We start from the raw sequence: 71,542 nt of genomic DNA, 5'->3' as shown, positions 1-71,542 counted from the left end.
TTTTGGCCTTTTCTTTATTGTATTCTTCAAGTTGAAGGTTCAGTACTCTATATGAGCAACGTCCAAACTACATTTGTGAATAACTTAGGACTTCTAGCCAGTCATGACTGACGAAATGATAGCGTGATATCCTCGTGGATTAAATAAAGGTTTCCATTCAAAAGTCTGTGCAGATTCCTGAGTTCGCCAGAAATATTCCTGAGTTCGACAAGATAAATCTGAAGAAGCTGAGAGGTCACATTGAGAGAAACGTGAAAATAACACTCAAGATGAGAACAATAGTCCGAAGAATTCAAATAATATAAATAATCAATCCTCATCTCAAGAATGCAAAACGTCATATCAACGAAGTGGCTTGTTCTGTACACATCTCCCTATTCTATGTCGATTTAATCTTCCTCTAATCTTGAAGACTCATATTACACATCCATCTCACACAGATGCAATATCATATCTGAAGCCTGGCTAATTTTAATGCAGCTATAACCATGCTGCCTCTTTTCATCAGGATCGTTCTGACGCCCAAGATCGATGGACAAATGGTTGGATCATTCTACCGCTCCAGTAGGTATCTCATTGCAATACTCTCTTTATACATATAAAAACCAAGTACGTCCTACAATGGAGTACTGTTACTAGATGAGTAGACACACCACATCTGGGCCGGAGTTGCTTTGCGCACCCTAACCTTCCTTGATAGAGTTCAAAATCGGCTTCGAAACCTACTACATCATGATCTTTTCTATTCCCTACAGCCTCTTTCCCACAGAAGAGATGTTGCGAGTCTGGTTCTGCTCTATCATTATTATTTTGATGGAAAGTCTTCATCTGAGCTCCAACTTATGGTCCTCCTTTGCCAAACTTTCACAAAAAACACTCGACTAGCTACAATCGCTATCCAAGGTTTCGCCCACTCTCTATCTGTGCCAAAATCTAAACACAGATTCCACGAACACAGCTTCTTTTCTAAAACTGCCTGCATGTGGAACACTGTTCCATTGGCCTGCTTACTGGCTAAGTATAATATGGGAGCCTTCAATTCTAATGTAAACAAGTTCTTGTTGAACTGTCCCCTTAAATAATCAAGTTGAGCCCAACTTACACCATTAACGATTACTACACTACCTTACATTCATAAACCCTTATCCTTGAGTAGCGCTTGGACCTTGATAAGTGGTGACTCTTTTGTAAAAAAAAAAAAAAAAACCACCAACAAATTATTTGAAAATAAAAGAGAGTTTGTTTTATGACAGCTATATTTTGTTTTCTGCTAATTTTCCTCGTCTGAAACTGATAGACTAAACGTAATTATTTTAATACAGGATGAAGAGCCGCCCATGAAACACAAAATTCAAGATATATTTCTTTTAATATCAAGTTTCCTGTTTATAGTTTATCAGATATCCTTTTTTTGTTTTTTCTACAGAGAATGTGAAAAAATGTTTGGTACAGAATGCAACTTTAACACAGAAAGAGAGAAACCTTACATACCCCCCCCCCCAAAAAAAAATGGGAGATAAAAATGTTTGCCTCTTATTAACGTTAGATAAAACGGAAATGATAACTCCATTAATATCATATAAATCTTCGTCCTGTCACGCCGGGGAAGAGTTGATCTCAGTGAAGCTTTTGTGAAGATACGTTTGTAAATGTAGATATTAAATGGATTAATTCGCACATTGTTAGGTTGAGCTGTTCTTTTTTTTTTTTTTTTTTTTTTGTGCTGGTCTGTTTATTTTCCAGCTTTTTTTTTTAGTCAACCTTGCAAAGCAAATATAAAAACAAAACTTTTTTTCTCTTATCTCAGAGCTGAGAAAAAGAATGCGACCATTATAATTGTTGATTTATGGCCGCTTTATAGGTAACATGGAAAACATTCGTCCACCCTTTTTTGCCTGCCTCCAATCATCTACAAAGGAACAAAGCTCGCGAAAAATCTGTTTGATGTGACTTCGCTTTGCACAATGAAGATTCTCCATTTTGATTTCTGATATTTCTAACGATTGACCAATCATTCTTGTCTACCCCTCTTTTTGACAGACTCAGGGTGGGAAAACAACCTCCTATCTCTTTCTTTTTCTATCTACATATACATATTTTTTCTATACCGTCTACTCTCTGTTTATGTAAGAGGTAAAAAAAATTATATTTCCCCCTTTACTGCTATTATTAAGCAAGTTGATATGTGTTGAGCTTGACAAAAGCAAACATATCTCATAACATTTATACTCGTGTATAATTACGAATGACGATGCAATTTTCTTCATTTGTTTTTTTTGTTTTTTTTGTATTATTTTGTTATTTTTTGTGTCCATCCATTCGCTGTTTTTGCTTCTGTTGTACTGTTTTCCTCCATTTTTCTCCTCAACAAGTTTCTGCATTTTCTTCTTTTTTTCTGTCTCCTTTTCATACGCGTTATTCAGTGTTTCACTGTTTCACCTTATTTTTCCTTCTCCGATGTTATTCTTCTAAATAGCATACAGCATTTGCTTTTTCAAGTATTTTTTATCTTTATATATGCGGCATAATCACGTTGACACTCTGGTACTCGTTAGATCACCAAAGTTAAGCAAACTTGAGTCTGGCCAGTGCCAGATGCGTGACGACTGATGGTTTCCATTTTGAATTTTGAAAACAATTTTCGAACAGTTGATTCTCCTAAAGCATTACTGCCACTTTACAAATCTCTTTGAAAGTTTTGGTAGAAGTTTTCCCTTTTTTGAAGAAAAAAAGCAAAACTACCTGAATATGAAATTTGTTGCAATCCATTTTCCTGTAATGATGGGTATCTGAAAGTCAACAAATTCGAAAAATTTTGTCAGCAATGAACAAAAATATGCGTAACACATGCACGAAAATGTGCAGCCAAAATATTTGTATAAATAAAATTTATACTAAATACAGATCTACTTTTATATTCATATAAAATTATGTATGCATATATGTTTATTTATTATATGGAAAAAATGGAAACGGCACTAACCCTATGTGGGTTTAACTGACTTCCTGCAAAGGAGGAAGTTTCATGGGAGTATGAAATTCGCAAGCGGTCCCCAGTCGCATATATGTATGGAATTCAACTTCAATCGTCACCAATACTCGCAATAGTAACACAATAACCTTGTGACTGTAAACGACACTGTCACTTCCTCTCACTCAAGCTTGCTTTTTATGCAGTTTTTCACCCTGTCTCATTTGCATGTGTGCCTTTTGTTTTCTCGTGATCCCGCGATTCTGCGAGACCACAGTTTATAAAACACCAGGCGCCATCTTTTTTTCTTTTTTCCCACCCAACACTTCTCTGCGGAAAGTCCACCCCTCCTCCATCACGCCACCACTCGCACACACATCCACGCAATGCACAAATACGTGGACACTTGCTATTCTTGTGAGTATTACACTCCCCCCTGATCTGATGATCACACAGAGTGCACTGCAGGGTTGGTTTCCTAGTCCGCTTACTTCTGCGAAGGGGCACATTCATAGGTTCTGATTCTGGTTCTGGCTCTGGTTCAGGTTCAGATTCAGGTTCTGGTTTCGGGTCTGATTCTGTTTCCACCGCATCAGGTGAACTTTAATCATCACTCTATGGTCTGAGGATTTCGTTCATCAGTAGCTCATCACTTGAGGATTTATTGCTCTCCTCTCTATAGTTGTATGATGCACCTCAGAAGCCGAGCAAAGATCATGCACATGGTGCAGGGTTCTGTCAACTAGGACCGACTGCTGGCTGATCACCCCAGAGATTCGTCCTCGCTTGAATTTGGTCGTGCCTCGGTTTCCAGGTGGTCTCACCCAAAATGGATCTCCTACCTCATATTTGGCATGTCTTTTTTGGTTAACTGGTTGTGCAGCATCAATTCCCTTTAGTCTAACACGATATGTGTATATGGCAGTAGCCGACGCTGTTGTAGGTAATTTCCCATCCTTTGGCGTGACGTTATACCAATACGTGGCCTCCGTAATGGTACATTGCTTTCTGGCAGCAATTCTCTTAATGCTACGATGGCTCCTCTCAGCAATGCCATTCCCTGATGACACATGAGCACATCGCGGCCATTGTCGGACGCCCCATTAATCTAATAGCTGCCGAACTTGTTGGCTGCAAAAAGCAGCATCGTTATCCATTAAAATCTCTTCCGGCGCACCCCGCTCAAAAAAGATGGATGACAAGATGCGAACAACACTTGCCGAGTCCTGTCTAATCATGTGTCGCCATACCGCAAAAATTGTGGGTCCACAATCGATAAGAGTTAGAAAGGGTTTACCACTGTAATGGGTAATGTCCATCGCCACCCCTGCCACACCTTCTTGACACCTAATCGTCCTTTTCGCAATTGCTCTAATCCGACTCCCAATGCCAATGAACTAGCATCGACCCACACATTTACATGGTCTGCATCAACACACCATCTTCCACGCACAGGGTCCTCCTTGTTGACTCTCTCCAGAGTCTCAGTTACAATTAGAGTTAGAAGAGCATCGTCAAGCACCATCGTCCCAACCTGTGGTTACCAAATTTGCTCTGCGTTTGATGACACCCACAGCTACACGGAGCCAGCCACAGGCTGGTAAGTGTCTGTTTCCCACACCAGGAAAAAACAGTCCGCCTTGTAACAACGTCAGGGATGCCTGGAATCCCACTGCCATGCCTCCATCGTAGAGTGCCGTCTTCCTCACAGACATCTAATCCCAATATGCGTGCTCCATTCCTCAGACGTTCAGGATTCTTGCACTGCAGACCAAACTGAGCCAATTTTTCCCTGACACATGATGCAGATTTCATGTCCTCAATGTTCTTTTCTTGAGACAACACCGCATTCACAATGGCCTTCATAGTTTGTGGTGCCACATTCACACCAAAGCCAAATCGTGTTAGGCAGTACCTCTGGCCCCGAAACCACACTGTCTGGAATCACCACAGCATCTCATCTACTCGCACCTGCAAATAGGCCTTCCGCAGGTCTAATATTGACCCATTGGAGCCCTTCTGGCGCCATTCCCTCAGTTTGCTGGCACACACGTCAGCATCGGCAGTGTAAGCCTCAATGTACTGGTTGAGCTCACGATAATCCCAGCACTGGTCTTACTTTTGATTTGTTATGCTGGATTACCGCCATTAACGGTATCAGACCCTTGGGCGGACCAAGCTTCTCAGGGTAGGGGATCAGCCATCCATCTCGGATCCACACCTCAAGCTCTTGCTCGTACTCATCACGAGCCTCGTCAGATATAGGGTATACTGCGATGCGATTCTTTAATTCGGTTGGTGCCCTTCCTCGGTCCACTTCCATGATGCAGTCCAGGCCTGCTGCCTATAGTCACAGCCCACCATAAAGTCAGGGCGATCGATGTGGATTGCAGCACACACAAATTTTTTTCAAAGCAATAGCCAAGATAGTTTGTATGGAATTCAACTTCAATCGTCACCAACGTTCGCAATAGTAACACAATAACCTCGTGACTGTAAACGACAATGTTTCCTCCTCTCACTCAAGCTTTTTATGCAGTTTTTCACCCTTTCTCATTTGCATGTGTGCCCTTTGTTTTCTCGTGATCTCGCGAGACCACAATTTATAAAACACCAGGCGTCATCTTTTTTTTTTCTCTTTTCCCACTCAACACTTCCTTGTGGCAAGTCCATCCCTCCTCCGTCACGCCACCGCTCACACACGCATCCACGCAATGCACAAATACGCGAACGCTTGCTACTCTGGTGAGTATCACTATATATATCTCTGTTAAGGGAGATGACGACGCTAGGTTTTTGCAACTTTTTAGAGAGGTGTCAACGTCCTCCTGCATAAAGCACCTGGAATTTCCAAATTGGGTGCCCATCTGGTACTGACCAGGCTCAACGTTGCTTAACTTCGGTGATCCAATGAGAATCCGTATGTCAACGTGATTATGCCGTACAATATATATATCTATATATCTATAAAAGTGAAAGTGTCTGTGTGTTTGTGTGTCTGTCTGTCTGTCTGTTTGTCTGTGTATATTTTCCTTCGCAATAATTCTGTCAATTTTCAGTCTACAGACTCGAAATTTGATATCCAGTGTACTGAGATTTGGGAAAATGTACATGGTCGGTTTTCGGCCAGAAATTTGGTTGTTAAGTGAGAACTCTACCAAACTGCTCCGACAATTTTGGGTCTAACACATGAAATTTTAGATAAAGGTTCATTGGACATGGATCTAACTTAATAGCTTGATTTGAGCCCAAAACAATAAATTTTAAGGGGTCATAATAGGGGTCAAAGTTAAAAAATTAACCTTTTTTTTTTCTCAGCATACACTTCCAAATACCCGGGCAACGCCGGGCACCCATGCTAGTATATATATATATATATATATATATATATATATATATATATATATTTGTTTGTAAATAAGCGGTTTGAGCACTATAAAAGTGGTGGACGAATGTTTGTTTAAAATAAACATTTGTCGAGGTTATTTGCGGGCACCGCTCCTGTGGGTCGATGGATGGAACTGTCGACTGTCAACGCGATGGTTCTAGGTTCAATTCTCAGCTTGGGAGAGGTGCTAGTCTAGCGGCACATACAACGAAACAGTATTGTATGTCGGTGACTACGTATATATATATATATATATAGGATTCACTCTGAAAGTAATAAACCGATCTGTTTATGTTTATGAATTTTTTTAGATGAGCATTGGTTATTAATATTATTTGGATTCATCGGATTACTGTTCTCATTTTGAGTGTGATTTTCATAACGTTTCGGTTGATGTAACCTCTTGTCAAACTCGGGAATGTTTCTCTCGAACTCGGGAACTTGGACGGAATTTCGAATGGAACGTTTTATTTACGGTAGCATGCTCTTGTTCCATCAGCCATGACTGGATAAAGGTCCTAAGTAATTTGCAATTGTATTTTTCGGCTGTCCATACTGAGAATTGAACCTTCAACCTTCAAGAGAATATCACTTTTACAATTGATTTTTCCAAGTGCTCTAACCACTGTGCCTCGGGTCCTTGCGGACACATGCGATGTTTCATCCGTGATTTAAGTAAACAGTTTATAGGCTTTTTAAGAGTCTTCAGAAACCAGTATTTTCAAACGCTAAGAACTTTTCCTTCGATTTCATCTTCTATCCCATCTTTTTGTTTTATTACTATTTTTTTTTCTTTTTGCTTTCATCTTCCTTTGATTTCTATCCTAATTTTCTCTCGCATTTGACTTACTCCTTATTATTGCCATTAATTTATTGCATTTCCTCACAGATTTCTTCCACATTTGTTTCTCTCGTTTGCAGTTAACTTCTGTTTATTTCTTCTTATTTCTTTCTTTTTCTTTATTCTTTCTGTTTCTCGCCATTTTATTCAGGCTGTCTGAAGACATCGTCTTTTTTACTTAAATGTACGAAACATTAATGTTATTGTTGTTTTCCTTCCCCTTTGCAAAACTCAATCATGTTCTGCAAAACAAAATCAAAAACAATAATTTTCCTCATAATATTTGGATTTTTCAGACAACTCTTCTCATCTTGAAGAAAACGTCTGACGAATCTAAAACATATGGATAATTAATGTTCATCTCCAAAATTCAGAAAGGTAATAATTTGCCTCTATAAAACAACCAAACCAAACACCAAGAATAAATATTTAAAGATGTAAAGAACTTGAAGCAAAATTTTTTTTTACCAAAATGACCAAATTTGGCATTAACTAACTCGAAAATACTGTACAATTAAACGACCATTAAACTAAACATCATGAATAAATATTTGAAGATATCATAAAAACTTTTACTGAAATAACCAGATTTAGCAGTAAATAACCCCAAAAAGGGCTGACATGTCGGAAAACAAAACACCCAAACCTTCCATTCCTTCATCCGCTTCATATTTTCATTTCTCTTCACAATTTTCTCTCTTTTTGGATCTCCGTTTCTCCATTGACAATATTCTTTACCACTGTGTCACGTTTTCATCCGGCGACTTTAGAAAAGATCACCAATGTAATTGTCATCAATAACAAACAAAAAAAAAAAACAATAAAAAAGCACATCATGTCTTTCATCATCGTGAAAGTCTGCTGCCCTCAGTGAAAAACAAGAGCAAGTCTACGTTTAGTCGATGCAAATGAAAATACATCAAACAGAAATTGGAAACGAAGATAAAAATCTATAATCTTGTAAGAGACGAAGGAATTTCCCCATGATTCCGATACGTGCGTCGATATGACAGCAATCAAGATCGGTACAAGATGAATAAGGACAAAGTATTAGTGAATGAGAAATAGGGTCTGTCTGTCTTCATCATGCAGTAGACATCATGAAGGACCATAACATAGCAAGAGATTCCATCTGTAGACGGTAAAAAAACAACATGAATATGAATAGGAGTTGATTCATATCTAGTAAAATAACACCAATTGTGTTAAAGGTGTTACCGTTTAAATAGCATTCAATATTGTACAGGAAGGGGAAACAGGCAGAACATCTTCTAGTTATAAAATGGATGCATCTATGAATCATTTGCCTTAGAATAGATTGGATACAGAATTGCAACTCTATGACTAAATATAAAAAGTTTTTTTTTTCTTCCTCTGTATGTGTATACACATGAAACAAAACGTAATAGAAAATTGCAATATGGTTCAGGGCTGGGAGAAAAAAGTAGATATATCTTCATATTCATTTCCAGGTTACACCGGGAGAAATCAGGCTGTTGGATAAATATAAAAAATATATTTGAGGATCATTCGAGGATAATGCATCCCATTTTTTTTTTTTTATTAAAAAGCAAAGTTTAAGAGCTATGAAGACAGGAATGATACCATTAAAACAAGCGACCTTTTATGCTCCAGAATTTATTTTTCCACATAGTCACCATCATTTACAATGTACTTTTGCCAGTGATGAGATGGCTGCTCTGCATGGGGCCAGGAGCGCACTTTTCATTCACATCTCTATTTCAACTCTGAAATCAACGAACCCTGCTATCTCCTGAAATATCCTAACTCTGATGACATCAACTGCATCAGTTTTGTAAACGTTCAACAGGTGTCAGTGAATGTTGATTGGTTCATTTTTTTCTGCATGAAGGAAACCAATGACGCATTTCTGTTTCTGACGCATGTCCATGACAGGAGTTGTTTTCTTAGAGTCTCACACCGTCAATATCTGCAACACGTCATGGATGCTTAAGTTCAGTCACCATAACAATGTAATCACTTCTGATCCATTCAGACAGAATAAAAAAAAGGAAGCTTTACTTTTGGAACGCCCTTGTATATTACTTTTATGCACCCCAAATAAAGCATATTGCTGCTGAAACATGAGGAGTTACTGTGATAGGGTCAAGAGTTATGAGGCCAACTTGTGTAGAAAGCTGAGCAGCAAAGTGTTTGTTTACATTAAATTTCTGCATGCTGCTACTGTTTTGAAAATATAGATCAGAAAGAGAATTCTGAAAGCAAATTATCTGAGGAAAGACGCTATTAGAGTAGAAAATATTCTGGCATCTACAGACCTACAGTGAAGTCAGGTGCTCGTCTGGTAGGCCATTTTTTTTTTTCGTACAAATGCTGTAAGCTTGTTTTATCGAATATCAACCGTTTTTGATCAATTTAATGATGAATTCAATATTTTTAAAAAAAAGTTACGAACACTTTCAAGTATTCATCAATGGCATTTGATTCACACAGTAAAATGTTTGAATGCAAAACGCGATAAACGCCATTTTGAAAAGTATTTACTACAAAAAGTATTGCATTTCAACAGTTCACCTAAAATCATATTATACATAATATGAATAATGTCTTATTGTTTTCAATTAAAACACCTATTTATTGAAGTCTAGATTTAATGTATTCTTCCTTTAACGTTATATCATCTTAATCAAAGCAAATTGGATTTTTGCATTGAAACTTTTCAGTTATTCACAGTATAAATGCATGCAGTTAAATCTCATATGCAGAATATATAACCAACTCATAACAAGGATTCATAGATGTTATAAGCTTAAAAGACAACCAGTTCTAAGGCTCCATTTGGAGCGAGGGAGTTGTTCATAAGTTACCATTAACCTCAGGTCTACTTTAACCTAGAGGCATTTGCTGAGGCATCTGGCGATACAAGACTGTCTGCAGATACTGGCTTACTGACCAAAGAATTAAAAAAACATTGATATCATTGTTTTTTGCTTTTTTTCCCCCTTTGCAAAACTCAACTATGTTCTCCAAACAAAAACAACAATTTTCTTACGTTAGTAATTTTTAAAATGAGAATGGATTATTCGTATTAGTTGGATTCTTCGAACCACTGTTTTCATCTTGCGTGTTATTTTCACAATATTTTGGTCAATGTAATCCTTGATCTTTTTCAGGTGTATTTTGTCGAACTAAGGAATTTTTCTGTTTAACCGAAAGATTTCAGAGTTCAACCAAAAGATTCCTGAATTCAGCAAGATGTACCTGAAAAAGGTTGAAGGTTAAATTGACTGAACAGGTGTGAAAATAATACTCCAGATGAGATCAGTAGTCCAAAAATCCCAAATAATAGGAACAATTTTCTTCCACAAAACAATCAAAACAAACACTATGAATAAATATTTGGAGATGTAAAGAACTTGACTCATAAAAACTTTTTTCCAAATAAGCAGATTCGATATCAATAACCCCGAAAAGGATTGATATACTGTTAAACAAAACAACCAAATCAAACCAAACCAAACCAAGCCAAAACAAGCAACCACTTCAGGCCAGAATAAGCCTAAGACTAACACTATTCCCATTCGCTAACTTTCACTTACGGAAGCGTCACCGCCAAACGTAGTTTAATATTAAAGCAGCGAAAAATCTTTAGACATTAATACTTTATTAAGTTTGTTCTTTTCTTCCTTTTGTATATTTTCCTCGGAAATGGACAGGGTTCAAACATAATAGAAAAGAAAAGATAGAACAAGGATCAAGATATTTTATACTAACAATTCACCATTTATCAAGGCCAAAAAGACATTCGAGGATAAGTGTTAATGAATTTGTCAGATGGATGGTGAATCAACACTGAGAATTCGTAATGGTGAGAGAAACTGTAAAATTTGATTATTCAAGAGGACGGCTCAACAATAATTTGTTTATATAAGACTTGAAAACGACCATGTTGTAGTCAACTGGGAAGCAGCCTCTTGATATTGTGTTCCAGAGACGGGCAGTTTTCGGAAAGAAAGTGTGTTCATAGAAAGCTCTGTATTCGTCAGAGAGAGAAAGAAAGGAAAATGATTTACACTGGTTTTAACTAGTTTTTGCTGTGTCATGAATTACAGTGGAGGGGGCCATAGATTCGAGCTCAGTCGAACAGCTAAAATGAAATAATGATAGAGAATGAAATAAGAAGATAGAAGGAAGACAAGTAAAGAAAAGCCGGTCTATTAAAATGTTAATATTACCAGTTACGAATAATTGAAAAATAAATATGTTTTGTAGAAATCTTTAAAACATGGAACGTCATCTTATCAACAGTTTTCTAAATCATATTTTGATTGTTACTTTTAGTTGAGTAAAATGTTTTTCTCCTTTGTTATTAACCATTATTATTATTATTATTATTATTATTATTATTATTATTATTATTATCTATATATTAATATGCTTGTCCGTACGGTGTCACGTCATCATCGCAAACATTAATTAATGAAACGCATCATCATCATCGCAAACATTAATTATTGTGAATTATCTCCCTTTATTGTTCAATCTTTATTAATTAAAAATCATTAAACCCTTTTATTTCCCAAAACTTCCCGAACAAAACACACACACACACACACATATATATATATATATATATATATATATATATATATATATATGAACTGTCTATTTATAGTTCCGGATTATTTTAAAGACAATTATGCATAGAAGGTATCGTTCCACAGTTTAAATAGTATAGTATTTTACTTACATTTTTAACGATGTCTTCTGTTTATTATTGTAGTGAATACGGAACGCTTATTCTATTTTATTCAGTAATAAATATATTTTTTACATTTAACGTTACGAGTTCGTTTTTTTTGTTTTTTTTTACTGTGCCACTTTATCTTTTTTTATTTACTTACACAACAAAAATATGTTTAGAAATAAATGTTACAAAAGTCAAGAATGACTTTATTAAATAAATCACCAAAGTCACCATTCACAAATACACTGAGTAACACAGAGTCAAAACATATTTTACGTCTTGCTCTGTTTTGTTTTTGTTTTACGGCATATCAATCCTTTTTCGTGTTATTTAATGCCGAATCGGGTAATTTTGTAACATTTATACAGCTTCACGTTGTTTACATAGTTATGATCTTTTGTTCGTTTTATTTTGGTTCTTTTACAGGCAGTCATCATCTTCTAATGCCACCGACAGAGCATACATATTTAAATACTATAAAAAATAGACAGAACAATTTTTTTTAATATGAAATAAAACACTTTGTTTCATTACTTACGATTTAATTTATTTAAAGAAATATTTATTTCCTATTTAAAGATTTTCAGTATATTTTATTTAACTAAAGAATTTTTCCATTATTTTTATTACATTGTTAGGTGAAGTTTCAGAATAGTTACCCCCCCTCCCCATATTAAGAATGGCTTTCAGCATGATTCTTACAATAGCGGTATCAAAGTTTTTTTTTCTTATTTTAAAACAAATTATTAAAAAAAGATACAAGACCATTAAATTTTTTTTCATTAAATCGCTATTTAGGTGAAGGTCCAAAATAGTTAACCCTTCTCCCCATAACCGTTTTTTTATGCAGTAAAATACTTTGTTTCAATAATTATGGTTTAAATAAATATTTATTCCTTATTAAAAGATTTACAGAATATTTTATTTAACTGAAGAAATATTTATTGTTCATACATATATTTTCCCTTATTTTTTTACATTGTTAAGTGTAGTTTCAGAATAGTTACCCCCCTCCCCATATTAAGAATGGCTTTCAGCATGATTCTTACAATAGTGATATCAAAGTTTATTGATTTTTCTTATTTAACAAAAATTATAAAACAGATACAAGAACATTTTAAACATTTTTTTCATTAAATCGTTATTTAGGTGAAGGTTCAAAATAGTTAACCCTTCTCGCCATAACCGTTTTTTTATGCAGTAAAATACTTTGTTTCAATAATTATGGTTTAAATAAATATTTATTCCTTATTAAAAGATTTACAGTATATTTTATTTAATTGAAATCTATATCAATAATTCGACTTAAAAAATATTTGTGAATTTCCAAATCTTCATTAAATAAAATTCCAAATAAATAGAAAAGTCTATTGCATATGTAAAAGTTGACGGTTGCTTCTTTAACTTCATTAAAAGCTATCAAAGTCCACCAAGAGCTGCTCAATATTCTGGCTTAATGGATCATTTAGCAAGGAATGAAGATGGTTATTCTGGTGTACCAGTTATTCTACAGGAAGTCCTAGGAATCTGCAACAGCTTTATCAAGATGCAATGGCAGTTTTCTGTGACCTATTCATTACTCACACGTGTAATCCAAAATGCCCTGGAATATTAAACAACTTGGGTCATCAGAATTTTCACAAAATCGATGTCAACAATGTCACACAGTTTTTTTTTTAAATTCACAGTCTGACTCCCAAGAACCTGCTGACTGACCACTATTCTCACTCCAAGCAGCTGATCGACATCCCTGTCACCGCCTCAATCATCCTCAGCACTTCCTGACAATATCAACAGCATCAGTTACGATCGCATTGACCTTCAATAAAAGTTTAAACTAAAGTTCTTTGTTCTACTTGCTTCCATACGTTCATTTTTGTAATATAACAATAAGGAATTTCTTACTGATGTGCTTTAAAAGATTTTAACTACCGTGGAATTTCCACGGGTCCTGCTAGTTATTATTATTATTATTATTATTTACTCACTAGGAGTAGTCACACAGCCAATCATACAAGATTTCTCTTTGATAACAACTTGTGGTGTTCTCTGAAGTCTGAGTGACAACAAGTCTCCCAAGATTTCCAGTACTCTCCACCTCTTTTGAAAACCTCTGCAAAAGAATATGCGTAATCGTCACAGCCGCTTACCATTGATTTCTCGTTGGCAGCGGCTATTAGTTTTCTCTGGAATTTGGATGGCAATAAGCCTCTCTAAAGTCCCAGACTTTTTTGGACTCATCTAGCGGAGGTCTGGCTAGTGCTTTTTCTTCTCGCTTTTTCCATCGTCCTTGGACCTCCTCACTTACTTAGTGTGGCGCCAGTTTATGGTGACACACACATACACACACACACACACACACACACACACACACACACACATACAAGGAGTGGAGCAGAAAACAAAGCGCATTATTATTATTATTATTATTATTATTATTATTTATTATTATTATTTATTTATTTATTTATTTGTTTATTTATTTTCATCTTTGTGTCTCATACTGATTTTAGACGTTTCGTAAATAATTCTCAACTTCCCCTTCCTCTTGAGCCACCTGTTAGAATCAGGTTGTCGTCAACTTGCCTTAATGTCTTAAGCGGCCTACTGTGCGACTTTGGAACATTAACATCGGTGCGAGACAGACTTTAGAACTTTTCTGAACTGTCCGTACCAGTTGAAACATTAGCATGCAATGTAATTTCACATGAAAGCCTTTACAATTAGGCAATTTTCCTCATCTGATGTGCAGCAAACAGGATCGTGTTATTTTGAGTTTCTTCGTAAACCACGTATTGTAGCCATACAACAGTACAGGGCGGACATGTGTGTGATGTGATCCATAATTTTGTATGGCTGCAAGACGTGGTTGAGGATGAAACGTTAAAACAGCACGACTTGGCCTGCAGGGCATTGGATAGAGAGAGAGAGAGAGAGAGAGAGAGAGAGAGAGAGAGAGAGAGAGAGAATTATCGTTCTCACTGTAAAGGCTTCCATGAGGAATTTTATGACACTAATTTTAAATGTAGATTTACCGGTCCAACTACTCAAAATTACATAACATAATTATTAATCTTTGCTAGTTAAGTAGTAGGATAGTATGATGTTGATGAAATTTTACTTTACATGAACATATTCACAGTTTATTATTAATGAAAAAGCAACACAAAAGTGTATATGATCGGAGAACGTCTATTTTGTATATAATAAATCAATGAAAATGTATTCGCCATTAAAAACTGATTATATGATGCAATGAATAAATGAAAAATTGGGATGTCGATTCAAAAAAACATTTTTATATTACTGAGTAATTTAAATTAATTGGGATGTCGATTGATAAAAATGTTTTTTATATTACTGAATAAATTAATTGGGATGTCGATTAATAAAAAACAATTTTATATTACTAAGTAAATTAATTGGGATGGTTATTGGTGAAAAAAAACAATTTTATATTACTGAGTAATTTAAATTAGCTACTTAATGCTTTTTACATTTCAGGGCAGAACAGAGAAAATGAAGATAAAAAATATTAATCTATTTTTTTGTAATTTAGAATGATGAAGAAGGGGTCTTTTATTTATTATCATGGTGAATTTAATGGTTATTATCATTACTAACAAAAAAATTAATTTCCAAAATAAACTATTATTATTATTATTATTATTATTATTAAAATATAATTATGTTAGTGATTGCGTTCATCGCAATTACTAACATAGTAAATTTATTATTTATTTATTTAAATAATTTGTTTATTTAAAAAAAAATTATTCCAAAATTATGTAAATGTGTAATATGTACTCGTGGTGCGTAAGTTTAATCGGAAGTTGTGATGTGAATTTCAAAATAATCAAACGGAAGTTATCATTTGGAGTATTAAACTTTTTTCATTATGTCACTCACTCGTATTGCTGACTGACTAAAAAAACATCTAGATGACCAACATGCAAATATAGAAAAGGAAAGAAATAAAAATATAAAATAGTCGAGACATTTTGACAGTTGGCCATGTAATTTAAATATCTTATCATAATGAATAGTGTGTCCTATCACATGTTACTTCTTGAAGGAATTGGTTTTTCATTTCATTCTCTGCATCTCTACCAAATAAATTGAATTATGTCTGCAAACGTGTAGCCAAAGAAATGTTTGCATAATTAAAAAGTTTTTTTACTATATATATATATATATATATATATATATATATATATATATATATATATATAGAGAGAGAGAGAGAGAGAGAGAGAGAGAGAGAGAGCGTGCATTCTCAGTGTTCTACTGTATGGGAGTGAATCCTGGACTACATACTCAACACAAGAGAGGAAACTCCAGGTCTTCCATATGAGGTGCATACGTAGGATACTTGGTATCACATGCCAGGACAGAGTGAGTAATACTGATGTTCTGCAGAGAGCGGGCATCCCATCCATTTACTCCCTACTGCGTGAGCGACGTCTTCGCTGGCTGGGCCATGTGCGCAGGATGGATGATGGGCGCATCCCTAAAGACCTTCTCTATGGCGAGCTTGCCTCAGGCTCAAGAAAGAGGGGGCGACACCATCTTCGCTACAGGGATGTCTGCAAGCGTGACATGAAGGCTCTCTTGGTGGACAGGAATACATGGGAAGCTTCTGCAGCTGACAGAACTGCCTGGAGGAAAATGATACGCCAGGGGATTATCATCAGCGAGAGAACCCTCCATGTTGAAAACGCTGCAAAGAGAGCTAGGAGAAGAGCGAGTGTACAGGCGGAACAGCCGGACGAAGCGGCAAATTGCATAACAACCTTCGTATGTCAAGGCTGTGGCAGACTATGCAAATCAAGAATTGGTCTCTACAGTCACACAAAAGGATGCATACAGGCAACATCTTAATACGGCGCTGATCCATAGTCGTTTCGACTGACGGATGCCACACACACAATATATATATATATATATATATATATATACAGGGTGACACCCAAAAAACAGAGGACATTCAATTGTTTTCTGAGCATCTTACAGTCAACGGAGAAAAAAGACCAAAGACCCTAGTGTTTTGATATAATGTTTTGAATATAATAATCTAGTTATGACCAAAGTTTCATTTCATTCGGACAAAACACTAAGAAACGGAGCCATATTAGAGTTGGGGCCCGTTTTTTGGGGGTCACCCTCTCTCTATATATATATTGTGTATATTTAGGCAGCATCTTCTTATTTTGACAAATATTATTGAATAGCACGGAATTATTCTATTTTACAATTTTCCTTTTTATCTTCTCCAATCTCGGAATAGTCCTTCTGTGTTCTTCCCGAAATTGTATAAGTTGGATCAATAATCGCGAGCACTTTCGACAGAAGTGCTTCTATCATCCTCAGGCATATTGTAGAAATAAATGTAGAAATTGTTTTTTTTTTTAAATTACATATATATACATTTTTTCAAAGTCATGTGCTAGCTTGTTACAAGTTAGATGGGCGGACTTTTTTTTATATATTTATTAAATATATTTACACACACACACACACACACACACACATACACACATATATTCAAAATTTATTCCAAACATTTCAAAAAGTTTCGGCTGCACTCATAATTAATATTATTTATCTGAGGCTTCTTTGTTTTAATGTACAACGCCTCGAGTATTCTTAGCCTATTTACATTTCTCTCACTCTGCAATACTCTTGTATTTTCTACCATAATTCTTCGAAATTCCGAATGGTGGCAGCCATGTCCCTTCAAATGTTGTGATATGGAGCTAGAGTCAGAGAGGTGGAAAGTCAATCTTCGCGACAATGTGTTAGTTGTTGAACCAACATAGCTACTAGTATTGGAGATACACTCTCCTATTGGGCAGCTGAATTTTAAAACTACATTGGTCCTTGCCCGCGAAATGTTGTTTTACATTACAAGGTTTGTTGTCTGTATTTTTTTATAATATATAATAAATTTTATTTTATTATTGGGAGCCACGTATCTACGGATTATATTTTTAAGAATACTTTCATCGATTTTTGAGTTCTTGTGTAACTGGTTACGGTAATATATATTGACAGGTTGATAATTTTCTTGAATATTACTAATTTGATTCAAATTACTAATGGCTAATTTTATTTCTTTATCTACAAGAGAGTTAGAGAATTGATTATTTACTAACACTTGTTTAATATTTTTTAATTCATTAAAGAATATTTTTTTGCTTGAGGAAATCACCTTTGCACGATGTATAAGATTCCTTATTATATTCGTTTTATAACGGAATGGACATTCGCATTTAAAATTTAAAATACAGGAATAAACGGATGTAGGTTTTTTAAAACGGAGGTGATAAATCCATCGCTACTAGAGTCAATGAGAACGTCTAAAAACGAGATTTTATTAGTTCGTGTGTCAAGTTAAGAACGGAATTATTCTGAAATATACCCTTTAAATATTCTATTTCATCTGTGTTATTTGGCAAGAATTAATATATCATCCACATATCAAACATAAATAGAATGCCTCTCTATTAAATTAAATACTTTGTTTTCTAGATTAGCCATATAAAAGTTACTAAATGTTGGTCCCAATACGGAACTCATAGCTAGGCCATCGACCTGTGTATGTATATTTCCCAGATGATCATAAAATGGAACTTTAGTTGTACACATTACTAATAATTTTTTTAGGATTACTGAACTCATTTTAAGTGGAGGAAGAGTCGGATTGTTATATATGTTCTCTATGATAATGTCAATGGTTTCATTTACTGGTACATTTGTAAAAAGATTTTCAACATGTAGAGAGGCGGTGATTTTATTGTTGATTTTAGTGGCTTGTAGCTTTAATATAGAAGCCTTCTATTTATGTTCGATATATGGACGATATATTAATTCTTGCCAATAACACAGAGGAAATAGAATATTTAAAGGATATCTTTCAGAATAATTCCTTTCTTAACTTCACATACAAACTAAGTACTACTAATAAAATCTCGTTTTTAGACATTCTCATTGACTCTAGTAGCAATGAATTCATCACCTCCGTTTTTAAAAAACCTACATCCGTTAATTCCTGTATTTTAAATTTTAAATGCGAATGTCCATTCCGTTATAAAACGAATATAATAAGGAATCTTATACATCGTGCAAAGGTGATTTCTTATACAAAAAATATTCTTTAATGAATTAAAAAATACAAAACAAGTGTTAGTAAATAATCAATTCCCTAACTCTCTTGTAGATAAAGAAATAAAATTAGCCATTAGTAATTTGAATCAAATTATTAATATCTAAGAAAATTATCAACCTGTTAATATATATTACCGTAACCAGTTACACAAGAACTCAAAAATCGATGAAAGTATTCTTAAAAATATAATCCGTAGATACGTGGCTCCCAATAATAATAAAAAAAAATAAAATTTATTATATATTATAAAAAAAATATACAGACAAGCCTTGTAATGAAAAACAACATTTCGCGGGCAAGTAACCTGTTGGAAAGGACCAATGTAGTTTTCAAATTCGGCTGCCCAATAGGAGAGTGTATCTCCAATATTAGTAGTTACATTGGTTCAACAACTAACACATTGTCGCGAAGATTGACTCTCTAGCTCCATACCACAACATTTGAAGGGCCATGGCTGCCATCATTCGGAATTTCGAAGAATTATGGTAGAAAATACAAGAGTATTGCAGAGTGAGAGGCTAAGAAAACTCGAGGCGTTGTATATTAAAACAAAGAAGCTTCAGATAAATAATATTAATTATGAGTGCAGCCGAAACATTTTGAAATGTTTGGAATAAATTTTGAATATATATGTGTGTGTGCGTGTATGTATATAAATATATTTAATATATATAAAAAAAAGTCCGCCCATCTAATGTGTAACAACTAGCACGTGACTATGGAAAATGTATATATATGTAATTAAAAAACAATTTCTTCATTTATTATTACAATATGCCTGAGGATGTCGAAAGGTCTCGCGATTATGGATCCAACTTATGAAATTTTGAGAAGAACACAAAAAGGACTATTCGGAGATTGGAGAAGATAAAAAGGAAAATTGTAAAACAGAATAACTCCTTGCTATTCAATAATATTTGTCTATATATATATATATATATATATATATATATATATATATATATATCACAATTATGAAGTAAACATTTATTATTTTTTCTTATTCATGATAAAAGAAAAACACAAAAAATGTAAGCCGCCCGGTTTCCCCCTCACTCAACAATCTCTGTATCAAGGAATATTTTTTTTTCTTTTTTGTTATAACGAAAACAAAACGGGACGGAAACAAGTATATGTAAAATAAAAACATTGTTATGGTATATATATATATATATATATATATATATATATATATATATATATATATACACACAATGGAGAAATATCTTACAGACTAGTTACGTCTAAACCTAAGAGATACTCTGTTTACAAAGAGAGAATTGTTATGAACAATGTGGATGATTTCCTATAACGATAATTTTAAGAAGGATCTGATAACCGATCGCTGATTTTTTCTTATTACTCTAAATCATGAATAATAAAAAATAAGCGTCTCCTTTCATAATTGCGATAAGTAAATTTTGTACTTCCAAAAAATCATGGTATATATATATATATATATATATATATATATATATATATATATATATATATATATATATATATTAGACCTCTTCAAAATTGACCTTATATGTATATATATATATATATATATATATATATATATATATATATATATATATATGTATAGTCTATGATGCTTTTTGTGTAAACAAATCCAGCTTAGGTATTCGGACGATGTCAAAACATCGTTAATTCACTACCCGCACAGCAGCCGCTGATTAGCGTAATGGTTCGTAGCTTTGACTATCGATCCATGCTTGAGATAGTTGCCTGTCTAGCCGCACTGATTAGCTGTGATACAGCGGAACAGTACTCTATCTGGATGACATATATATATATATATATATATATATATATATATATATATATATATATATATATATATATATATATACAAATTCCAGGTTAATATTTTCCAGAGGTAAAGCAACCAATGAAATTTAAACAAGGTTAATACAAGAGTGCTCACGCACCAAAGTAGCGCAAGATATACTTTTTATTTATTTTACATCAGCATTGCTATGTTACTACACATTCATGAGTATGTTACGGTCAACCAGTTACAAACTAACTAGACACCTCTTCAAGCGATATTGTTCATACAAAAGTTTAGTCTTCCTCTCTCTTTATCTTTCTCTCTCTATATATATATACACACACACATATATATGTATATATATATATACACACACACACATACACACACACATATATATATACACACACATATATATACACACACACACACACATATATATATATATATATATATATATATATATATATATATATATATATATATATGAAATGTTTTTATTCTTTGATTACGAATGTTCATTGAAAAAATAAATACTAATAATTTTTTACCTACAGACACTAATGTTTGATGGTTACGCAATCGTCGATGCGGGAAGTGATAAGTACTGTTAGTCAGGCGATTCGAACCCAGTAAACGAAGCCAACCTTTGTTTTACAGGCTAATGTTTTTTCTCTTGGCCATCAGCAATTCACCTTTAAATGAAAAGAATTTAGATACTTAAGACATGAAGACAAATAAACAGGCGGTCAAAATCAACGGCCATGAGAGTATTCAACAAATAGGAAGTTTGGAATTGATCTGGATCTTTTCCTATTTTTTTCTTCTTTTTTTTGCGTCAGGCATGAACTCGCTGATGTAGCTGCCGTAGATACTGTTGACCCGAGTACGTCTAAAGGAAGGAATGCTACGTGAATATACATATACACATACATGGTAATTTATATTATATTAACTGATATCATGTAGCTGAAAAAACAAGAAAATTGTTTAACTAAAAAAGTGTTATTAAATTCGACCACACCTGAAGGAAAGTTAACATGGCATGCTGATTTCACTATATATCTATATCAGTAATCATTCTGAAACTTCCTGCTATTTCGGAAAAGAATCCAATACGTTATGTAAATGATCTTTTGGGGCTGGCAAGGAAAATAACATTCTGTTGAGGCAATTTCTAAAACAACTATTTTAAGAGTCTATGAGGATAACCATAGAAAATCATATGGTGTTCATGATAAAGAAAAACGAGCAGGGCGTGTGTTGTGGGGGTAGGAGGTATTAAAATATGATATCTGAAAAATGCACGAGAAATGTGTGGAATACGGATGTTGAACAGGAGCTGCTGGAAAGCAGTAATGAAAATACAATACTTAATCGTAATTAGAAAATGTTGAGAAATATTAACGCAAACAGCTTGAGTTGCAGAAAATAATTCCATGAGGATATATATATATATATATATATATATATATATATATATATATATATATATATAAGAACAAGTAGTTAATAAAACATGTTAAAAAACACTTTGAAAAAGAGTAAAAAAAATTTGATTTTACAAAAAGAAGCACAAAATAAGTGGATAGTCCTTAATCTGCAGAGTTTCGAAGAAGTACTTTCCTTCTCATCAGAGGGTAGTGATTAGCGAAATGCGGGATCGGATTTTGCTTGCAAAAGTATTTAATGGAACTACAAGTAAGTCAGAGATCTTACTTGGTAAAAAATAGTAAAGCAGAGCAAATAGGGGGAAGAATTAAGTGATTTCACGTGAATTGATGGTCTGGTGAAGGGTCAAATATCCAATAACGGTAAAATCCAAAAAGGTTGATGAAATTTCCATTTCCACAAGTAAACTCCAAAGGAATCGCGTTAATGGAAGATGGTTCAAAGTAATCCAAAAGGCAGAATTCCGTGGTGCAAGGAAAAAAGAGAATGAGTTCAAATAATATTATTAAAAGAAAGATAAATTGTGCGTGGAAATTGAGAGATTTTAAAACAAGGCTATATATATATAATGGGTGAAGAGATACGAACGAGAGAAAAATGTGTATTTAAATAAGAGGGGTCGTCAATTGTTATGTTTTTATACTCATTTTATTATTTCATATTTGAATTTATACTTTTATATTATTTAGATTATTGTACTAATTTTTTAAGTCATTGAAATAATCTCTTGAAATAGTTTTAACGCGTTTCGGACGTTCTTTTAAGCGTCCTCATCAGAAAATTTGTACAATATTCCAATTGTAAAATATTTAAAATGTAGAATAGCGCTTTTGCTGACCATTTTGATGAGAGAAAGATTTATAAATGTTTCTAAATGTTTTCATGAGTGTATTTCCCCCCTTCGCTTGTTTATTGGGGGCCAGTACATGGTCACTAAATGTTGTTGTTCTTTGCTTTTTATGTTTTTTCTTTTTTTCCTTTTCTTTATTTATTTTTCTTCTTACTTTTGTGGAGGTGTTGGGTGTATTTGTGCATGGTTATAAAAGTGTGTCTGTTTGCGTGTTTTCGTGTGTGTGGGGGGGGAGAAGGTGTGTGAGTGCGTGTGTCTGTTTCCTTGTATTGACATATGGAATTTGTCTTCTGAATCGAACAGAGGTAAATATGGACACATAAAAAAACGGAACTTCCGAAAAACGGCGCTTTAAAATTACTACAATGATCTAAATAATTAAAAAGTTAAAAATGAAAATTTGAAATAATAATAATAATGTATATAAGTTGTTATTTTTTACACATATTTTATTATTTCAAATTTTAATTTTTAACTTTTTAATTATTTAGATCATTGTACTAATTTTAAAGCGCCCTCTTTCGGAAGTTCCGTTCTTTTTGTGTCCATATATATATATATTGGAATATTTTTAGTATGCTTCTTATGCGGTATAAGTACCGGGCTATTGTCTGAATTGTCCCGGAGGTTTAAGGACTATGAGCGTTTTAAAGACGGCATTGCTATCATTGGTTTATTATAAAACAAATCTAGATATTTATCTGGATTTGAAAAAAAAAATCATAAAAAGAAGAAAAAATATATAAAAAAGAATCTTTGCTATCAGTTATTTGTTATTCAAAAATAAGTATAAATTTATGAAACTTACCTTACAATTATTTTCTTTCTTGATTTTAATATTTTAAGTTTTTTCAAAATCGTTTTATAATTATTCGAAAACATTGTGTTTATTTTTCAATTAATTTGTCCTTGACAGAAATAATATATTTTTAATAAAAACCTTGGCTAACATTTGAGCGAGAAAAATTACAAAACTTTCGTTCAGCACCTTCCGGTGTTTCCGTAAACCATCGAGACGACGCCAACAATACTATGGTTCTTATACTGCATAAGTATCAAGATTTTAATATGATTATATACAGACAGTATTTATTTTTAAATTTTTATTTTTTATTATATATTTTTATTTTATGACTATGTACACGCATTATTTTTAAACAGACATTTTTTTAATTAAAAGACTAGATAAAAATTAGATAACCGATTTCTACTTTCGCTCAGAGCTAAAGCGAGCTTAGGATTACTAAGATTAAAAGGAAAAAATTGATGGAATGAAGATTATATCGAGGAAAAGGGAAAATTAAATGAATCAAATAGAAACCACGTTAAGTCCAAGGAGATGTTCTTTTTGTTTGCGAAGAGAAGGTCTAAAAGATTTAATGTGAATGATTTCTACAATCTCCAAATGATAGGGCGTATGCTATTTATTTAATACTGAAGAATAAGTCGACACTGAAAATTGAGGTGAAAGAACGATTATTTATAAGGTGTTCAACTATGGACGAACCATAAGTATTATTCGAAACATCCGTTGGCAAATAACTTGCATAGCAAATTTTTGTTCGAACATATTGTCTGACCCGGATGTCCAATCTTGTCGACGTATTTCCAGCATAGTGCAAACCGTAAATACATTAAAATACATGAATAATATAATTATTAGTGGACGAAAATCTTTTTAAATTGACATAAAAGTATATATTCCTGTAGTTATCTTAATGCTTTATTTGGACATCTCATCATAAATAAATTTTAAAATGGGATGAAATGATGACTATGAAGGATATTGAAGATTAAAAATTATAAATTTCTAAATTCAATTGCACAAACACCAACTGATTGATTGTGGAATACATTTCAAGATTGCACTTTTCCTTAGTGGCCATAAAGAAGTGGGTCCTACAAAGCAATCTGAAAGCTTTATCCATGTTGGCCATTACTTTTAATTTAATTGACTAATCCAAAAATACTGTCTTTGACTTTACTTAAAGGTAACCACAATAATAATAATAATAATAATAATAATAATAATAATAATAATAATAATAATGATAACAGTGTTTCAACATTTTTATTGTGGCCACAACGAAAAATAAACTTGTTTCGCCCTTTTTTAAAGCATCCCCCTTCATTTCATTCTGGTACAACATTCTATTTCTTAAAATAATTTGTTTCTTTTTCGTTTTTCTCCCCAGATCTAGAGAAATTATCCCCGAAAGCACATTACTGATGTGGAGAATTACATTCCGAAGAATTATGTCCTTTTTCGAATAAAACTTGTCAAAATTGCGGTAGGTTTAATCATAAAGGCTCACATTGTGGACGCAAACGCAAAGCAAAAAGAGAAGACCGACAAGATCTAACGATAATTCAGACCAAAATTTACGCAAGCCCGTAATAGGCAAAATCTATCGATATAAACAAAACATTAGATGTATGTGTGCGTAAATATTTAACTGGTAAACTCTTAAACTACTAGTCACATAACACTGAAACTAACAGGAAATACAAATTATACACCAAGGATGGTTTATAACGAGTAAAATCCTTGTTTGGGTTAATGAATAAATAATATAGATATATATCGACTTGTTGAAATGCGAAATGTTCTTTTCAACTGGCCGACATGTTTATACTTCTTTTTTCGCATGTTTACATAAAATTAATTATTTCAAGTGTGTTAATATTTTGACTTTATTATCTTTGTCACGATACCAACATCGGTAGACAACGCGACTGGGACGCGAAATATTTTGGTTTCGATTCTAGCTGATGCCACTAACTCATTTTTTTTTAAATTTTGCCATCATATTTTTGTATTAATAAATGTGACTATCTGTATGATTTTAAATATATTTAAACGTATTTTACAGCAAGCGGAATCAAAAGTGCTATCGTATAATTATATAGATAATTTTATCATATTTTGAAAGAAAAGAGAATTAGTGCTACTAGCGATACCTCTATAAAATAAAACGCACCTACTGCCCCCACCTCATAGGGGTATGGAATAAGAAGCCATTATGAATTTATGTTTCGTTTAATCAATAAGATAATAATATATGAGAATGGAATGATCAAATACACCCTAGCAACGTCGGGTACTTCAGTTAGTATTTAATAAAACAATTAAATTACAGTTGACACTGGGCCTGATCTTTCCATAAAAGATTACATACGTGGAAAAGAGTTAATGAACTGATTTTCCAGAAAACACATGTCAGTTCGCATTGTGACTGGCAATAAGGTTAATTTTATTGGCTAATTATTTTTACCACTAAACTTGAAAGGTACAATTAAAAAATTCAAAGTTTCGAACTAACAAATTCCTAGAATTAATTTGGAGCAGACTGGATGAACAATTTTAACTTATGATCGTTCAATAAATACTTTCTATCAAAAAGTCGAGAACTTGCCATCGGATGTTGAGGATTTAAAAGTTGAAAGAAAACAAAACTTTCCCGGAGTTTTTTTTTATGTTTGAATAAGACAGACACATTAAATTCGACGTAAAGGAAAAGGGATACTCCATTTTCAAAAACAAAAAAGAGACTCGTTTTGTTTGCCACGTCAAAAGTAAAGGGGCTAAAAACCCATATTCGCATGGAAGGTGATCGATTTTTGATAATTCCTTTCCAAAACAATCCAAATTGGATAAGACCACGTAGTACCCAAAACAGTTGTTATCCTGGAGAGATATTTTTTAAGTTTACAAAGTAGTACTTCACTTTGGGAATTTAGTATGACCAGCAAGAGAATTGGCGATATAATGTATATGATACAAACCCCGATACATACTCCTAAACATCGCTAAAACCAGTTAAAAACGTCGCTCAGATGACACTATCGGCATGTTACACGTAGAGGAAGAGCCAATCGGCACCATTTTTGAAACTTTTGATCTCGACTCACCGCAACCAACACTAGAACAACGACGGTCAAGTAGAAAGAGCAAATTCAACAATCTACTAATTATATGTCAACGAGGAAAAGATATTAACAACTTTTTATGGTACAAAACGGCTTGGGAGGAAGTTGTTGTGCCTGTCGCCACCAATGTCACACCGCATAATCCGAACGTCAGCAATACAAAATTCTTTTCAAGAGAAGATGTTCACGACTCTTTTCTCTCTGCTGCCCCAGGGAATTTTTCCCTGCTTTTATATCCTATCTAGAAAAAAAAGGAAGAGACAGGGAAAAAATAGCTTCTCCCATCATGCTCTGCCTTCCCAAGATGCCCTTCGCGTATACAAATGCGCTGGCCATCCTTTCCTTCTTCTTTCCCAAAAGCGATGCAGATACGCCCGGTATGTTTCTTTTTTTTTCTTTTCTAACCATATACCCCACATTTACCAATACACAATATCTGAACTCTCCTAACGGTATAAATATAGCGAGAGGTATAACATAAGAGAGTCACTAGTTGTGCGTCATGTTTGAATTAAATATTACAACTCTCGTTCTCTATGTCTTCTGTCTGTCTTGCAAATACAAATATTATTTCTGAACTGTATCCGTGTCCGAGTTTTTGTAGTAACCTTTCTGAGCTACAACTTTTTAGGTGGTAGTTTGGAGAAAGATCGTTTATGCAGTAATTTGAAAGAAATATTAGTGACACTGAGTTGGAAAAAAAGTATGTGATAAGGTTATTTCTGCCATTGAATAATGATTAAAAGACTTTCAAACCAGTATTTAAAAAAAATTATCTTGTAAATTACATAATCAGTTTATAAATTAAAATGTGAAAAAAACAAAAAAGATCTGCTATTGTAAGAAAAAAGAAAATCGTCTTAATCAAATGGTAAATAGAAAGTAAATCTGGTTAATTTGTTTTTCTACATTTTTCATTCCTTTCTTTTTCATATTTGAAAAAAATATTTTACATCCAGACAACTTTTTTATATACGAATATTTAATACACGTATATTATTTTTCATCGTATTCAGGGGAAATACGAGTTCACCAAAACAGTTGCATACATATAAAAATAATTTTTTAAATTGTAATTAGAAATAAGAATTTCGCTCGATTTTTTTTTTAAATAAATATTTCACGTTGATTAGGAAAAATGATCCGTTTGATCTCAATGAAAACAAAAAATCAGAATGAAGCCTGTAGGGATGTAAATGAAAAAATATCAGGTGCAATTCGTTATGAGATAATTAGGAATTTATAGAAAAATACTTAGAAACGAAATTAGTTTTGTAGAAATAAATAACAAAAAGATGCTGATTGACTCTTCAACTTTCAGAAGAGTATCACTTAGAACTGAATTTTATTTATGTTTCTGAATTTTTAGATAAGGATTGGTTATTCGTATTATTTGGATTCTTTGAACTATTGTTCTCATCTTGAGTATTATTTTTGCAAAGACCTGTGGCGCAGTGGTTAGAGTACTCGGAAAAATTCAGTTATAAATTGATATTCATCTGAAGGTTGAATGTTTAATTTTCAGTGTGGGCAACCGAAAATATAACTGCGACTTACTTAGAACCTCTATCCAGTCATGGCTGACGGAATGAGGGCAAGTTACCCCGTGGATTTAATAACGTGCTTTGTTGGAAATTCTGTATAGATTCTCAAGTTTAGCAAAAAAAATCTTAGGTTCTACAAGATACACCTTTCTTGGCCTTTTGGTCAAGATCAAAGTGTAGTATCTGTTCTTCAGATGCTGCACTTCATTTTCTTGTTCTCTTTCGGTGGAGGAGAAATCCTTCACGATTGAGACAATTTTTATTTTTGTACCTTTTCTCCACGTTAAAAAACGACCCTGGTGTCTAACTCTGTCCCATGGGGAGGCATAGTAAATAGGTACAAGATACACCTGAGGAAGGGCGGGTTACGTCGCTCGAACCGTTGTGAAAATAACACTCAAGATGAAAATAGTAGTCCAAAGAATACAATAATATGAATTTTATTTGCTGCTTTATTCGTTATGCCAATGGTTTATACAAACGATGCTAATATGAGTTTTTGGGAGTCTTAAATATATTCTTGTCTTTAGATGTACAATCTCACTACTTATCACTATACATCACTTATTACAATATATATATTTCACCTGGATATACCTGAAGAAGGTTGGAGGTTACATTGACTGAAACGATGCGAGAATAACACTAGAGATGAGAACAGTAGTTTGAAGAATCTCAATAATGCAAAAGATCATTTTACTTAGAAGTTTTGATGCAAGAAAAATAGAAGTAATAATTAGCGTTGTGACAACAGCATATTCTTTTCATGGTTTTGGCTCTTGAGTATATATCCGTTAATATCTTATATGTTTTTATATAGACTGATGTGGTTCTCGGTTGATTAAGTGTGTCTAACTGTGTCGGATATATACCCGAGAGAATGAAAAGAATATTCTGTTGTCACAACCCTATTAATAACTTCAAATTAATATTTTCTTATCATAAAAGATGTTCAAAGTAGTCAGGAATCCTTTAAATTTAAATTACGAAAGACCAGAGTGACATGTCAAAATATCTGTGAATTATGTGACATGTCAAAATATCTGTTATGTGACATGTCAAAATATCTGTGAATTATGTGACACGTCAAAATATCTGTTATGTGACATGTCAAAATATCTGTGAATTATGTGACACGTCAAAATATCTGTTATGTGACATGTCAAAATATCTGTGAATTATGTGACATGACAAAATATCTGTGAATTATGTGACACGTCAAAATATCTGTTAATTATGTTAAAAAAAGAGGTAACTATAGTTAAGTAGTTAACAGTGAGGGCTGAAATTCAGGATGTACGAACTTCAAATCTACTGAATGAAAATGTATTGCACTACTTTCACTTGTAGATGTTAGCAACCTTCATCTGGTTCCTCCTGTAAGTAATTGACTCGAAAAAGAATGAAAGAAGTTGAATAGGGCCGTAAGTAGATTGTGACATTTAATGCTACAAACACTAAGCTTCTCTCGTTCAACAGCTACAAAAAAAAGTATTCTCAACCACCGATTGCCGTAACAAATAGCACCCTACTTGAGAGCTCATCTTTCAAACTCCTTGGCTTAGCATTCACAAGCAACATGAACTGAAACAAATACATAGACGACATTGCCAAGATTGCTGCAAAGGTGGACTCCCTCAACCGTGCAAGAAAAATTATTCCCACCATAGAGTATCCTATATCTTTACAAGACCACAATTCATTCATGCATGGAGTATTGTTGTCAGATCTAGGCTGGGGCATCTCTCACGTCTCTCACTTTAAGACATGGTCTAAAAACGAGTCTCAAATCTAATAGATCCTGTACTATCAGCCAAACTCTAACTCCTGTCCCATCGCTGCAGTTTTAGCATTTCTGTATCTGTTTTATAAGTACTTTAAGGAAATGTTCTTTGATAAATTTATAGCACTTGCCCCCCCCCTTAACATATCTACTCACAACTAACCCGAAAAGCCACAAAATCCTATTCTTTTACTGTAGATGTCAGAAAGTCTTCTACTCTAATAGTTTCTTTCCTCCGATTGCTAGACTTTGGAATTCCCTCCGTTTCCCACTTCCTTGACTGTACTAACCTGCAGAAGTTTAAAGTAATGGGGACAGAGATATCGCTGCTCAACTCTCCACAGTCCCCTGTTAGACACTATTTCAAAAGATAGCCCTTACGTTCCAATTGGCAAGCAATATGCCTTGCTTGGAGTGAAAAAAAAAACAAAAAAAAAAACAATGCAAACAAGAGAATACCTCTTTCTTGTTCAAAAAATCCCCCTTTATTAAAAAACAAAAATAAAGAAAATAATCGTCTCCGTCATTTTTATTGTTTTCGTTTGTTCTAATTATTTGAGGTAATATAATTTCATCCTCTTCATATTACGGGTTTTCGTCTGTAAAATTAAACGTGTCTGTGAATTTTACACACCGGATTCTTTTTATTTTATTTTTTTCGGGAAAAAATATTAAATTGGCTGGACTGTTTTTATCGTATCCAAGAAATATACCTCTGTCGGCTTTAATATTCAATTTACTCTTTTTCTCTATATATGCGAAGCAAGTTGAACCAAATATATGCATTCTGCTTAAATTTGTTTTTTTTACCGCAGAAAGATTCATATGGAGTTTTAGATAGTGTTTTGTTAAAGCACCTGTTGCGTATATAGGCTGCCGCCATAGGTGCATACGTCCAGAGATTTTTAGGGAGTATTGATTCAATGAGTAGGCATCTTGCTATTTCAAAAAGTGTCCGCCACACACGTTCAGCAGTCCCGTTTTGGTGTGGCGATCTAGGAGCTGATGTTTCATGCCTGATATGATGGTTAATTGGTAAAAATTCAAAGTCTTTATTGGTGAATTCCGTACCGTTGTCAGAGCGAATACACCTGATTTCACCGTAGAGGGCCATGTCGGCTAGATATTTCTTAGTTGCTAGCAGGGTATCAGATTTGTTCTTTAAAAAGTAAACCATTATTAAACCTGAATGGTCATCTACGAAATTCAACACATATCTATAATGTTCTCTGGCCATCGGTTCTACAAAACCGTTCAAGTCACAATGCACCATTGATAGGATTTTTTTTGGCCTTTTTGTCTGGTATCTTGTTTTGATAGTTTGTCATTTTCCCTTGCGTACAGACGTCGCAGTTGAAGGTTTTTGATGTTTGTATTCGCATTCCATCAACTACAGTCGGCAACTTTTTGATATCAGGAACATTGCAGTGTCCAAGAATTTTATGCCATGTCTGTAGATCATGGCAGGCGATTTTTGATGGGACTATGCTATTTAAATAATATAGTCATCCATTTTCTTTAATGTCGAATACAGTTCCATTCGGGTATATCAGTTTTGATTTATTGGGGCTAAAGTTTATATTTGCACCTTGTTTTGTGGCAGCTTATACAGAAAATATATTTTGTTTAAATTTTGGGATTAGAAGAGCGTTTTCTAGAATACAGAAACACAGTTCACCTTTATTTTTCTTTAGCGAGATTTTCGCATTGCCTCTTTTCAAAACGATATCATTGACTCGACTCCCGTCAGCGTGTTCTACAAAATGATTTTGTGGCTTAAAGTTGGGATCAAAATTGATAAAATCAGATTCCTTTGTAATCAGATGTGCCGTGGCCCCACAATCGACAAGAAAATTATTATTGCTTGTTGACGCATCAAATGTACACGAAAATAAAAATGTATGTTCGCTAACAGAGCTCTCTGCATTTTTAATATAGTCGCCATTTTGAGTTCTGTATCTACATTGGAAACTCTTGTGATTAGGTCGTCCACAATTATAGCAAATAATTTTTGTACTTTTCTTAGGAAAACACCTGCTTTTGGCAAAGTTGCGTTTTTTATTTCTGGCATGGGTATAATTCGATGTTGGTGTTTTTGTGTGTATTTTTAAATTTCATGATATTTGTGGATTCCTTTTTTTCTGTGATCATTTTTTCAGTTTCTTCGTAACTTCTGAGTGCTACCTTGAATTGGCTAAAAGTCATGGTTTTTTTTTTCTGGGTTATCATGGTGGTAAATGGCTTGAAATCACTCGGTAATCCTTTAAGGACCATGGAAATTAACAGACTGTCACTTATAACTTCACCAGACATTTTTAAAGAATTTGCAGTTGTCTCGGGTCTTATAATATAATCAGTAATAGTTTCGGCTTCCATTCGTTTTAGAGAGGTCAGTTCAGTGTATAAAGAAATAATTTTGGGTTTTCCTTTCGATAAATAATGCTCTCTCAATATGTTTAATGCTTTGCAGCCGTCGTCCAGAGCTTCTCTCATTACCAGTGATAGACTTCGGTCATCTAAACACTGTATTAATTCCGCAAAGGCAGTTGCATTCTTTTCAATGAAGTCGGGGTCTTTTCTGTTCTCAGGTTGTGTTTGTAGTACTTTGTGTAGCTTTTGGATTCGTAGATATCCCAGAAATTTAACTTGCCACAATTCGAATTTTGATTCGGATCCATCAAAATAAAGACGCACGCTGGGCGCATAACCTCTAGAAGTGTAAGCCATTTTGAGTTTCAGAACAGTTTCAGATGGTTCGCTGTTACACACAAGTCCTGGGAGGTGACTTGTTTGTAGTAGACAGTTCCACAGAACAAAATATTCTTACCGTGTCGAAACCCGGGAAAAGAACATGTGAAATTGCTCCAGAAAAGGTTTAATATTTATGAAGCAATTCTGGTTTCTGATTGGTTGGTAGCAGAACGTGAATTTATTTGATTCGTCAGTTCTTAGCAGCATCGTTTATAAATAGAATCGTCCGACTGTGTGGGATCATACCCCATTATACACCCAAAATATTGCAACAGTGTGAATAAATTTCTGAGAAACAACTCCTGCACTAAGCTGGGATATCACATCCAAAGCAAGGGCAATGGTTAAAGAGGTGTGTCAGAGTTACCGAGAAGTCTTCTATGCAGCTATTGTCATTGTTATAGTGTAAGTCGATTTACCTATTTCGGGAATATATGGACTTACCCAGACACAATAAATAATAGTTACAACTAAGCATCGTAGCAGTCAGCATAACAATGACAGTTAGAATCGGACGCATACTTTCTGTAACCTACTTTTGTTAATTATTTCATTTTTTATCTGGATTATTACTGACTCTTCAAGGTCATAATAAAAACAAAAACAAACCCATTTCACTGTGTAAACAAATATGAGACGCCAAGCGACTTCTCTATTCCGATATTCTGAACTGATATTTAAACAAAAGATAATGTCACCACTGATCTTGTTGTCTTGCGTTTGCAACTCTTGTTTAGGAGTGCATAGTCTTAGTTTTGATTCAATTTATTCGGTACATATTCCTGCAAAAGTAGTAAATAAATTTGTTATTTCGAAATTCCATATAGTTTTCAAAATTTAATAAAGATCCCAAGTTTGAAAAGAAAACGTTAGAACATGGTCCAAAAGTTTATCAAGAATTGTCTCAATAATTCAAATAATACAAACTAAATTTTTGATACTACGTTATTACCTTTAAATGCGACTCTACATATTTGTTTCTCTGGTGTTACCAGATCAGGCTGTCTGAAGAGATATTGGCTTCCTAACTCAAATACACCGTTCATTATTATTATTATTATTATTATTATTATTTTTTTTTTTTACCTTTTTGCAAAACTCAATGTTTTACAAATCCAAAAGCAAAAACAATAATCACTTCCTCCATCTTCCCACCTCTCTTATTTTTCTTCCCTCACTTCCCAACTGGCTTAATGGCTAAAATCGCATTAATGTCATCACCCTTTTCCTTTTTCTTTTGAAAACTTAATCATGTTCTGTAAAGCCGGAAACAAACACAAGAGAATCCAACACAAAATAACCAATCCAAGCACTATAAATTAACTAATATTTGAAGATATAAAGAACTTAAAACATAAGAACTTTATTCAAAATTATTGAATTCGGCATAAATAACCTGAAAAGTGTTGATATGCTGTGAAACAAAATAACAAAACTAACCAAACTACATATTTGATTTTGATTACATTTTAAATAAGCTGTCAAAAATAAAAGAAAAATAAACAGCGAAATTGGCATAGGGCCGACCACTTCCCTAGATGAATTCATAATTAATGGATACTCTAACTTAACATCTAAATCTGACCCCCAAATCGCCATGGGCATAGAATATGTGCCTACATTAAAGATGGCTTTCCCTGTATTAGGGACCCTAATTTACCTTATATGTGCTTCCAGGTTGCACTCGCTTACACCACTGCATTTATATTTGCCCTCTAGCGCCTCCACAACAGTGGAGTTACTATCTTTAAGAGCATATCTGAGAAAATTGACCACATCCTGTCTGCTCATCCTTCACATAACATTCACAACTGCGATGACTTCAATATTCACAATGTGGAATGCCTGAGCCATTCAAACCAGACAGATGATGAGGCAAGGTTCTGTCATGACGTCTCCATTGCCTATAAGCTCACTGAGTTTGTTCACAAACACACCCGTGTGCCCAATACTACGGGTCAGTATGCACGCCTTCTAGACCTTTTTCTTACAACTTCCCCTGAGCTATGCTCATGTTCCATTCTATCTCCTCTGGGATCTTCCGACTAGTCGGTTGTATCAGTTAAGATAAAAATGAAATGCAACAAGTCTTCAGACGTACCTCTTCACCGTACAGTATATAGATACTCTATGGCTTACTGAGATAGCTTCCATACATTTATATCTGCTCTACTCCTGCATTTCATGTTTAAAAAGGAAGTGTCCTCTATAGTATCAGACCTGACCGAATGGTTAATTGTAGTTATAGACCGATTCATACCATCCAAAAAATTCCAACAAACACCTAACAGCCAGCCATGGTTCTCCCCAGAATCTGCTGCTGCCATCGCGCACAGGAATCACTTTTTCCATAGCTACCAACGTAATAGATGTACTGAGACTAAAGCTGCTTTCAAGACTGCCAGCAACCACTGTAAAAGAGTAATAAAAATGCAAGAGAGCTATATGCTCAGTTTGTTAAATCCAAAGTAGCTGAGCAGCAGCTTGGTTCCCACCAGTTTTGGCAAATAGCAAACAGGGTCCTGAACAGAAGCGTGCGTTCTAACCCAACCATCATCAATGGATCTGAGATCATCTCGTCAGCATCAGACAAAGCCAAAGTCTTTGCCAAGAATTTTGCAGCTCATTCTACCCTATGTGACCAAGGCCATCAACTCCCCATATCTCCTCCTATAACAGACAACACACTATGCAGCATACAAATATCTGTGCATGATGTCGCCAAGCTAATCAAGAATCTTGATTTGAGTAAAGCAACTGGCCCTGACAGCATTCCAATTGTAGTGTTGAAAAAGCTTCAACCAGAACTTGCCCCATACTTACAAAACTGTTTAAACGTTGTCAACATTCTGGAAAACTTCATCAGTATGCCCTGTATTTAAGAATTCAGGCGACAGGTCATCTCACTCTCAGTACAGATCAATAAGTCTTTGTGTGTCATGAGTAAGTTGCTGGAATCCATATTAAATAAAGAAGTCGTCAACCACCTCAGCAGAAATAACCTTCTTAGTGACATGCAATATGGTTTCCATTCTGCTAGATCTACAGCAGATTGCTAACAGTTATATCTCATAGGATTAACGAATCTCTCGACAAAGGCTTTCTTTCTAGGGAAATTGCTCTTGATATATTAAAGACCTTTGATAAGGTATGGCATAAAGGCCTACTTCACAAGATTTCCAGCTACGGTATAACTCGAAATGTTTTGTCAATTATTAAATCATTTCTCTCTGATAGGCTCATAAGAGTAGTGGTTGATGGGCAAAAATCAGAAGCCCAGAGTATTAATGCTAGTGTCCCTCAAGGGTCTATCCTGGGCCCAACTCTCTTCCTGATCTACATCAATGATCTCCCAAAACACATACTTAAATCATTCATTGACATCTATGCTGATGACACGACCATCTATGGCAACACATCAAAGGCTGTGAATGACAATGTTCTCTCTGATTCTCTCTCCTCTGATCTTGAGCATGTGGTATAATGGGGGAAGAGGTGAATGGTTACTTTTACTGCATCTAAAACCAAGCTTCTATCTTTACATCATCAACGCCCTAACCTCCATCTGACATCAATTGAAATGGATGGCCCTCGCCTTGGGAAGGCTCCATGTTTTGACAAGCTTCTTGGATTTACCTTTACCCCTGACCTGAAGTGGAATACGTACATCAAGTCAGTTGCCAAGATCGATGGAAAAATGGTAGGATCCTTCCACCGCTCCAGTAGATATCTCACTGCTGATGCAATTCTCTATCTATATAAAAGCCAAGTACGTCCAATGATGGAGTATTACTGCTATATCTGGGCAGGAGCTGCTAAAAACAGCCTATCCTACCTTGACAGAGTACAAAATAGTTTTCGTAGCCTAATGGGGATGGCCTTTTCTCTTCCCTGCAACCTCTCTTCCACAGGAGGGACATTGCGAGCCTGTCGTTTTATCGATATTTCCATGGGAAGTGCTTATCTGAGCTCCAATCTCTGATCCCTCCTCACAAATCTTTTACGAAAAACACCCGTCTAGCTGAAACCACTGTCAGTAATTTTCCCCACTCTTTATCTGTGCCTAAATCAAAACGTCTTTCTTACAAGTGCGTGCCTGGGGAACTCTCTTCTGTTTTCCTGTTTTCCACCTGACTACAACTTGGATGTCTTCAAGTCCAACATAAACAAGTTCCTGATGAACCACCACCTTAAGTAAGACACTTTATCAGATCTCCATTATTAACAATTACTATGATATTATCCCATTGATTACTGTACACGCAATAACTCTTATCCCTGAGTGGCCTCCGGGCCTTGATAAGTGGTGACTTCCTTGTAAAAAAATAAAATAAAGAACAGTTTTAAAACACGGATTACATCATCATTTCTACAGAGAGAAAGACCCAACAAGTTTTCCTCTTTCTCAACGTCCCTTGCTGGAGGTGGGTTCGCAGTACCAACTTGGACTGATGTGACTGAGATATTGTAGATATTGCTAACATGTTTTTTTTTATTGTACTTGAGTGTAAGTTCTCAGAAATCAAGTTATTCCCTTCAATGGGGTTAAGGCTTAACACTTGACTTCTATATGCGAGACATAGATATCCGAATATTCCATTAAAGTTCGCCTTTACTTCCCAAATATTGAGTTCATGAGGAAGTGGATATTAATTTCCCTCTCATCAACTGAACACTTAACTACGTCATATCTTTCTCATAGTCTATTAATCTTACCATAATTCATATAGTCTGGTGGAGTGTCGAGTTTACTGTTGTTTTTTGAGGCAATATCAATTGGAGAAGGGTCACTACTCCTTCTATAAGCCAGTGGGGTATGCAAAATAAAGACCAGATTATAGTCAGAATTTTCCGAGCAGTTCATGTAATAAGCAGAAAGATGCCAAAACGTTCAGCCAATGTCATCGCAGCAACTTTCATCATTTAAGAAAACATTTATTTATTCATTGGGTACTCATGCACTTATTGATCCGTGCTGAAATAATAACGTTATTATTTAAAAAGCCATTCTTAATATGGGGAGGGGAAGGTGTTTTGTACCTATTCTGTACTTTAACCTTACAATTGAATAAAAAAAAACATATCATAAAACTTTAATTAAACTTGGAAATACGCTTTAAAAAATACCGCGGATCAGTACATGCATTAGCACCATTCATTGTCATTATATATATACAAAAAGTAAATATTTATCTGGATTTGAACAAAAAAAATCATTAAAAAGATTTTTAAAATCATGAAAAGATTCTTTTTAAATTTTGCTATCAGTTGTTTGTTCTTTAAAAAATAAATATTTATTCATGAAACTTACCTAAGAATGAATGTTTTTTCTTGATTTGAATTTCAATTTTTCTACAGATTCGTGAAAATTGTTTGATAGTTATTCATCATATTTTTTTTTCGTAGCAACAAAAAGAATATTGTTTTCATTCTTCCGTTAATTTTTCATTAAATTATTTAATTTCGTAATAACAGAAGTAATGTATTTTTCATAGAAAATAGTGTCATACATTTGCACGAAAAAAATCATAAAACTTTCGTCTGGCACCTTCTGGCGATTTACATAAACTTCTCAGAATATTCTGACGATAATATGGTCCTTATTCTGCACAAATGCTAGTCAGTGTATTATGTCTAGCTTCAAATGTTATTTTGAATATTTGGTCAGTATTTACCTGTAGAGGGAAGTATCCCAATATAAGGTTGTCCTAACAATCTCTATATAAAGAGACGAAGGACAGTCGAGGATAGTGTCTAGTAGACATTCACATGACCTCTCTCCTGTACATATCGCTACTAACTTGATAAAGGGTCTAGATCGTAACTCTTCAAAGGTTACTGAGTTCAACATAAAGATTTCCAAATTTTAAAGGTGCAACAGATAAAAACTGGATAGTACATCGGCCGAAACGTTGAAAAATTAACAACCAGAAAGAGAATAGTAGTCTGAACAATTCAAAGGATAAGAAATAATTGTTTTATTCTTTAATTACGTTGTTACATTCATACGTTACTCTATATCTTTGATTTCGGAAACATTTTAGGTACTAAATCAAAAAAAATTCTGCTGCTACCACATCAGGCTGTCTGGAACTAGCGGCTCCCATACCTAAAATACATCATTGATGTTATTGTCTTTTCCATACAATTTGCAAAACTCAATCATGTTCTGCAAAGTAAAAAGCGAAACAAAGAAAAAAACTCCTTTACAAAATAACTAAACAAAACCAAACACCATGAAATAAATATTTAAAGATATAAAGAATTTGAAACATAGAAACTTACCAAAATGATTGGATTCGGCATTAAATACCCCCAAAAGAGTTGATATGCCATTAAAAGAAACAATCAAGCAAAACAATGCGAATAATTATTTGAAGATATAAAGAACTTTACCAAAATTACTGGATTCAGCGTTTAATAACAAGAAAATGGTTGATATGCCGCAAACAAAAGAAAAAAGAAAAAAAACAGGTGCTTTTCAAAGCCTTATTGAGACTATTTGTCTCCCGTAACAAATTTTCCAATCCTCTCATGTTCCTTGTTCGGGAGTTTGTAGTACTAACTTATATTGTTGAGTTCATTTAGATATAACAAAACCTCTTCTGTACATATCACTGACAAAGTGATAAGGTGAAAACTAAGAAAAGAAGGCGAATTTGAACATTTGATTGCCAATATCTATAATTGATCTGCCCTACCGATGGTGGAATTGAACTGTTTAATAAGCTGTACATATTTTGGTTGTTAGGCATTTTCTACACTTTCAAATAGATTTATTCTTTGTTTGCTTGCCTTGTACTGTTTAAACACAGCCTGTCTCTAGAGAGAATAAAGCGACGAGCCAGTGGTGGAGCCACCGTCCTATTATGATATTATTTCTGTCAGTTTGAGGCGAGTTTTCTGAATTCAACTTAAGAGAGGCTCCCATTTATGCTGCCAGGTTTTATTTACATTGGTTGAAAAATAACTTTGCCAATACAATAACGGCTGATTTTTGGTAAATATAATTTTATTTGTCATTTTCGAGCAGCAATAGGAAGGGCTAGCAACATAAACTTGCTCTTTTTAATGCTATGTCAAGGATAACAATGGAGAGAGCAGATAGTTTATGACTATTGGCTGGACAGGTAAAATAATCATGACAAATTACATTGAGTTATCTTAGTTAATTTTTTACTAGGGAGACACTACTTATCAAGACCGAAAAGCCACTCGATGATAAGGGTAAATGAGTGTCAGGTAGCTGGTGATATAACACTGTGATTCTTGGTAATGGTGGAGGCTAGTCAAAATTTGATCATTTAAGAGGACGGATCAATAAGAACTTGGACTTGAAAAGGACCATGTTATAGTAAGCCAGGACGCAGTCCCACGGTATTGTGTTACACAGATAGGTTGCTCTAGAAAATAAAATTTGCTCATGGAATTTAGCACTACTGACAAAGTGGATCTGTGAATAGTGGCAACAGAATTTTTTTTATTTTTAGGCAGAAACAGAAAGAAAGGAATATTCCTAATAGCGATTATAACTAGACGAGGTATTCGTGTGGATGCTTTACAGGGAAAGGGAAACATACACTGAAGCTCAGCCGAGCACATGCACTGAAAATAATGATACTTTGTTAATGCATTAATACAAAATAGTATAGGTATAGCTCGTTTAACAATAAAATATCAGATTTTGTGTGGAAATATATATATCAAATTATAGTGATTCAATGAAATTAAAAAAAGCTTTTTTTGAAGTGAAATGTTTGAGTTTCATATCAAAGATTTTTATTATTCTATGTAAGACAAAGAATACATTAGAAATATTTTAACTCCTTATCCTAAAGGGTTTCGATGTCTACTATCTCTTCAGAGGAGAAAATATTAGCAAATAGATATAATGGTATTCACCATATTTACTAAAGTCAATGAGACATGGAAACTCATAATCAAAATTTGATTAATTAGAAGTCACATAGCAAGAGAAATTGAAGAAAAGGATATAAAGGTTTAGATCCAAATTGCGTGGTAAAATCCAAGGTAATTGTCCTTTAAATCAGTGAGGTAATGAGATCCAAGCTGCATATTGTGTAATCCACATCATAGAGTAGAAATCCAAGTTGGGCATATTTCTGGAGCAATTCTTCTTTATGGACCGGTGAAAAGTTTTTTAAGGTCCGGTGGAAACTTTTTATTAAAAGAAACATATAGTATTACTGGAGTGAAGCGTTTGTGCGGGAGAATAGACTTTTCTTCAATTTCCCTTGCTATATGACTTCTAATTAATCAAAATTTTATTATGATTTTCCATGTCTCATAGAGTGAATACCATTATAACTATTTGCTAATATTTTCTCCTCTGAAGAGATGGTAGACATCGAAACCCTATAAGATAAGGATAAATTTTCTAAAGTATTCTTTGTCTTACTTAGAATAATAAAAATCTTTGATATGAAACTCAAACAGTTCACTTCAAAAAAAGTTTTTTTTAAATTCATTGAATCACTATAATTTGATTTATTTGCTCTATCTTGTATATCGAGCAATTCTTATTTAGATGGGATAATACTTATAGAATATTACTGCCATTAATATTTTGTAAATCTTATAATCACAGGTTTCCACACCAGCTGATTGTTAGATAGCTTTATTCTGAAGTGTGTATATATATATATATATATATATATATATATATATATATATATATATATATATGCGTGTTTGTGTTTCTGTGTGTATTTTTTTTTTCTTCAAATAAAAATGTCTAGAAGGCGTGGAATTTTGCTGCCTGGCGAATTAGAGTAAGAGTTATCTCCCGCATAGGGAAACCAGTGTTACGAGTTCGTCAAAGTACATTTTATTAAGTTACTAACGAGTAATTAGTCAAACAAGCACAGGAATGTTACAACGTGTGGCTATAAAACAGTGGTTGGATCCTGGTTTACAGATGGAGGATCCCAAAATTTTACCAGATTCCGACACAATTACCGATTCTGTTCTAAATTTTCGATTCCAATACAAGTACTGACTCCAATTCTGATTCTTTTAAAAATTTCTTCAGATTTAATTTAAAAAATGTTCAAATGACTATATCGCCTACCCTGTGTAATGTCTGCATATATTTTGCAAAACGTAAAAATACACCTGAAAGAGGAGGGGGGGCGTGTATTACATGAGTAGATCTTTCTAAATATTTTTCTTTAATGTTTTCCTTGTAATTGATTGAGAATTGTTAGATTTGTTTTCTGTTTGCATTTCGTCGTCGTCAATGCCATTTAGAAATTTTCATAAACGATTAAAAAGAATAAACGATTGGTATGCAAAATCATGATACAGTTTAGAGACAGAATAGTTTTAAAAAACAAGCCTGTTTCATGTCAAGAATGAGTTTCTGCATAATAATGTTACTGTTTAGAAAACCATTGTTAACATTGGGACGTATCTCTGTTAACTATTCTCTACCTTCCCTCTATGAAGAAATGTTCATGTTTTTTTTCTCTCGCAATTATAAAGATTTAGTCGGTCTTAGATGGATTTGCGTTAGCGTAAAAAGAAACACATGATACAAATATTAATAATAATGGCAAACAGGTTAACATTTTTAGCTAAATCACTCCCCCGTATGAGATTCTACGTTTTTTAGACGTGACAGAAAGAAAAAAAAAACAATTATTTTAGAATTTCGAATTGGAAAGTAGCTTTGCACATAAATTTAATGTAAAATGATAAACATTTCTGGCCCATTCTTACTTTTTAATTGTGTCGCTCAAAATTCGAAAAAAATAATACTGTAGAATATAAAATTTTCGCTCGTTTCGTGACATTTATTTGATATGTTTCTGCCAACGCTTAACTTGAAACTTGATATATAGTGGATTTGAACCTGTGGAACGAATTCGATTTGGTGTCAGCCGGTAAAAATAACTGCTGCAGCTAAATATTGAAGAAAATGGGAACTTGGTAGGTGTATGTTGACTAAAAAAGTTATTTCTATGCATGCGCAAATATACATTTATATATTTAACAACATTATTATTTAAAGTTTTATATGCGTATGCGTATCAAATGATAACAAATAAGGCTGAAGAGCTACATATTTTGGTTTCGATTCCAGCTGATGGCACCTTAGTCATATTTGTTTTTTACTTCTGAAATCACGACTATATATTGGGTACAATATAATAAGCGACAGAGTATTGGCCCTATAATAATAAATATGAAATCTGCATGAACTGAAATATCATATTTAAGCATATTTTATGATCGGATCACATAGGACGGCCACGACTCCATATTTGGTATAATACTCCTCGGCTTACCGTTTACAGGGAATATGAGTTGGAACAGATATATTGAGAGCATTACAAGCGCTGCTGCGAGTAAGGTGGGCTCCCTCTTCCGTGCAAGAAAGTTACTTATGCCTGAAAGTATCCTATACCTCTACAAGGCCACCATTCGCCCATTTATGGAGTATTGTTGTCATATTTGGGCTGGTGCATTCGCTACTAGTCTCTCGCTCCTGGAGAGTGTTCAAAAGAGAGTCGCCAATCTGATAGGTCCTGGACTGTCATCTAGGCTTCCACGTCTATCCCATCGACGAAATGTTGCATCCCTCTGCCTGTTTTACAAGTATATTAATGGTGGATTCTTCGACGAACTACCAGCTCTTGTACTCCCTCGACATAAATACTCCTGACAAACATGACAAGCAGCAAAGTCCCACCCTTAAACAATAGAGATCCCTAGATGTAAGAAAGCCTTCTACTCTAATAGTTTTTTCCCCAGAACTGTTGAACTTTGGAATGCCCTTCCGTCTTCCTGCCTTCCCAATTGTACTGACATGCTGAAGATCAAGTGTAATGTGAACAGACATCTTGCTGCTCAACTCCCTACATAGTATCCCTGCAACCTATGTCCCAGATAGTAGCCCCCTACATCAAAGTGGCACTGTACCTTGTTTGGGATGAAAATTGAATAAAAAATATATTAATCAATACAGAATTGGCTCTATAATACATACATACGAACTATGCATGAATTAAAATTTCATATTAAACCGTATTTTACCACCAGGCCAATCCAGGCGGCCGATTAATATATATATATATATATATATATATATATATAAATAATATATATATACATACATATTATATAGAAATAACATATATATATATATATATATATATATATATATACATATTATATAGAAATAATATATACATACATATTATATAGAAATAATATATATATATACATATTATATAGAAATAATATATATATATACATATTATATAGAAATAATATATACATACATATTATATAGAAATAATATATACATACATATTATATAGAAATAATATATACATACATATTATATAGAAATAATATATATATATACATATTATATAGAAATAATATATATATACATATTATATAGAAATAACATATATATATATAATATAGAAATAATATATATATATATATATATATATATATATAATATTATAGTTATTTACATATATGTGTTTAGCGCATCATAATAATTAAATACAAATGTAAATAACTGTTTAATAAATAAAAATAAATTAATTAATAATATTTATTTGTTTCCGTCCAAAAATATGGGTTATCTTTTTAAAGGAAAACTACTTTCCTGTCCTTTAGGAAGGAAACGCTAATCCCCAATATTTAATTATCATATAAAAAAAATTAACAAAAAAAATTGATACTTATTCCCTCCCTCTCTCTTTCTCTCTGTATATATATGTGTGTGGGTGTGTGTCTTTTTTGCATGTATTTTACGTATTTATCAGTTTCAAAGATTGTCTTTTGGGAGACAATTTACAATCAGTAAAGAGCTGAATTGTTGTTATCTTACTCTGTGTGGTTCTTGCTTGTTTTTGCTTCTGTTGGGCAGTGGTGTGGGCTACATCCCTACTATTCTTGGCAACAGGGAAAGATTTATTTTTACAATTATAAATTTTGAAAATTTTTAGACCTGGTAACCTATCAAGAAAAGAATACCAAGGACGACTTATTGAGTTATAAAATGTAATTTCCTCTTTAATTTAACTCGTTAGTTCATTGACTTTTAAATCTAAATGTACCTAAACCTATATAGTTTATTTACATGTTGTAAACTGTTATGTGTTTGGCTGTTTTTTATGGAAGAATAACCCTTTTCAACTTATTCAATGCTAAACAATTGTGGAAAAATAATAAGCGCCTTTTCATGGGAGCTGGAGTCGCCCATAATTAAGGGGTCTTCTACTTGATTTTGATGGTTCTAATGAGGAGACATGTAGAATTGAAAAGCTGTTATTTAAACGTGGTGGAAAATGTCTAGTTTTCGTCAATCAGATTTGATCCAAGCTGAGTTTGACATGTGTTTATAAAATCGAGGGCTCAAAGGTATTGCCGAAAGGTCAGGAACACTGAACCCAACGAACTTGTAACGTAGGACTTTTAAATGAAGTTTTCATCTGTTGCTACTTTTTATATGTATGCATGTTCTTTATTTCCACCTCTGTTTCTCGTTCTCTTTCCTTCTTTCTCTTTCTCTTTCTCTCTCTGTTTTGTCATAATGGGAAGATTTTATCAGTTGCAACTTTAACAGTCAACATAGCAAACGGTTGAGTTGCATAGATTTCTTTGGATGCGTCAATATGCAATAAATCATATACAGTAGCGTCCAAAACTAAGGGACAATATTTTAAAACCTAATATTTGTTAGAAATAATAACTGGGAAAAGTTGAAATTTTGACAACTGGCAATCGTTATCATCCATAATAACATACTAAAATTTGAATCATTTGCAAAGGATAGAAAAAGAATTATAACAATTATTTATTTAATTTCAAAATACGAACAAAAGTAAGGGGCAAAATTTAGAAAAACAATGTAAACAGCCAAAAAACAATAAAAAATACATATGCAATCAATATTTAGTAAATGAGCCCTTGCTTTCAATGACAGCTGCACATCTTGGACCACAAAAACAAATCAGTTCTTGACAATCCTTGATACTAATTTTAGACCCTTTTTCTTAAAGCTTCACCCACAAATCCTCCGTGTTAATGGGATTTATGTCTATAACTTTCACTTCCTAGGTCTTCCAAAGATTTTCTATTGGATTTAAGTCAGGACTTTGCGGTGGCAGATCCATAATTTCGAAATCTTGCTCGCTAAGGTAACTCATTACCACCTTTGCCTTGTGACATGGGGCATTATCTTGCATAAAGGTAGCCCTATCGAAACCTGAATTCTGTATGATTTGCACAACATGATCTTGAACAATGTGTTTATAGATCTGCGTGTTTACACGAGTTTATAACCGGACAAGAGGCGTTGTACCTTGGCTAGAAAACATTCCAAATACCATGACGCTTCGGCCCCTAAACTTGACAGTTTTCTTAGTACACTTTGCACTTAATCTTTCACCAATACGTCTCTTTACATTGTTTTTTTCCATCATTTCCAAATAAATTACACTTGCTTTCATCACTGAAAAATAATTTTGCCCAATTTTCATATGTCCAAATTACATACCTGTTGGCAAACTTTAATCTCTTCTTATTCTTCGAACTAACAAGTGGTCTCTTCCCTGGGGTTCGATTAAACATCCCTATTTCTTTCAGTCGTCTAGAAACAGTCTGTCTTTAACACATTAACACATGAGGTACTATTCATAACTCTTTTTATTTCTGTGCAAGACTTAAAACGGTCCTTTAATGACATACGCTGCATTATTCGATCTTCTCTTGCCAAAGTTTTGCGGGGTCTGCCGATTTTAAAATCACTAACTATTTTTCCAGTATCATTGTAGGATTTAACAACCCTGCCTATAACACTCTTGGAACGTTTCACTTTCCCTGAAATCTCTCTAATGGTGTGTTTTTCCTTGTGTAGCTTCACAATAGCTTATCTCACGAAGTAATCAAGTTTTTTTGCATTTCGCCATGGTACTGTCTGATTCAACGTTTACAAATGACTAAGTAAGGCTTATTTATTAGAGGAAATCAAACAATTGGAATATAGCATACTGTTTACATTGTTTTTCTTAATTCTGTCCCTTACTTTTTGACGTTCCTATTTTGAAAATAAATAAATGTTATAATTCTTTTTCTATCCTTTGCAAACGATTCAAATTTGAGTATGTTATTATGGATGATAACGACTGCCAGTTGTCAAAATTTCAGCTTTTCACAGTTGTTATTTCTAACAAATAGTTTTTTTAAATTTTGTCCCTTAGTTTTGGATGCTACTATATATTTTATATATAACTTTATAGATTCTTTGCTCCTTTTAGACAAGTGTTCAATTACAGTTGATGGTCCCAATCCAGATAATTAACTCAATGATGCCATTAAGCCCAACTGGATATAATCTCTTAATTGAAGGGATGTACCTATCGTTTACAACCGGTAAGAAGGACAATAGAGCACTACAACAACATCCCGATGGCACGATGACACTAAGTACTTTTCTTGGCAAACAGTTGAAAGCTGATTTCCAAAGCAGACATACCCTTACCGACAGTAAGGAATTGGTCACTTCGGCCTCCCTTCCTAACTATGTGTTGCTGTAAACGTTGCACAGTAAATAGGAAGATAGAATTTTTCCAAATTGGTTCTGATGAGAATATCATTTCATATAAACGACCTGTTCAAACTTATATGCAATAATTAGTTATGACAAAGACAATATAGACTTGATCAGGAAACAGACGGCAGAATCATATTACATATGCGACCAAGAATGCGACGATACGGCAATAACTATTTCATAGATGTAAACCATGAGTTAATAATACAACATTTATTGATTATCTAATACACAGCACACTTTTCAATTGAAAACAATTTTGAATTCCGTCAAAGCTATTTACATGATATAAGTAAGTAAAAAATAATGTAATTTTCATTTCTTGGAGGCTATTTACCAAGTTTTATAGAATTTCGAAAAACGTAAGAAGTGTAAATATAAAATTAATGAGGATTAAATAAAGAATTCTTCTCAGATCAGGATAGATCGGGGGGGAACAACTAAATGTATTCGTTTATGTCTGCTGGAGAAGACTCACATGGTGACACCATCACAATACATAACAAGCTTGTAAAACTGCATACTTCTAATTGACAACGTAAGGATGGGTCAAAGTTTTATCTGGACCTTACTTCTCTATATTATGAAGAGCGTTCCAAAAGCAATGCCTCCTATTTTTATTCTGCCTGAATGGATCATAGGTGATTGCAAATTGCATTTTGTTATAGGGACGGAACTCATGTATCCATAACCTGAAAATTACATCTCTCTGTTGGAGATATTGACAGTGTACGACTAAGAAAGCAACGCCTGTCATGGACGTGCGTTTTGTTTTGTTTTACGGCATATAAACCACTTTTGGGTCATTTAATACCGAAATATTAATCGTAATATGTTAGATGTTGGTTAGTTGTTTTGGGTCATTTTTGTGGAATTTTTTGCTATATTTTGTTGTATATTTTAATCTCTTTCAGGAATTCAATATTTTTTCTGAGTCAATTTTATCATATACCTCCTTTAGATTTATTATAGACCATTATCCTCATCTTTCTTAGATGTTATTTCAGCCAACTCTCTGGCCTTTGTCAGGTTGTTACCACGACAGGATAGGAACTCCGAATCTCTTGACTGCATCCTCAACAATTACTGCCTTCCATAGTTGTTGTCGTCTCACCACGTTTTGGCCAACTGTGGAAGGCAGTAATTGCTGAGGATGTAGTTAGGAGATTCAGCATTCCTATCCCGTCGCAGTAACAACCTGAAGAAGGGCAGAGGAATAGTTGGCCGAAACATCGTGAAACAACAACTTAAAGATAAGGATAATAGTTCCTAATAAATAAATGAATAAATAATACAAATTACACATCTCAATAATGAATTCCAATTAATTAAATGACCTACCTGAGACTCTTGGTAATACTTTATTTGGTCCCGTTTAAAGTCCACACAGTCCGTCAGTATATGATGTACTATGTAGGGCTCCTGACACGTTATGCAAATAGGCACTTCTTCTCCTTTTAGTAGATGTGAGTGAGTGACATGAGTGTCAGATATTCGTAGTTTAGTCATCACTACTTCTTTTTTTTTCACATCTTTTTTTTTGTATCTCTTATTCCGATGTTTGGTCTTACTTTGAATAGTTTATTCTCTGTGCATGAGTTCCAATATTCTTGCGATTTTCTTTATATATATATATATATATATATATATATATATATATATATATATATATATATATATATAAAGAAAATTGCAAGAATATTCGTTCATAAAAGCTACAATCAACATCCAAATGAATGCTTTGACGATAATTACGATTTTCAAAAGGCGAACAATTAAAAGATACATCTGCCTTACTTAAAAATTGCTAGGTTTATTTATGGTGTCTTTTACATATAAAAAAAACCCACCCAATACTTTTGCTGATGAGGAGACTTTGTTTAAAAAAAACTGTATGTCAAAATAATTGTCCGTGGCTTAATGTCTATCACAATAAAAACATCGTTTCTGAAACGATCGTACAAATAATTGATTTTGTTGTTGTTCCTTCTGCTGAAACAGATTTTTAATTTTTAATCGTAATTTGAATTTTAAATTATCAATCACATTACTATATATATATATATATATATATATATATATATATATATATATATATATATATATATATATATATATATATATTGGGTTTTAGGTCTGTATATTTCCTGTTGTATGGGTTTGTTGAAGTGACTCTTTTGCTGCTTTTCCATGCTGATGTGGTTTTAAATCCAGCAGAAGAGTATGTATTTATCTATTGTTATAGTGTTTATTTTATTTAAGAGATTTGTAATAATGAGATTTGTCATTTTTTTTCTTTAGGTGATATGAGTACCAATAGAGAATCTGTAAGGATGAGATATTTTTATGGTTATCAGTTATTATATCTAGTGCCAAGTCAATGGTAGACACCTCTGCACTAAACATAGGATCCCCATCGGAGAGTCTTTTTTTTTTTTTTTTTTTTTTCATGGATAGCTGCTCATCCTACCCTGTCTCCATCTTTTTATCCATCTGTGTAGATTTGTGAGTATCTTTTATATTTATTTTGGGTGTTAAGCAGTTCTTCATGGGAGGTTGAGGGATGGGTTTTGTTTTAGGATATTTACTCAAAATGTTAATATTATGGATGGTCCAAGGTGGAGTTTCCGAGTTGATGGATTCATGTTTGAATCCATTTTCTATGGCTCATTTATTTTTCTAATGTAGGCAGAGTTGGAGTTTGTACTCTGCCTTTAAGTTCTAGTTCGTGTAGGTCTCTTTTGATACTATACTTCCAAATGGTATCATATGCTTTTTTGAGATCCAAAAAAAATTGCCATAGGTGTTCCTTCTTGGCAAACGCCTCCTTTATACTTGTTTCAAGTCTTATTGAGTGGTCGATGGGGTTTGTTCTTTTCCTGAAACTTGACTGATGTTCTGTAATCAGATTTTGTTTTCTAAGAACCAAGTTAATCTTTCGTTACCCATTCTTTTAAAAGTCTTGCATAGTAAGGCCAATGAGTCGGTAGTTTATTGGATATGTATAATCTTTTTTTGGTTTGAGTATTGGGATCACTATAGCCTGCTTCCAGTTTTTTTCGATTCTTTTATTTATCCATATTTCATTATATATTTGTAATAGGTAGTTCAGAGATGGTTTTAGTAGTTTTTTAAGAAATTGATAATGGATTTCATCAGAATTTTTGTAGTTCTGTGCTTTTGAATGGTTGGTTGTACTTTCCTTCATATTTTGATTTGAAGTTATTTTTTTCTTTTCGTTTTGTTTTATTAGTTGAAATTTTTTATTTTGTCTTTTTGATGATGAGTTCATTGAAAAGAAGAACGCTATTTTATTTACAATGTTTTCCTTCTGGGTGATCTTCATGTTCTTGCATATTAGGTGTTTGATCGAGTTCTTGTTATTCTTCCCTGATATTTTCCAGACCATCTTCCATACATTTTTGTTTTTAGTATTTTCATTTATTTTTGATGCATAGTTTTTTTCCATGTGTTCCGTTTTGATTCTTTGATAGTTTTCTGTGCTTTTGCTCTTGGATAGTTTTTTGTTTCAAATAACACCCTTCGATGTATTCATTTTTCCATGGTTTTGATTTTTTTTGTCATAAAATTTTTCCATTTTTAGTAGAACGTCAGCACACCTTTTTTTTCTATCTCCACTAAGATTGTCCTATTTCGTAAATTTTTAACTGCTCCGGGTGTTATCTTAGTAGAAATTACCCTTTGCATTAATAATAGAGATAGTTTTGTCAATGAGCTGTTGTCTACTGCTCCCAGAATAATGAATATCGGGAAGTTTTTCCTATTTTCAGTGTCTGAATTGGACTCGGTGTGAGGGTTCTTGGTTGATTTTGTTGCCATAAATGTTTTTCTTTTAATTTTAATTTCATTGTTCCTGCTATCCACCGATCGTGTAGTCCAATTTAATGGGAAATACGAGGGGTAGCACTCATTCGCCCTCGTAAGACAGGGATTCAGGAGCGGTATACTCGTATTTGAAGGGGTCTTCGAGAAGTTCTTCCTTCTTGTTTTACTACCACAGACAATAGTAACAACAGGAGAGTACAACAATGTCATATGCCCATTTCTTCAAACCTATTGACCCTAGAGCCACCGCCTTCTAATTCAATAGTTAAGATAATATTTTTTGTGATACTTGTGTGTTTATGTGGATGTTAATTTTGTCTTCTGAATTATGGCTGGACATGACCAGCTGATTGATTGGATCCAGCCTCTCTGACCGCCCGTCTAGCCCAGGTAAGAGCGAAAGTCGTATGTTGCAGGGCCATGTCCTCTTTGTACCTAAGTCAAGGTCTGCTCAACCACCAGGATCCTGTCCCAAAAACATCACAGGTCGCCATCCAAGGCAAACAGGTGGGCCTATTAAGGGACAGTCAGCATATTCTAATGCCCTACTGGGCCAGAAAAGAAGGGGATAAAAGAAAGAAAGGGTGTAAAGATAGGCGGAATGCTGTTTTTTTGGGGGGGTGGGGGTCCAAAATATGATTAAGCTTTGTAAAGAGATAAAGTGGCAAAAACTTTGATGTCCGGTGCATTTGAATCAGGAAATCAATATTGTTAAACAATATAGAAAAGAAAACTATTTAGAAACCGATTCTTAACATGAGGCGGGAGGATCTTTTCAACTATTCTGCACTTTCACCAAACAATTTAATAAACAAATGATACTGTAAAAATTGACTTGAACTTGGAAATCCTATCTAAAAAAATAGAATGGTCCATATTCTGCGTAAGTACCAGATGACTTATGAGAACATATTACGCAACCTCTTAAATAAAGAAGAGGTAATACCTGGGTAGAGAGTATCATGACAAAAAAGCAGATACGATACTACTCCACCCCTGAAAAATAGTACATTAGTCTGAATAAATATAGTAAACTAAATTGAGTATTAAAAGATAATAATAGTATAGGTTCGACTGATAGCAAATTTTCATTATTAATTATGATTGCAGTTAAAATTTGAAAAATAAAATAGTTTTAGCTTTTATTGAAAAGAATTTTTGTAAACAAAAAGAATGGTATCTGTTCTTAACTGTTTCTTCAAGAGAACTTTTCTGTCAGAAAATTAAATGTTGGTTAGAGTGGATGGTTCATCTGGAAATTTGCTTCTTTAAAATGGTCTTCTGAACTGGAAATACTAATAGAAATATTACAATAACAAAAATAATTTTTGATGCAAAAATGTTATTTTTTTAATTAAATATCAAAGAAAAAAAATGAAAATCCAATTTTCAGATTCTTTTATTCGTAAAAAGGAAATAACTAAAATAGTTTATGAAACCATTTTTGTCTCTTGTGTTAATGCCAGAAAGAACACAATGGCAGAAGGAAACTCGTAAGCCGCAGGGGTAACGACAAGCAGGTGATTATCAGAAGATAACTAATAAGAGAAAGGTTCCTGGAAGGTGGTTGATGGTTTCAGAACTCTCTCAGAACTGAAGAATTCAATGACAATGAGACAAAGTGGCATCTCTTGTCCCACCGTTCTGCACCGCCACACCCCGATTTCGCCTAAAACGACGCATATTAACATTCAGTAATTATGGGTAATCCATTTTGATAACGGAATTTTCAGTGGAATTATTAGTTATGACTTTGAGAAATAGATGTTGGCAAAGATAAGAATGATGGCAACGATAAAGCAGGTGAGGTAGGTGGACTGAGAGCGGATAAAGGAAATAAAGTAGAGAATTGCAATGGGAAGAACTGAAGACGAACATGAGTGGAAAGGAAGAACGGAGATAAACAAGACAAAAAAATCGTAAAACAAAGTTATGAAATAAAAGAATTAAAAACATGAAATTATGCAAAAATTAATAAAATGCAACTTTAATAGATAAATATATCATAATCATCATAGTCATCATAATCATCATAATCATCATAATCATAGTCACCATAGTCATCAATCATCGTAGTCATCATAGTCATCATAATCATCATAGTCATCATAATCATAGTCATCATAATCATCATAATCATCATAGTCACCATAGTCATCATAATCATCATAGTCATCATAATCATTATAGTCATCTCATAGTCATCATAACCATAATAGTAACAAAATATTTATCCATTAAAATAATATGCATTGTAGATCTAAATGAATAAATGATCAAAGTTTTAACTAAATTAACGTTAAAACGGTCTATGCTTATTTATTTCTATGAGTTTGAAATATCGTATATACAGTAATCTACAAACATCTATAAACATGTCTTATTTGGATTATTCTGACTACTGTCCTCATCTTGTGTGTTATTCACACAACGTTTTGATCGATGTAAACTTCGACCTTCTTCAGGTGTATCTTGTCAGACTGTAAAATCTTTTTTCAAACTAGAGAATCTACATAGAATTACAAAAAAAACAAACTTTATTTAATCTAAGGAGTAACAGGCTCACGTTTCCTCATCCATGACTTGGTAGAAGTCCTAAGTTCAAATTTCACTGAAAGATTTCCACATTCGATAAAAAAACACCTGAAGAAGGTTGGAGGTTACATCGATCGAAACGTTGTAGAAATAATACTCAAGATGAAAACAGTAGTCCTAATAATCCAAATAATACGAATTATCAATCCCTATCTCAAAAATTCACAAAGATCTAGAAACGCATTTAGATCTTGTGAATTTGCATATATATTTTATGAACAGCTTCTGATAAATTCGGTAATATACAATTTAAATTGTTCATTGTGATATTTTCTTATGCAATATTTTCGTCGATAGTAAAACGTTTGATGTCATCGGGCTACTGATAACAGATACAACAGTTTGATCTGGGTCACAAAGCCAAGGAACCGTAAAAAGAATATTTTTATGATAAAGCATTTTTGAATGCATAAAACAAAAATCTGATTTAATTCATTATTGTATTATCTTTTAATTGGGATGGGTAGTGTAGTACTAATTCGTTGTCATAAGACCGCCCTCTGGGGAATTACTTGTTCATTTTTTAGGTAATCCTCCGTGGTATTCTCTCCTTTTTTATTTCCGGAAGGTGAGGAGGATATAGTACAAGGAATTACTTTTTCATTTTTGGATGCGGTGGAGGTAATCCTTAGAGGTATTATCTCCTGTTATTTTTTCAGGGAAAATATAGTATATGTTCATTCCTCATGATAACATCCTTCGATTCTTTGAGAAGGTGGGGTTTAAAATCTGTTTTGTTGTCATAACATAATTTTCCCAGGCATTAATTTCTTCTTTATTGGTATCTGTATGTAGTTATGTTTTGTTTGTAACACCAAATTATATCATCACATATTTTTTGTTTTGTTTTGAGCGATCATTTGAAACTTACACCACTTGAATTGATCATGTTTCCATAAAATTAGGTACATATTTGAAATCTATATAAAGGAAACAGTGGATGTGTGTGTGTGAAAATATTTAACTGATAAACTCTTACACTAACGGTCACATAGCACTGAAATTAACAGGAAGTAGTAATCGTACAATGAGGATAGTTTATAATGAGTAAAATCTTTGTTTCGATGGATGAATAACGCGTACAAAAATATGTCACAAGTTTAAATGCGAAATGTCTTGGGGAAAGGTACGGACAGAGAAAATGCTTAATATTTTAATAGTTTGCCATTTGGGACCACTGGGAACAAACCAGAGATTTTCTGCATTAATGGTCATGCAACTTTTGGAAAAACTAATTTTGAAAAAAAAAAAGAAAAAATATACAAAGATCCATTAAATAATAAATAGTGATAAACACAAACGTTCTTTTCAATTAACATTAAGAACACAACAAGTTTATACTTGTATATAACATCATTTGTGTCTTCAGTTCATTGTAACAGACAAATAAAAGACTGACTTTCAATTATGATAAAAAAATGTAGTAAATATTAAATATTAATTTTAATTCTATTCTCGAAGATAATTTGAATAATTTGTACTACAATTCTTCTTTTAGATCTATTCTTACAACGTTTCGGCCGATGTAACCCCCAACCTTCTTTAGTTGTGTGTTGTCGAACTTGAAAATCTGTACGAAACTTCGAGCTGAACCCTTTATTTAATCCCCACTAGAGCTCTTTAGCCCCATAAAAATGTCTGAGCAGTTTAATTGGATTTCTCCAGTAGGAGCACCTCAGACGAGTAGTGATAAACTAACCCTTCTGTTTGATTAGAGAAATGCCTCAGCTCTACAGAACATCACGATAGATCCAAGTATACTTAAACTCAATATATCCATTTAGCCAATCACGCCTCCTAGCATGAAACAGCGGTTAACATGAAAGAGTAAAGAAATTTAAAAAAAAATGTGTAATTAAAGTTAAAAGAAATAAAGAAATACAAATATTATTTAAATGAGGACGGATGAGAGTATGTGGTGGTTGAACTTAACATTGATAAATGGATATCGACAAAACAATAAACCAGGAGTGAATGTGGTTAGAAAAGAAGAGATAGTTTAACAGGAAACAAAATCTAACATGAAAATCTATAAAATAATTTCATCTGGAAAATATCTGAAAGAAACCTAAAGTCCTAATCTGAAATATTGAAAGCAAACAACATAATAAGTCATAAATATCTCGAGGAGGATGAGGAGGAGCAGAAGAAAAAGATATACTTCTCATCTTTTGCGTTAAAAGTCATGCTCGTTTATTATATCTTAAATTATGACATTTCGTTCCCTGGTAAAAATGTTTGGATAAATAATTGAATGAAATTCGCCAATTTATCATGGCCGTTAAGTTTTAAGACAATATTGAAAGAACAAACAAATAAAAGAAAATATATCAACAAGAAAAAAGATTAGTCAAATTCTAACATTGCAAGGTACACATAATTGTCAGATTTATATAGTTCAATATATATATATATATATATATATATATATATATATATATATATATATATATCGTACGTCGTATTTTCCAAGCGAGAAATTTAATATGGCCGATCGATCAGCTATAATAAAATTCTTGTTTCCTTTGCTGAATGGGTTAGGGTTAGGGTTCTATGTAAAACGCACGTAAAAGATCTTTTGAAATTTTCTTTTTGCTCCATATATTTCTTCTTGAAATGATCCTTGGCCTTCTGATAAGCTGAATAAATGAAATATCCTGATAATTATATATGTATTCCCGGTTGTTTGTGCTGAAAACGATCGGTAATATACATATTAAGTTCGCACAATATCCACTACATAAAAATAATATTTACTTCATCATTGAATTATTTCAGGGAAAAGGCTGTCCCTTTTCCATGTAAATAAGAAGAGTATTAGATAGGTGAAAACGAGATTAGGATAAGCCGAGACTTGAACCTTGTAAGCAAGGTTAAGAATTGGAATGTTAGAAGTTAGTCTATTGTTAAATTCTATTAGAATAGTTAGATATTGTTTATATCGTAAAAAGAATTGATTGTTCATTCTTTTAGAAAACTGAATATCAAAAATGTCAGCTAAAGAATGAACAATACAAATTAAAAATATATTGTTAAAAAGATAAGTTGGAATTATATGTTGAGAATTATTTTGCTGTTAATAGTATGTTTGGAAAAACATGCATAGCCACGTGAATTTGTCACGTTTGAGAAACACACTTCTGACGTCATAGACGAAGGGGGGATTCTCCATATAGGAGCTAGAGTTAGTCAGATCAGAGGAGTCAGCAGAATTGTAGAGTCGGTTAAGTTGGAGTCAATACTTTGGAAGCGAAAGGAAGAACATTAAACTATGTAGATCCAAATTTGAATTCCTGACGTCATCAGCATTCGACCGGTCCAATGAATAAAGAATTATCATTGTGTTTTTGTAACCGTTTTCATGTGTCATCTTTCAACACTCAAAAGGTAATGTGTTAATCATCTTGTAATGAACATTGTGTAACCCTTACAAGATTATGTATCTCCCCCTCCTCTGTGTTAAGGACTTGTATACATCTCCATTCAGTATCTATGTGAAATCCCAAGCATCCCAGAACTTTATAAATGTCCCGCTCCCTCAACATCACTATCGTAATACCCGTTATATGTATTGTCCCAATATTAACCCCTGTCATCTTCAATATGAAACCCCACTATACAACAGAATGCTGATGAGGAAAAATAAGATAATTAATAAATGAATACTCAGCGCCTCTAAAAACAATCTTGAAAGAAAGAATATTAATAATGACAGTGATACTAAATTAACAGACAAAACAAACATTTTCTTTTTAAAATTTTTAAGTTTAAATTCATTTCATGTCTGCTGAACGATTCCTACTGGCAAAGTTTTCCTATGAATGTTTGAATTAAGGTTGAACAAATATCTGAGAAAGGAAACATTTTTCCGAAATATTATATTATACAAAACCGCCACTGTACCGCACGAATGGCAAATAAGCTGGTAATATAAAAATAACCCTAAAGCTCTTTCTACCATTATATGTCAATCCGTTACACCTCTGCATCATAATTGCGCTTCAGAAATTACATTTATACATATATGCATACACAAAACAATGCTTCAAACGACATAAACCTATTATATATGCATACACACACATATATTTATGTGTGTACTCCCATTAATATACATATATATATATATATATATATATATATATATATATATTAGTAGAAGTCCCCGTCGTTGACTGGGTTCAAAAACAGTCTACAGAAAATGGACTGTGATTAATGAAAATATGATAAGTTATGAAAAGGAGGAGGTTGTAAAGAGATAGGTTTTGATACTCAAAAATTTTACCCTAAGCAAAATATGATGAAAGTAAAGATACTTGTCACGAAAATATTTTTTTTATATCAACTTTGTTTCCATTCGTAGCCAAGAGTGACCAACAAAATGATGTTTCCTTACAAAGAGAAAATGTTATATATATAATAATATAAATATACAAAAAATAAATGTTACCATAGTCAATAAAATTACTTTTATGGTAGAAAAGTTCATTGGTTTGTATTTTAAAGTAGTTTGTAAAAAAAAATTTTTTAATTCACCAACCGGTTAAAAAAAATCAAAATGGCAGCGACTTTGAAATGGAGAGACCCGTTTTCAATTTGAAGGAGGGGCACCTGAGCATTCTGTGTTAACAATTTAAGAGAGCTCCATCAACGTAAGGAATATTTATAAATATATTTTAATGTTTTCCGTTATTTTGTGCTTGAGGAATATTCGATTATGGCATGTGTAGTTTATATAAAAATTCACTTAAGTAGTTATCGCCTCAAATTTCGTTTTAATTTCGGTTCGTTGAAATTATTTCCAGTAAAGAGCATTAAAAACTATTTCAAAACAAAAACAAAAAAAACATGAACTGAACTTTTATTGACTATGGTAACATTTATTTCTTGTATATTTATTTTTTCGGGTAGTCGTTTGTTGGCTTTTCTACTAAACACTCTTACTAAATAATATCGACGAAATATCGAAAAACGTCGGATTCAGGGTTGTACTATTGTAACGTAAAGAACACACAGAAAGAGTTGTAATCAACTGAATTCCTTCTAGTACACTGACAAAAAAAAGCTTAAACAGATATATAAATAAAAATAAAAGGTTATGTAAATATTTTTAAAAAGACACGTAATCACGTGAGTAGGATTTTTTCCTTCTTTTGACACGATAACAAGTAACGTTCTTATTTTTTATTATTTATCTATTTATCTATTTTTGAAAGAGTGCCACGTGCAAATGGAGAAGAAAAAAACAGAGTTATGCAAAATTTGTGTCGAGAATTGTCTAAAGTTCGGACTTCTTTTTGGATTTCACTTTAATAAGAACGTGAATTCATGAGGTGAATTTATTCGACGCAATATGATTCAACTAAAAAAAAATTAAATAAAAGCTAACGTGAATTAAGATTAAAGTTAAGGTGTTATTGTGGACTCTCACCCCTTTTAAAAGACCTTGTTAAACTTTGTGACATATTTACATTCTATGGAGGGCAGGCGCAAACGAACACCCAATAATTTTATTATACCATATTTCTTCAAACTGAAACATAATTATCAAAGTATACTTACGCAAATAGATATGAAAAGTCTTTGTTAAAGTTTTGTCATATTTCCATGGAGTACAGGCGCGAACGCAGACCCCACAATTTTATTATCCATCCCTATTTAAGTTGAAATTACTTATCAAAGTTATCTTATGTACATCTATATCAAAAACCCTTGTAAAGGTTTTTTTTTTTCATTTTTTTATTTCCATACTTTGGGGGCCAGGCACGAATGCAGACCCCACAATTTTTATGGACCACCGTTCTGCCAGATCAAACATACCCATTCCTGATCCTCGATACATCTTCTATCATTATATATAATCAGTCAACTATGTAGGAGCCTATTCGTGACCACACACACACACACACACCACACTTTCAGCTTTATATATATATATATATATATATATATATATATATATATATATATTCAGATAGTCTTCAAATTAATAAGACGTACGTCACTTTTTTAAATGCATTTATTTTAAATTCTACTGTATTAGTCAACGGAGTTATATAAATTGACTTTATAACAATTCATTTAAAAGTGGGTAAAGACATTGAATGTTCTTCGTGCTTAAATTTTATATGTAATGTTATAAGAGACGCTGGTAAAGAGACTTTTTGAAATCAGCTAAAGTATAGTACTAAATAAAATATTCCAAATTATTTTAACAATCACCGTACGCCATATATTAGTTGTGTTTTAATTCTTGGAACTGATATAACTAATGTACTAATTTTGCCTATTTCGAATTACATATCTAGGCATGGGTATAAATAATGATTTTTTTTACATCTATTTGAAAAATTCAATATATATATAAACATTTTTATACCTACAGACATTAGCGTTTGATCCTTTCGAAATCATCAGTGCAGGAAGTCGGAAGTCATGGTTGCCGAGTGATTCGGACCCAGCCGCAAAACCATCTGATTCCATTAGCCTGGGTCACTGTTCACCGTAATGAGAGTTAAGCGGAATTAAACATTTCTATAAAGCCAAATGCAGACGTAGACGTTATTAAGAACGATCTATAGTGATCAAGCAACTTGGGAAATGGTAATCTTGCACAAAGGCCAACTGACCGACTTTTTATTTCACAGACAGTGCTTAACTGTTAAGAACATATGCACTCATTTCCTAGATTATCTAAATTAACCTATTATCACAAATGTCAGTAGAATTTTAACAGTCTGAGTCAAATAGCAAAAATCTCTATAAGAATACACCAGTTTTTCATGTTCGTGCATACGTTATATATAACATTTCACAAATATATTAAAAAAAAATGAGATCGTTTGATTAATTAATGTCACGCAAGTAAAAAATCTGTTTTACCCACTTTTAAATGAATTGTTATAAGGTCGATTTATATAATTCCGTTGACTAATACAGTAGAATTTATAATAAATACATACGCTTTATTGATTTGAAAACTCTCCGAATATATATATATATAAACTACGTAAATATATATATATATATATATATATATATTTATGTAGTTTTCGTTGTTAATTTTTTTAAAACAATATTAAGATTAGCATCTTCACCTTGAAGTTCGGATGTTTTTTGTTTTGTTTTTTTTTTAGAAATTGCCCATTTTTTTTATTTTGGACGTAAACAAATAATATTTTTATTTATTCATTTATTTATTTTTAAAAAGAGTAATCTACGTACATACATGTTTCGGGGCCCTATCCCTCGTCAGCGTAGCTTGAAACTGTTATTAGGACTCGAACCCTGGACCTTATGTATTTCCGCACAGCTTCTTATCCATTACGCTGTGATGCCATAGACGATTTACTGTTTAGTTGTTATCGTTTATATATATTTACGTAGTTTTTGTTGTTGATTTTTTAAACGATTTTAAGATTAGCATCTTCACCTTGAAGTTCGGGTGTTTTTGTTAGAAACTGCCCATTTTTTTTATTTTGGACATAGACAAATAATATTTTTATTTATTTATTTATTGTTAAAACAGTAATCTACGTAATTCATATTTCGGGTATATATATATATATATATATATATATATATATATATACCAACAATGGAAGTACACCTATAATTGTTTTACCGAAATACTCATGGAAGTAAACACATATTTGTTTTGATGATATACCAATGGAGGTACACGGAGGGGTATGCATAATTGTTTTGCCGAGATAGCATGGTGAAACATGCGTAATTGTTTTGTTGAGATACTCATGGAGGTACACACAAATTATTGTTTTGTTGAGATACTCATGGAGGTACACACAAATTATTGTTTTGTTGAGATACTCATGGAGGTACACACAAATTATTGTTTTGTTGAGATATCCATGGAGATACACATAAATAATTCTTTCGCTGTGATACCCTGGAGGTACTTAGAAATTATTGCCTGCTAAGATACCCATAGAAGTACACAAATTAGTATTTTACCAATAAAGGTACACATAAATTAGTGTTTTGCCGAGGCACTCATAGAGGTAGACATAAAACTATCCCTTTGTTGAGATACCCATAAATTATTTTTATACCGATGGTGACACAAAAATACTTTGGAGGTACAAATTTTTTACTTTGGTAACTATGAAGGAAGAGGTGATTTTTTTTTTTTTTTTTTTTTTTTTTTTTTTTACCGAGATTCATTACTTCTTACAAAAATATCTATGGAGAGCATACGTAACTAATATTTTTATTGATACACCCAAGAAAGCACAGAAAAATGAATCACATATCCAAGTAAATAAAAATAAAACTTCCAATATCCAGGTCTCTGTCTGAGGTTCTCTGAACATATTTCCTTTAGATTAATGTGAATATTCACAATGTTCTGTATTTTGCCTTGGAGGGTCATCATTTCTTCGTCACAGACACCTGTCGGTATTTCATCACAATATACTTATTAAATTGCTGATTCTCGTATGTTATTAATAGCGAAACAATGAATTCGTCACCATCCACAGAAGGATATTATTTCAAGTGTCTATTATTATATTCAATTACGCACTGCTTATAATTAGAAAATTGTAATCTGGTAGATGTACATCTATTTTTTGCCAATCTGTTTCTCATTCTGTCAACTGGTCCGTCTTTAATTAGCAGTTTCCTTCTATTTGCCAATCATATTTTCATGATAACACCGACTTAGACAAAATAAAGATATGCGTTTACGTTGTTTTCTACGTTTGTTTTAACATGTTTGTTTATTGAGATTTATAAAAAAATAAAAATATAAAAGAGAACAAAAGACAATTATTTTGTGAAAATAATTACGATATTCTGAGAGTCTGTCCAGAAGATTTCTATCCACTTTTTTAATATCTCGAGAATCAATTGTAAATTCTTGAAGTGTTTGGTGTACTATATCAGACACTTATCAATCGATATACAAGAAAAAGTAAAGAAATACATACTTTATTTCAGCATCGACATAATTTATGAACGCAACTATAAATATTTGAATTCAGGTCGGTGCAAAAGTTTTTGCCGATTTAAAATTTCATCTTGAAAATGAAAAACTGTTTTTGAAAATCTTTATTCACAACAATAACGACTGTTGCTCTCTATAACTTAATTCCTTCTGTCAACGAGTTTATAAATGATTCACTTCTGTTATTCCTTATGTTTTTATATGAATCATGAACTCATGTTCAACCCCCTATCATGATGTTAACCTGAGGCCATCTAAATGTTATTTTTATCCTCGAAATAAGTGATAACCCGATGTAGCTAAGCCAGAATAATATGTAGGATGGGGCAAGATTTCTCAACCAAATTATTCTCGAAGATCAGTAGTGCTGTGTGAGGACGATCATTAATAAAAAATTACCCCTTTCTCTTGACTAAAGGAGGTCGTTTTTAGGTCAACATGGTTGAGAAAATTGGAGAAAAATATCAATAATGCTTTAATAATTTGACAGAAAAGGTAATAAATTAATCATGGTGATATGTTTAAGTAATAACAATATGCATAAAATAAATTAGAATGGTTTAAAATGCGTTTTCTACAAACCAGCAAAACCTTTTGCACTGACATGATATATATTAATACTTACTTGGTCACATTCTTCAACGTCCTGATAGGGAATTTATCCATAAATTGGTGACCTCAATCGTGCCCAATGGCTGAAAGAAGCATAGATACAACCACTTGAACATTTGGATAGGAACAATGAGGATGGACATGAGCTGGTGGCTGGCCCCCTGCGTTTTTGATATTCGACACTGGAACCAGGAATGGCTAAACTCTGCCATTGATAATTGTAGAGATGGACCGCTTTGACACAAGATACGGAGAACTCATATGCTGCTGGCTTAAAGCACCATGGGTGAATAGCGTTACCATTATACTATATAGTTATTTTCTTATCTGTTCTATAATTATTTACCTCCTTTGCATGAGGTAAGACATGAGGTCAGATAAAGGTTTAAAAAGCCAGTGCACTAAGTGAAATACACTCTAACTTACAAAAAGTACCTGAGCAGCCTCATCAACACCCAATGATACGTTAGAAAATTAGCAAACTAGTGTAATAGATTAGCACATAGATCTTTTGTGTATAGAGTTAAAATAATTAATGAAATAGTGGAATAATCAACTTTATTTTATATAGATATGATATGTCCGCTCTATCGCAAAAAAAAAGCCAAGTAAAAAACGTGAATAAAAATACAATGTATTTTTTTTTAGTTTTTTTTATCTGCAGGTCCACATTTATAAATGTCATGTGTTTTTATTCGTTCCAAGACTATTAAAATTGGTTAATATTAACAGAATTAAAAAATATACTAAAATACATCAAATATGGACATAATAAACAGCGTTGTTCGATCGGCAGTCAAACCATTGATAACGAAACTTTATTTTATTTACCTCCTCTCCAGGGATTATTATTATTGGTTGTTTTTGTTCGAAGTATAGAGGTTTTTGAATGCTACAAATACAATAGAGAAATAATGTTGGTGAAAACGAGATAGTTACATAGGGCTCGAAATTTAGGAAATTGGTATGTCAGCTAAAATATGTATTAGGATTATTACTTGGTAAAGTGGAACTTTAGAAACTAGTAGTTAGGAATTTTAGTTTCCATAAATAACGAGTGGTTTACGTGACAAAGATGAGGTGACTGTCCTTTTGTGCTATGTAGCATTTATTAATAGTCACGTGGTCAGAGTGTTAAAGATATATATATATATATATATATATATATATATATATATATATATATATATATATATATATATATATATATAAGTAGGGAGTCAGAGAACAGACCAATTAGTCAGTTCGAAAGAGAGATTGAGTTAGAGTTTGGTCGAATTGGGGAGCGGATGCATAGCAAGATGCTTCAGTTATGCTCTAAACAGAAACATTCATTTCGGACACGACCTTGTTATATTAAAGTATAACCCTATGGGCTGCGTCACCCGTCGCCGGGAGCAGAGTTGGGTCACACCTTAAAGGTATCTCCACTCCCGACAGCTCGGGGCAACATTTTTGAAAAATAATACTTGTCAAATAAAATCCAATAACCTTGCGTCTGGATTCTTCAAGTTTCCAACGACTTTTAATCTTCTTTAAAACTTTTCAAAAGCTTTTGAGAGCATTTAACTCTTCAACTCCTTGCGAATTAAAAGTCTTTAAACTGGGGAAGACTTATTCATAACTCCTTGTCGAGGCTTGATCGTCTAGTTTTTATCTTTGTCTTCATCTTTTCTTCGTCTAGTGGTTAGAACCTTAATATCTATGCCAGACGCTCGCTGGTTGCTGGAACTCATCGCTTTTCTACTTGAACACGCAACTCGTGCATAACCCTAGTTAAGGTGGAAGTTCTGCTCGCATGATGGCTGGTCGGTAACACTACTACAAGGGTACTTCGGTTGGCCGTCTGATGTTGGACATTGAGGAGGAGGTCCTCTTTCAAAAGCAGGTGCATCGTTCTCGTCTGTTGCACCTTGAAACATCGGTCTTCAGAGTGTCGAGTGTTATTCATCAGGAAATCTTTTTTGTAGTTTATAGATCGTCACTTAAGACCGTTTTTTTAGCTGATGAAAGATGTTATCCGCCCCTTTATTAAAAAGAACTGTCCTTGTACATAATAGTCCGTTTGGTGATCTGTTTATTATGTGTTAACAGAGTCACACACACACACAACGAACATTATATAGACGATCACACGTATTGACAAGTATTCACTCAACACCTAACATAGACGATCACAGGCGAACATAAATAAATAGACACGTAAGTAAACGACATAATGAAACAACATTATACAGGGTGTTTCAAAAAGTCTTGGGCACATTTTGACATTGAATATCTCGAAAACTATTAAGGATATAAAAACGCATCTGATACATTCAGGATAAGGGTCTGAAAAGAAATGAAATAAAATCAATAGCAAACTTACAAAAAACTTAATGCATTTTGCTTTAAAATGTCACCATTTTAATCTTATTACCATTTATAGTTAAGCAGATACGAGGCCGTGAAATGTGCTCAATACATTTATAACACTCTATATCTACTTCTATATACCCATAGAATATTTAACAGTTAGACATAAGGTCAGGTATATGTTGGTTTGGTTGCTTTGTTTTACGGCATATCAACACTTTTCGAACTATTTAATGCCGTAGTCAATGATTTAGGAAAAAAAGTTTTTATCCTCCAAGTTCTTTATATCTTCAAATATTTATTCATGGGTTTTTAGTTTGTTTGTTGTGTAGAAGAAAATTGTTGTTTTTTTTTTGTTTTTTACTTTACAGAATAGGATTGAGTTTTACAACGGGAAAGGACAGAAAAACAATAACATCAATGTTTGGTACATTTTTGTTCAGAAAGCTAGTATCTTCATCATCATCTGATTTAGGAGCACCAGATGCCTTAACAGATATTAGTACTCGAGGCCAAGTGGTTACTAAGTGGCACCTTCATATTCCCTATAGCCCCTTTTAAGATCATACCTAGGATCATCAAATGTTGATTTGATGAAAGTGTTTCTGTGGAACAAACTGGATTTGAATTTGGCACACCAAGGTTTTTAGTCCTCCTTGTTAACCACTGAGGCACCATCCGGTTTCTAATTTCTTCAGCGCATTGTGATAAACAGAAAATTAAAACTGTAACTTATATTAAATAAGAATACGTCCTATAATAAATAAATAAGTCTTCCTTTAGGTGCATATAATGAAAAATTCAATTAACCGTATTGGCAGACTAGTACGAGAATATGCTCCAGATCTTGTTTCAAACACCAACGGAACGAAATATTGATATCGTTATTTTGGCGATCAAGCGAAAAAATGAGGAGAGAATTCCTCTTCAATGTATATTTAGTAAGGCACATTATTAGTAACCTTCATTAATTTATATACATTTATCTGATAAAATTTACCTCTCTCAATGTGAATGCATGTGTACATTATATATATATATATATATATATATATATGGATTCTCACGTCGCGGCATACGAGGTTCACACAACTAAGTTGTTCATAAATCCCCACAGATGATTGGTTTATAGTGGTAAAGGCTTTGTGTAGAACCATTCACACCTTTTTGGAAAAAAAGACGAATCACATTTAGTGCCTTTTTAGACGTCAGATTTTATATCAGAGTTTTCCTTCTCCTAGATGCAACTAACACGTAAATTTAAAGAAATTAAGTACCTATAGATACCATTTTCGACAGGCTTTCCCAACTGACAGAACATTCAACCTGATCTAAGGACACATGCATATCAAAATTTAACAAACTAACACAGTTAAATATATAAATGTATATTTGCGCCTGCATAGAATATACACTTACGTCTACTTACGTCTGCTAAGTTCCAATGTTAACCCTTACTTTTCGGCTAAAAACCAAATCAAACATGTTCCACAGATTCGAATATCCCATACATCAAGTTTAAAATCTGTAAACCAAAAACTGACAAAGAAGTTTGGTAAAGCCCGATCCGCGCACATATAGAAAAGGTCACTTTTATATATATATATATATATATATATATATATATATATATATATATATATATATATATATATATACTATTAGGGTGACCCGACGTTGCGCAGGATTAAATGATGATCAACGAATGTTTCACAGTCCCATATTTTTAGTGATATCGAATATTGATTGCCTGCTCTAACTGCGGACCCATCGCGATGCACCTGGAGGAAGCTTCATAGGCCTCTCGCAGTGACTAAGTTAAAAATATACTGTAATCTTTATTGCGCCATAGATTTTATAGAAAGAGATCGACTTTGTGAAATCGAGAATGGAGGCTTCTTAAGAGATATTATGTTTCGTAATTAAGTAATTAAGCTAAACGAGGTAATAAAAAAGAATTAATTAAATACAGTCATTTAAGAAAAAGCTGTTTCATTTTCAAACTGTAAAGTGATTTATGGGACACCATATATATATATATATATATATATATATATATTAGTAGTAAGTTATGAAAATGTATATGACAATTAAGCTACATTTTCGTGAGAATTCGTCAGGCTTATGTCACGAGACTGAAGTGCAGAATATTCTGTGTAGCTTAATTGCCATATATATTTTCATAAATTACTCCCTAGCTCTATCTATGTAATGAGCACTGTTGAAGTAAATATTGAAAAATTTACACATAAAATTATATCTTCGTATATTAATTTACGTGATTAAATGAAGTAATCATATATATATATATATATATATATATATATATATATACATACATACATACATACACACGCAGCTTTGGTTGAATGAGGGCAAAGCCGATCGGTTTTCTTTCTTTTTACTTTGAATCATGAATAATAAAAAATAGTCTTCCCTTCATAATTGCAGTAATTAAACTGTGTCCTTCAAAAAGATCATTATATATATATATATTTAAGGGGGTTAGAACAGTAGTCTAAAGAGCAGAGTGTATTTTAATGTGATAGTAAAATTACTAATTTAATTAAAATACAAGAAAAGAACAGTGCTCGTTGTAATTCAGATATATATAATAAGCTCGCTAGGCAAATATCCTAGAGCTACTTTAATATTTAGTAATGCGATTAATAATTTAAAATTCACATTAGCATTAAAAATTAAAAATCTGTTTCATAAGAAGGAACAACAACAAAGTCAATAATTTGTACGATCGTTTCGGAAACGATGTTTTTATTGTGATAGACACTAAGCCACGGACAATAATTTTGACATATAGTTTGTTTTTTGTTTTTTTTGTAAAACAAAGTCTCCTCATTGGGTGAGTTTTTTTTTTATATGTAAAAGACACCATAAATAAACCTAGCAATTTTTAAGTAAGGCAGATGTATCTTTTAATTGTTTGTCTTTTGAAAACCGTAATATTATATATATATATATATATATATATATATATATATATATATACAGAGAGAGAGAGAGAGAGAGATAAAAGGGCCAGTATCCAGTATGAACCTGTTTAGTAAAGAAATGAAATGAATGTATTTGGTGGCAATATAATTGAAATTTATTACTCAGTATTCAAACTAAGTAATAAATAATACCCAAAATCGTCTCTACTACCATACAAGGCAAGCTCTCTTTAATTCTTCGTATGTGAAACGATGAAAGCAACCCAATAAGCCTGATGAAGTGATCAGAGGCGATTGCTATATAAACGAACCCCTTTTTACTGTAAGAGAGCATTAGCACACCTTAAAAAGAACCCTGAGGATAGATGAAAAAGAGAGAAGATGGAGGTGGGGGGGGAAGGGACAAAAATTGCCCATTTCATATTCAACATGCCAGATGAATAAGCCGCAAGCCATAAAATGGTATTTACCCATAATGCTAGTTGATGTTGATGACTGCACAGGCAAATGGCTTTTGATTTCCATCGTTTTGTGCTTTTTTCCCACTTAAGATAAAATGCTTCCTTCAGATGTGGGCAGAAGTGTGCGGCTGATTAAACTTAATATGTAAGTTGAATGGGTTAATTGCATAACTCGGCACCCCTTTATTGTGGTAGGATTTTTGTCAGCACTGTGGGAGGATTATGGCGTCTGGCGCTCGGAGTAGCTTAATACCTGACGCACCACTTACCTTAATCAGAGAAAGAATGAGAGAGTAAGAGAGAGAGAGAGAGAGAGCGCGCGAGAGAGAGAGAGAGCGAGAGAGAGAGAGAGAGCGAAAAGAGAGAGAGAGGGTTAAAGAAATATAGAAAGAGTAGGAAAGAGAGATAGAGTGAACGAAAGAGAAAGAGAGAAAGAGTGGGAGGGAGAGAAAGAGAGAAAATAAAAGATAAGAAAAAGAAGAAGCTGGAGAGAGAGAGTGCGATAGGGAAGAAAGAAAGATGGGAGAAAGCGAGGAAGATATACAGTAATGTAGAGAGAGATTAAAAATTGAAAAAGAGAAAGAGGAGGGAGAGGAAAAGATGTACCATTTATCTTAATGAGGGAAAGGCGAAGAGAGAGTGTGAGAGAGAGAGCAAAAGAAAGAGAGAAAGAGTGGTAGGGAGAGATAGAGTAAGCGAAAGAGAAAGAGAGAATGCGAATGATTAAGAAAGAGAAAAAGAGACATAAGAAGCTTGAATGAGAGATAGATAGAGAGAGAAATAAAGGAGCAAGAAAGATGGGGAAAAAAGTGAGGAGGAAATACAGTAATGTAGAGAGAGATAAAGATTAGAAAAAGAAAAAAGGAGCAGAGAGATGAAGAGATAAATAGAGAGAAAGAGGAATGGGAGGGTGAGAGAAAAAAGGGAGGGAGAAAGAAAGAGAGAAGGGGAGGGAGAAAAAAGGAGTAGGTTGAGAAAAAAAGAGAGGGTAGGAAAAAAGAGAAAGAAAGGGAAAATGAGAGGAGGGAGAAAAAAGGGGAGAGGGGAAGAAAGAGGTAAGGGAAGAGATTGAAGAGGGTGAGAGGCAGAGGTGAGGAAGACAACAAGATAGCATGAAGAAAAGAGGAAAATAGTAAGAAAGAGAACGAGAGAAGGAGAAAGACAGGAAAACAAAACAGGGATGAGGCAGAAAGTGAGAGAGAAAAGATAGTAAAAGAAAGGAAGAGTTGGAGGTAGAGATTAAAAAGAAACAGAATAAGAGGAAGTTGGAGAGAGAAAGAGAAAGGAAAAGAAATAAGAACAAGGGAGAAAGAGAGAGAGGAGGAGAGAGGAAGGAGTAATCGAAGGATAAATAGAGGGTGATAGAGAGAGATATAGAAATAGAGAAGGAGTAAAAAAAGAATAGAAAAGAAAGAGAGTGAGAGAAATAGATAAAGCAAGAGAGAAAGAACGAGAAGAGAAAGGAGAGAAAAATAAAAAGAGAAAGAGAGATGGAAGAGAAAGGGAGATAGAGGGTGAAGGAAGAAAGAATGGGAGAGGAGGGATAAAGAGAGGAAAATAAAAAGAGACGGAGAAGGGGTGGGTCACAAATAGTAAAAGGAGGAGACATAGTTATTGAAAAGACCAGCCTTAAGTCAGAAACCTTGGAAAATTGTTTGAATAGAAACAAATATATGTGGAGCCATTTAGGAGGTGGTGAGCGAAAGAGATTGCAATGTTTGATGTGATTATGAGTGCTTTTCGAAAGTGTTAATGTCGTATTGAAAGATTTATATGATTAGTTTGCCTTATATTCAGTGCAGCATGTCTTTGGAAATTACACTTCTATATGCATAAGCGCATTCAACACAAAACATTATAGTTCAAAGAGAATGGCATATCTATATCTACCTCTTTTACTAATATGCTTCTCTATATTTAATAACATATACATATGTATATAACGATTATTCTTATATATATATATAT

General features: G+C 33.2%; 1 pseudogene; it reads left to right on the top strand.

Annotated features, from left to right (window-relative positions):
- The first annotated feature begins 28,795 nt into the window (after window positions 1–28,795).
- On the top strand, window positions 28,796–28,929 carry LOC145264422 (U2 spliceosomal RNA; annotated as a pseudogene).
- The last annotated feature ends 42,613 nt before the right edge of the window (window positions 28,930–71,542 follow it).

Source organism: Euprymna scolopes, chromosome 3 (assembly GCF_053919585.1).
Source record: "Euprymna scolopes isolate OS-2025 chromosome 3, ASM5391958v1, whole genome shotgun sequence".
In the NCBI taxonomy this organism is placed as follows: Eukaryota; Metazoa; Mollusca; class Cephalopoda; order Sepiida; family Sepiolidae; genus Euprymna; species Euprymna scolopes.
Note: the sequence above shows the minus strand (reverse complement) of the source record. Positions and strands in the feature narration are given on the sequence as shown.